Source organism: Zingiber officinale, chromosome 4A, assembly GCF_018446385.1.
Source record: "Zingiber officinale cultivar Zhangliang chromosome 4A, Zo_v1.1, whole genome shotgun sequence".
Classification (NCBI taxonomy): domain Eukaryota; kingdom Viridiplantae; phylum Streptophyta; class Magnoliopsida; order Zingiberales; family Zingiberaceae; genus Zingiber; species Zingiber officinale.
Window position 1 is genome coordinate 122803474 of NC_055992.1, and position 71130 is coordinate 122874603.

The window sequence follows — 71130 nt, forward strand, 5'->3', positions numbered from 1 at the left end:
ATTGTACTTCAAATTGTAAAGAATTTCCGAACTTATAGTGATTACCCATCGAAAACGATTAACGATCGCGGGCTTTGGAGTAGGAGTCGCCACAGGCTCCGATCCAAGTAAATCTTGGTGTTTGCATTGTTTCTTTTATTTCCATTACGTATTACTCGATAGTTTGAAAACGAACATGAAAACTGATCCGGTAGTAAGAGCGGGCCCCCCCCTTCTCTGGCAAAGTCAACGCCAAGTGGAAGTCACCGGAACAGCCGCCCACCCAGAGGAGAGTGTGGTCCGACCGGACGGACGGCCATAGATGGCCGGTCCGACTGGACTGCCGGCCGGCCGATGGAATCGAGTACCCGGAAGGGTCCGGCCGGTTTGCACTTATAGTTGGTAGGCACCCTGTCAAATCGGGGTTCCGACGCTCAGTTAAAAAGGTCATGGACCGAGCTGACCTTTTGACCGATCACAGTCATAAAGCACCCCTGTTTGTTAGTCTCCACAAAGCACAAGTAAACCACTGCGGATGTCCGGTCGGATGTTTAGGTATCTTTCCGCTCGGACTACAAGTTTGGAGCAAAGGAAAGGGCCAGAGGATTTCTTTCTCTGACAACCTGTAGGTTTCACGTGTGTGTCATGCTCCAAATCTTGTGACAGGGGATTCTGCTGTCCCGGTAAACTTTCTGACAGCCGCGTACCTAGGAAAGGACAGGTAAGCTTTCTGACAGCCGCATACCTAGGATAGGACAGGGGACACTTATGCACCTTGGTACGCGTGCCCAAACCTTTCACAGCTCTATATAAAGAACCTCAGGTTTCATCGACAAGGGAGGATGGTATGTACTCTGAGACTTCTGGAGCCACCTTGTTCATCGTGATTTACCTGACTTGAGCGTCGGAGGGTCGTCAGAATCCGCTCGAGCACGGACAGGGCCGGGAGGATGTCGGTCGGAGCGAGGAGCCGGGCCTGGGCCTCGGCGCGGGCAGCGTTGCCTCAGGTGAGAAACAGAAACAGGGCGCCGGTCGCGCGCAGCGGCTCCGAAGTCAGCCCGGCGACGTCGCCGACGATGAGGTCCGGCAGCTCCGCCGGCGCGATGTCGTCATACAGGTCGTGGACGGTGCAACGCCGCGCGGGGCCGAGGGAACGTGCGAGGCGCCCGGTCCGGATCATCAGAGATCAGCAACAGCCCGCCCAAGGCGGCCTCCGTGCGACGACGGGGCGGTGAGGAAGGGGAAAGCTCCCCGGACGGACTCATCTCCCGAGAGGACCAACCGCCAATTTTCGGAAGCCATTCTGCGAGATCCTCTGCCCAAGCACTACGTGCCCCCTACGATCGGCGAGTATAATGGAACAACGGACCCGGATGATCATTTGGGTAAGTTTGATAATACCGCCACGCTCCACCAATACACTGATGGAGTGAAGTGCCGAGTCTTCCTTACCACGCTCTCGGGATCGGCTCAGCGGTGGTTCCGTAGACTGCCGGACGGATCCATCACAAGCTTCAAGGACTTCCGAACGGCCTTCCTCCACCACTTCGCCAGCAGTCGGCGTTATCAGAAAACAAGCGTTAGCTTGTTCGCCATCAAGCAAGAACCAAAAGAATCGCTTCGAGCTTACATCCAGCGATTCAACCAAGTGGCGATGGACATCCCAACAGCCACATCGGAAACGATGATGAACGCCTTCACACAAGGCCTTGTTGATGGGGACTTCTTCAGGTCGCTCATCCGAAAGCCGCCCCGAGACTATGATCACATGCTACATCGGGCCAACGAATACATAAACGTGGAAGAAGCGCAAGCCGCTCGGAAAAAAGAAGCTCCAACCGAGCGTGCACTTGTTCATGCCGAGCGGAAGCAGCACTCCGCTCAGCAACCACCTAGAGGACCAAGGGTGAAGCAATCTGCGATCCCACATGCAAGAAGTGGCTGCCGCTCGGACCAAGCCAAAGAAGAGGTGGACCCCAATGTTCGCAAATTCCACCAAACGGATCGCACAACACGAGGGATTGCCAAGCCTTCCCTTTGTGTCCAATCCTGCTCCCAGGAGAGCCGAACGGGTCTCCTCCCCTCAACACGAGGCAAAGGACCCAGGAAGCCGACCGGACCCGCATAGAGGCGACATCACCATACGTCCGACGCGATAGATCCCCAAGACAGAGAGTCGCGGACGTCAGTGGAACGGTCCCACCATCCACTCGGGAGGAAGAAAACAGAGCAATACTTCCGGCAAATCAACGTTATTCGGTGGGCCGACCGAGGAGACTCCAACCGAGCAAGAAAGGCAAACGTCGGCAGCTGCAGATCCATACGGTCAGCATAGCCAAGAGCGGGCAAGTGGACCGAAATCACTTTCGGTCCCGAGACTTGGAAGGAGTAGAAGTACCCCACGATGACGCTCATTAAAGCGGTAATAGCAAATTACACCATTCATCGCATATTTGTTGACAGGGAGCTCGGTCAACATACTATTCAAGAAGGCGTCGATCACTGCAAATTGATCGAGCCGAGCTGCCTAATGACGACCCGCCCACGGGTTTACGGCAATGAAGTTCAAACGGACAAATCCGGCCACCTCACTGGGAGAAGAGCCGCCCAGAGGACCAGACAACAAACTTCGTGGTGGTTGACTCTCCTCATCCTACAACGTCATATTGGGAATTCCGAGCGGTTGTCTCAACCTTCCACCAAGATAAAATTTCCGTGGGGACAAAGTGGAGAAGTGCGGGAGATCAACTAGCAAGTGCTATATAGAGATGATCCGAGCAAGCTTGCTCGGAAGGTCCCCCGAATCGAGGTACACGCCATAACCGAAACCTCCTGCCTTAATTTATGATGAGAAGGAGAAAGTTGAGATTCATGCGACCCGATCGGAGGCCACCACTTTCATCGCCTCGGATCTAGAGGAAAAACAGAAGAAGAAGCTGATCCAATGCCTCCAGCAAAATCATGATGTCTTTGTTTGGTCGACACACGAGTTGCCCGGAATTTCGCCTAGCCTAGCGCAGCATGAGTTGCATGTCCGACCTGACGCTCGGCCAGTAAAGCATAAAAAAAGAGATTTTAGCGCCGAGCAGAATGCCATAATCTGGGCGGAAGTAGAGAAACTTCTGGAGGCCGGCCACATACGCGAGGTGCAGTTCCCGAGCTGGCTAGCCAACGTGGTATTGGTCTCCAAGCCGGGCGGCAAGTGGAGAGTTTGCATTGACTTTCGGGACTTAAACAAAGCATGTCCCAAAGATTTTTATCCTCTGCCCTGGAGATCAGCTGGTGGACTCTACGGCCTACTGTGAGTTAATTTGCATGCTCGACGCCTACCAGGCTATCATCAGTGCCGCTCGCCCGATCAAGAAAAGGTGAGCTTCGTAACTACCGACGGCACATATTGCTACAATGTGATGCCGCTCGGATTGAAGAATGCCACCTACTATCGCTGATGAACAAGGTATTCAAGGAGCAGATCGGGAACCTGGAAGTTTACGTGGACGACATTCTTATCAAATCCGTCCGAGCGGCAGATCTTTTCAAGGATATGGAAGAAACCTTCCGAACACGCAAATATGGAGTCAAGCTAAATCCCGTAAATGCCTGCTCGAGCTAAGAGGCGTTCTTGGGGTATATAGTGACCGAGCGGGGATCAAGCAAATCCCAACAAGGTGAAAGCTCTGCAAGACATGCCTCCCGAAACACAAGGGAAGTGCAACGGTTGACCGGGGATAAGCTTTGTCCAGATTCATCTCCAAAACCGCCGACCGAGCCTGCCGTTCTTCAAGATCCTACGCAAGCTACTAAGTTCCAGTGGAACGAAGAGTGTGACCGAGCATTTGAAGAGTTGAAAACATATCTGAATTCCCTGCCTGTACTCGCCAAGCCGATCGGAGGCGAGTCAGTATATGTATTTGTCGTCAACTGAGCATGTTGTAGGCTCGGCCTTGTGAGGGCGAGCGAAGAGCAGTCGGTGTATTTCTTGAGCCATATTTTGAAAGATGTCAATCTCGCTACACCGGCTCGAGAAGTTGGCCTTTGCATTGGTTCTAGCCGCTCGGCGACCGTATTTCTTGGCCCACACAATCATTGTCCGACGAATAGTCCACTCGGAGTCCTGTTGAATCCGAGCGTCCTGACGGCTTATCAAGTGGACGGCAGAATTAAGTGACATCCAATATCAGCCCCGCTCGGCGATTAAAGCCCAATCCTTGGCTGATTTTGTGACCGAAGTGCAGAGGTCTGAGCTATGTGGAGAAGATATATGGATGGGTCTTCCACTCGACTCGGAAGCGGGATTGGGATATTACTTATCTCACCGCAAGAAGAAAAGATGCACCTATCCGTCCGGCTGGACTACAAGGCCACCAACAATGAGGCAGGTATGAGGCCCTTATAGCCGGATTACAAGCGGCACGGGGCCGGTCGGGTAACTCTCTACTCGGATTCACAGTTGGCCGCTCAGAACTTTCCGGCACCTTTGAAATCAACTGTGTTCGCTTAAACTCTACGCCGAGGCCTTTGAAAACTCAAAGCTACTTTCCGAGAAGTGCTTATCCAGAAGATTCCCCGAACGGAGAACCAGGCGGCCGATGAGTTGGCCAAACTCATGAGCTCAATAACGCCGGTCGCCATTCAGCAGCCAATTGAAAAAACGCTGATGGTGGCGCATGTCGACCGGATGCAAGGCCTCGCGTTTCCAAGTGACCGGAGGACACCTATTATAGAATTCCTCCGCTCGGGCACCACACCATCCGATGAATATGCAGCCCGGCGAAGAGCCGGTCGGTTTACACTCATCGGAGATCAGCTTTACAATCGCCCTCTGCTAAAATGTGTGAGCTCGAGGACTCGACTTACATCCTCCGAAGTACATCAAGGATCATGTGGAGGTCATCCGCGGCCGGTCGTTAGCCAAGAAGATCCTCTTGGCCGGATACTTTTGGCCAACTTTACAAGCAGATGCCGCTCGGACAGTATCTTTCATGCCGGGTATCACAACTTCTCCCACCGACCGGCAGAGGAGATGAAGGCATCAACCATCTCATGTCCGTTCGATGGGGAATGGATATTGTGGGTCCATTTCCGATGGCGACCGGGCAGGAAATTTTTACTAGTGGCGGTAGATTATTTCTCCAAGTGGGTGGAGGCCAAGGCCGCAAAGATCACTGAGCAAATGATTAAAAATTCATCTGGCAAGACATCATTTGTCGGTTCGGCATCCTCGCCGGTGTCCGGACAACCAGGCGCTCATGTGGAAGATGTTGGAGGATTGGTGCCAGCTACGGATCGAGCAACATTTCACGTCCGTGGCCTATCCTCGAGCAACGGCTGTCAAGTCGCCAACCGAAATTCTTCAGATCGCTACCGACCATTTGGGAGGAGTTGGCGGATGAAGTGCCGAGGCCTGTGGGCTATCCGAACGACGCCAAAAGAAGGACGGAGTCACACCGCTCCATTTGGTATACGGCGTGAGGTCACATAAGTCGGCCTGAGTCACCAGATCCGAACTATGATGATGACAACACCGAACGAAGAAACATGGACTTGGTAGAAGAAGAGAGGGCAAAGGCTTCCGTTCGGCTGATGGCGTCACGGATGAAGCAAAACTACAACCGGCGCATAATTCCCAGATCGCTCCAAGTCGGCGATCTTGTCCGAAGAAAGTCAAGCCGGTCGGCGACGTCGGTAAGCTTGAAGCGCCATGGGCGTGCCCTTTCAAAATCATCGAAAGCTCCGCCCGGGCGTATTATCTGGAGGATGAGGACGGACGGCAGCTAGATAGGCCGTGGAGCGAACCACCTCCATTTACCGGTGGTGAAAGGTGTATCATCAGAATCACCCCGTATTTCATTTTTCACTAAATACTTGAAATGCGTAGATGAAAAGTCAAAGGAGCGAATATAAGGCATTATCATCGTAGCCGGCCCCAGCCGATCGGCCGGAGGTTTATGTGGTTAGACTTGTAAGCAATAACCCGTGCCGTTCGCCGGAATTAAATTGGTCATGCCAAACGCTAGAAGATCGAAGGCCCCGTACCCTTCGAACGGAGGTATATTATCCGAGCCAAAATACTCGATGAAGTAGATCCCAGCCATGCGCTGTGGAGGGCATTATCCAAGCCGGGGAAAGGCGAAGAGCAACGCCGAACGGAAGTGTCAAAATTAGCTTCACTACCGCCTAGCCCAGACGTTAAACCGCAGAGCCGCCACCGACCGCTATAATATCCGCTACCACGAGCACCGTCGTTAAAGATCAAGAGACGAGCCGCCTATAAACCCTCCAGCGGAAGACCGACGAGCACCGTCGTTAAAGATCAAGAGACGAGCGCGTCTATAAACCCTCCGGAAGACCGACGAGCACCGTCGTTAAAGATCAAGAGACGAGCGGCGTCTAAACCCTCCGAGCGGAAGACCGGCGAGCACCGTCGTTAAAGAAGACGAGCCGGCGCCTATAAACCCTCCGAGCGGAAGACCGACGAGCACCGTCAAAGATCAAGAGACGAGCCGGCGTCTATAAACCCTCCGAGCGGAAGACCGACGAGCACCGTCGTTAAACATCAAGAGACGAGCCGGCGTCTATAAACCCTCCGAGCGGAATACCGACGAGCTCCGTCGTTAAAGATCGAGAGCCGCGCCGACCGGCTATAAATATCCGCGCCGACGAGCTCCGTCGTTAAAGATCGAGAGCCGCGCCGACCGGCTATAAATATCCGCGCCGACGAGCTCCGCCGTTAAAGATCGAGAGCCGCGCCGACCGGCTATAAATATCCGCGCCGACGAGCTCCGTCGTTAAAAATCAAGAGACGAGCCGGCGTCTATAAATAATCCGAGCGGAATATCGTCGACATTGCGATTATCCGTATTCCCCGCCGATTGTCAGACCGAAGCTATTTTCCGATCGGACTCGAGGTATAAAAGGTTCGGATCGGCTTATAGCGAGCGATTCTGGCTAGCAGCCCAGATTGATATTCGGCCGGACGGAAGAGCTGGGGAAAACACTTCATTCTGGAAGAATGCACCTCGAATGCCCAAGGTATGATGTGATAGAAGACGAGCGGACCGTACAAGTGTTAGCCAGGGAACAGTGCAAAAAGATAGAGTACACGAAAGGAAAGCATTTCATTAAAATTAGAACCTTAGGTCGAGTGGCCTAAGTACAAAAAGGTTCATGTTCAGCCGAGCGGCTAAATTACAAAAATTACTCGATGTAGTCATAGAGGTCCCTCGAATGTTGCTCAGAGCTCCACTTGATCGCCTACCGGAATATTGGTGGACTCCTAAGAAGGCCCTTCGACTTCAGATAGGTCATAGTGGCCGTAAGTCGAAAGTCGAGTACATCCGCTCGCAAATTTTCTCCGAGAACTCGGGCGATCGGATGTAACTTTGTCGGAGAGCGGCGACTCGGCTCGGCTCGGCATCCCGGTATTCCTTGAAGGTTGCCTGGGAGCTTGTCAGGCCTCATTCAGACGCTCAATCTTCTCCGTGACGGCCGAGCGGCCCGCCTTCTCCCGATCGAGCCGCTCCGTCACTCCTTTATCTTCAACTCCAGGCCCCGCCTCCACGCTTCTTCTCCGGATCGGAGATGGCAGTGTTCTTCCGAGTGGTGGCCAGAGTTATCTTTGTGTCAAGCGACTTGACCCGCCGGACTCGGCTTAGGCGGGCCCGATCACTGTTTTCTTCTCGCCGCAGCCAGCGTAGTTTGAGTTTCTTCACTCTTTTGCACTGAGTAGGAAGGTCCTTGGGAGCCGCTCGGACCACCTGCCGCCCGCAGCTGTTTTATCTCCTCGTCCGCCATAGCCAGACGGTTGGAAACTGCTATCTCTTCCACCCACCTCTGAAACGAAAGGCGCAGTTGTTAGAAGCCGAGCGGAAATATTTTAGGTAAAACAAAAACAAACAACGAAGAACTTACCCCCGTAGCGCATGTATGTTGGCTAAGTTCGAGAGGGATCACGCTGCTCCGAGCCGCCCACATCTGCCGAGGGCCCTTCAAAGTAACAGGTGCTCGGGCACGGCCGTCCGGTCACCGCAAAGAACTCTTCACCGGAAGATGAAGAGTAACTCAGTGCGGCCGTGCCTGTGGATCGCCCGACCGGATCGGTCACAAGACCGCGAATGGATGGTCGAACGCTGGACTGAACGGCAGCGGGGAGAGTGTCGACCGGATTGGCCTCGACCGGAGCAGCCAGCTCGTCAGAAGGCGTCCGGTCAGATGAAATGGTCTCAGCACCGGTGCCTTCCCTTTCGCAATCGAGGCGGCCCGGTCAGAGGGTTGGACCGCGGAGGTAGCCGAGCGTAGCGGGGTCTCCACTCGGCGTCTCTTTTGCAACGGCTGATCCTCCTCCCGAACGGACCCTTCCTCGGGGGCCGTTGGTTCCCTGGAGGGGGTAGCGCCGCTGTCCACATGCTGGTGATCACCGGTGCCGCCTTCCTTCGTGAGAACCGACCGTCAATACCCTTCATTTCTTTCCACATACCTCATTTTCTTTAGAACGCCGCCATCACCGAGTCCATGACGATGTCACCGCATGAAGAGAAAAGAAATCGGTTAGCAATTAAAGCAAGTGCCAAAGCAAAGTTCTTACCGAAGCGGTCGGAAGTGGGGTCCGTATAGGACTCAGCCCAAAATGTACATCACTCCTTCGTGAAGAAGCTTGTTGATGTCAAGTCGTAGACCGGCTAGTACATTTGCGGCGTGAAGATAGTCCGGTCGGGTCTTGAATTTCTTCATTCGGGAGGGAGGTAGACCGACTTGCCACTGGGTCGGAAAGTTTGGCTGACCGGGCATGCGGAGGTAGAATAATAGTCCTTCCAATGTTTATTGGAAGTGGGTAGTTTATTGAAGAAGACCAAACCGGGCCGAGCTTGGAACATAAAGGTCTCCAACTAGGATAATAGAAATAAAGAAGACCTCCGTCGGAGGGAATGTTGTGAATCTTGAACAAAACGACAACGCCGCAGAGGAGACGAAGGTGTTTGGTACTAAACTTCCGAAAGGCACGCCAAAATAATTGCGCACGTCCGCTATAAAAGGATGGACGGGAACCGCAGATCAGTAAATTGGTCATGAAGACAGTAAACCACCACGGCGGTCCGTGGTGGCCGAGCGGCAGACTTAGCGAACTTCGATATCCTCGGGATTTCGAAATTGTCACCAAAATATCAAAATCCCATTGTTCAAACGAGATCGCATGGTAGTATACCATGGGCCTAAGGATTGTTCTTCGGATGAGAAGAACTGGCCATGGTAAGAAATCAAAAGGAAGTTCCAAAGACGAAGGAATGGAATTTCAAAGACTCGAGCTAGGGAAGAAATACGGATTAGATACCGGAAAGGAAGGAGGAGAGATCTAAAACCTTACTGAGGGAGATGAATCGAGGAAAGGCGCCGGAGAGCGTCAGAAGGCAGCAACAAGATCGCCGGAGCTCCACAGCGCAGAGAGCAACAGTAGAGGTAACGGAGGCGTGTGAAGGCGAGAAGGAAACGAAGAATTTATAGGGTGAGGGCTGCGGCCTCCACCGTCGGATCCAGTCACGGAATCAATGCATACATCTAGCCGTTTATTTCGAATTGCTTGGTCACATCAAAATATCATGCAACCGCCTCCGTACTCTGATGGCATTGCTCCACGTGGCTCAATCATTATCTTTAACAACACATTATGCCACGTTAGTAGATCGATCATTATTCCGATACCACATCAACTAGATATTTCTGATCTCATGTCACATCAGTCATCCAAGACTTATCCTCATCTACCTTGATCCGGTAGTAAGAGCGGGCCCCCCTTCTCTTGCAAAGTCAACGCCAAGTGGAAGTCACCGGAACAGCCGCCCACCCAGAGGAGAGTGTGGTCCGACCGGACGGACGGCCATAGATGGCCGGTCCGACTGGACTGCCGGCCGGCCGATGGAATCGAGTACCCGGAAGGGTCCGGCCGGTTTGCACTTATAGTTGGTAGGCACCCTGTCAAATCGGGGTTCCGACGCTCAGTTAAAAAGGTCATGGACCGAGCTGACCTTTTGACCGATCACAGTCATAAAGCACCCCTGTTTGTTAGTCTCCACAAAGCACAAGTAAACCACTGCGGATGTCCGGTCGGATGTTTAGGTATCTTTCCGCTCGGACTACAAGTTTGGAGCAAAGGAAAGGGCCAGAGGATTTCTTTCTCTGACAACCTGTAGGTTTCACGTGTGTGTCATGCTCCAAATCTTGTGAGAGGGAGGCATGCTCTGACTGTAGCGATATGGGTCAGGTAAACTTTCTGACAGCCGCGTACCTAGGAAAGGACAGGTAAGCTTTCTGACAGCCGCATACCTAGGATAGGACAGGGGACACTTATGCACCTTGGTACGCGTGCCCAAACCTTTCACAGCTCTATATAAAGAACCTCAGGTTTCATCGACAAGGGAGGATGGTATGTACTCTGAGACTTCTGGAGCCACCTTGTTCATCGTGATTTACCTGACTTGAGCGTCGGAGGGTCGTCGCTGGGAATCCCCTTCCCGGCTCGACTTCTGTGCAGGATAGCCGGAGCATCTCGACGCTAGTTGGAGACCTACATCAGCGAGCCTTGGAGCGTCACGTGCCCAGCGTCTGCTGACTTCTGGTTCGGACAGGATCAAAAACCACGAATGATATTCATCCCCTCCCCCCCTCTCTAGCGCTTTCGATCCTACACAATCAAGATCACAGATGGACAATTACGTTATGCAATGAGAAACCAGGATATCATGCTCAATGCTTGTGTCATCTCACAGCACAAATGGTGATTTAGAAATTATTGGAATATTTCTAGATATAGTACATTCGCTAAAAATAAACTAATGATACACATGTAGGGAACATAACTATTCATAAAAAGAAATTAAAACAATGGTTGAAGTATTATTTAATTATATTCCAGATCAAGTTATCAAAGGCTTTCAGATGTCCATGCACCATTGAGCTTGATGGAATGGCATTAGTTTTCCATCATCGTTAGACCTTCCATTAACACCAGAAACACTCTCCAACTCGCCTTAGGCACCATATACTCTATAGAGAACATATTTTTTACGAGAATAAACAATATACTTAATGCTTATTAAAGAAAATCACTAAGATGTGATTGTATAGCTGATGTGAGACACAGAGAAATAGGTGTGATATGCAAATGTAAAAAAGAAGGATTTTTAATCTGCATTGGTATTTCTTATGCGTGGTATCAAGATAAGATCTCCCCGACATGCCAAGGCAATTTTTAAGCAAAATTCATAGCTGCAATTAAAGATTAGCAATATCCTATCAAAAACAAAGGAAACCAGCTACACTAGAAAGAAACTATCCAAATCAGTAACTTAATCAAACCAACAAAAGAAAGAATTATTAAGGGGGAAAAAAAATATGAGGCCGACCTTGAAATCATCATCAATTGGCTTCAGAATTTGATCAACAAAAGTCTTAATCATGCTATTAGAGGGTAACGATGGTGGATCAGTGGCCACGGTCCATAATTAGTTCATGGCAAATACATGTTGTTCAAGATTTCCATGGCTTGAAAAGTGCATTTCCACAAGAACTGAAGATAGTGGAGATCATAAATTGTGAGATGAAGCACAGTTACCTTTGAACAGAGATTTTCTTTTTTGCTGCGGAGAGGGAAGGAGAGGAGACGGTGTTGCTCGGCGACCTTTGCTAGCACCGCCATCTTCGTTAGCAAGGCCCCCTATTCTTGGCCGGAGAGAAGAGCCATTAGTGGTGGCACCGCCCCTGCTTCCAAAATACACTGAAAATTTGTAACGACGGCGTTCTTCTTTAAGATCCTTCACTCATCAACTCCACCAGAAAGGGAATCACCTCTGGCAAATCCCCGATTTCCGCACGGTATTCCTCTATCGACAAGAGGTGGAATACGATGGCTTGCGGCGTTCTGTTGCGCCTCCTCCTTGAAAACTAGTCCGATGACGTGCACAACGAGGCCGAGTCCACCGACCTCGATGATTGTCCTTGCGCCGCTTGGGTGCTCCCAGAGATTCGCCGCCACCGTGGCAAAAAGGCAATATCGCTCGCCCCAGTGTCCTCATCGTACTACGCCTAAGATTTTCACGAGGGAGATAAATCATGATAGCTGGAAAAGTTAGTGCATAGTGGGAAGAGATACACGGACCAGAGAATTACGCCCTGACTATCCCACGATTTGAACCCACGCTCTCAAGTGACAAGCTTCTACGCACTAACCGCTCAAGATAACCCCGTGGAATGAGATTCGCCGCCACCGTGTTAACACGGTTGGGGGAGTAGTAGGTTAAAAACGATTTGAATCGTATCAATTAATCTAAACGAAATGATTTTTTTAAAACCAATTAAATCGACTAAATAAAAAAATTAATTAATTTGATTTAAAATTAAATTAATTATTTTTTTTAAAAAAATATTTTTTAAAATAACATTCAGATCTTAAGAATAGGAGGTAAAATTTTAATTTGATCCAAACATTTGATTAATTTAATATATTCAATTTAATTGAATAAGAAATTTAAAAATTAAAATCAAACCTACTTAAACAAATTAATCATTTTTTTAAGGAAAGAAAATTAAATTTTCAAATAAATTGAACCGATTTATTTGATTTAATCAAATTTTTATTCATCCTTAGCCGACCTCCACCAAATAAGTCTGATTGACCACGTTAGATTTCGAGAGTCTCTTGATATTAAATGCGGCATTGCTTTGTCCCAACTCGTCAAGGACGTGAGCTTGCGGATGAGGAAAGTCGCAACCATCTTCATTGCCACTGTAGAGCTCAACGGCGTCATTGTTTTGCTACGAGGAAGTTAGAGGCCGTGTTTGGTTTAGTTATTTTCTATTTTTATTTTATGAGAAAAGAAAAAAATATTATTTGATTGATAATTTTTATATTTATTTTTTAGAAAAACAAAATATCAGCATTTTATGAGAAAATAGAGAAGGATATAAATAGAAAAGACATATTTTTATTAATTTTTTTTACCCAATAGCGATCTTGGGAGTTTCGGTTAAACACATTAAACAATTTTGATTAATATGTTTATTAAGTTAATATATTTATTTATTTATAAAATATGTGATCTCTGATATTTTATTTTTAAAATTAATTAATTTAAATAAAATGTTTATAACTATATTTTTTTTTAATAAACGTCATTAAAAAAATATCCACGACACGAAAAAAAACCATGACGCATTGACGCGTGTCTTGGCTTTCGATTTGCCCTGCTGTAGTGACCATCGAGGACACGAAGCGAAGCCACTTGATTCCTCTCTTCAATTTGATTGGTCACTGTAAACCCATTGTCAGACTGTAAACCTAAACAAACTGATTCCTTTGCCTATCTATATAAGCATTTCAGAACTTGGCTCGTCGATCACGAACCAATTTTTCCAAATCTCCAAATCCATGGCAAGCTGTCCTTCCACCACCTCCTCCTCCTCCTCCTCTTCCTCCCCCTCCAATGTGTTTCAAGTGACCAAATCCAGGAGGCCAAGGCTCACCAAGAAAGCTTCCGACTCGGAGGAGGAGAAGAAGAATTTGGACAACGGAAAACGCAAGAGAAGCTCTTCTTTCAGAGGCGTCACCAGGTAACAATTAAACTTAAAACAAAGAAAAATCTAGTTGTTTGTAGTGTTTTGATTTGTAGCTGGTCGATATATAGGCATAGAAGGACTGGGAGGTTTGAAGCTCGCCTATGGGACAAGAACCCCCTTCAGAACAAGAAAGGTAAGACACGGTTACTACAAGGGCAACTCTAGGGATTTACTTAATGAACATGATCGCCGCCGATTAGTTATTTATTCTGCCCTTTAATTTTAATGGCATTTGTTTTCCTCTTTCTCACTTGGATTTTGTCTCGCGAACTGCACGTGTGTTGGGGCTCCTGCGGCATTGGCATAGTTTATTTAGGTAAATTGCTGCTTACAAGAGTCATAACTGCTTTTATTTCCATCCTTGATCATTTATGACCAAAAAAGAAGAAGAATTAAAAAATGCATCTTTGAATTGGTGGTGTTCACTGTGAAGGGGCTTTTGGTGATGAAGAAGCTGCTGCTAGGACGTATGATCTTGCTGCACTCAAATATCGGGGTCCTGAAACAGCTCTGAATTTTCCTGTATGCACTGATATTTAACTCTGTTTTGTGATAAATAATAGCTAGATATCTATAGATAGATAGATAATACATATATTGGATCCAGTTTGATACGTACAGAAAGGACTACGAAGAGATGCAAAGGATGTCGAAGGAGGATTACGTGGCTTCTCTCAGGCGCAGGAGCAATGGGTTCTCAAGAGGCGTTTCAAAGTACCGCGGGGTGTTCAGGTTAATTATCAAATATGTTCCTTAAAAGGATCGTATCTTTAGAATTATCTTTTGGTTTCAAATCTGAATTATTCATTCATTCATTCTTCCCATTTTATATTCATTTTCTGTCTGTATCTGGAAGAACGTGTCAATGAGGAGTAGTTGATCTTTAGAACAAAAGGTTTTTTTTGTTTTTCTTTTCAGAAATAAGTCCAAAATGTTAGAGAGTTGTAGCTGCTATTTAGCTAATTAATGGCTGAAATCTAATGTTTTGGCCGAGTCTGAATACGTTTTGTAGCATGCACATTTTTCCCATTTGAGGCCGGTGCTCTGAAAACAAACTGATGACATGAATGGAATTTGACAGGCACCAGCACAAAGGGAGGTGGGAGGCGAGAATTGGAGTTTTTGGCAACAAGAATCGCTATCTGGGAACCTTCAGTGAGTCCTCATACGTCTTTTTTCTTCTTCTTCTTCATCTTCCTCCTCTTGTCAGTCAATCGTTCTGAAACACCATCTCAAGCTCCTAAAATCTCATTTCAGGCTCACAGGAGGATGCAGCCCGAGCTTACGACCGCGCGGCGATCCAGTTCAGAGGCCCCAACGCAGTCACCAACTTCGACATCAGCAACTACATGAACTGCCAGAAGGTACCTGCCACAGCCACGAACACTCCGGAAGCTCCTCCTCCGGAGGTGAACCAAGATTACTACGACTCTGAGGAAGCAAACGCCGCTGCAATTTTGATGAGTCTGCGAACTGAGATGGCGGTCGAAAAATTTGGGTGAGGGGAAGAGTGGCGACTTCAAACACCCACTTCCTGATACTTGTGCTTTTTGTGTTTGGTACTGCAAGAACACTTGTCACCTTGTTGCTTTGTCTTTTGGATTTGAAACCTTCATAAAGCCTAATTTGGTTGGGCAAGCAAATGCTCTTATTGAGCCTCTTTCATTCAAACAGAATCTCTATTCTAGTATCAGTCCTAAAATTCATTGGAATACTCGAAGATCGCCGGAGGAAGTTCCGGCGACGGAGCCTCAAAGTTGAGCACACTGATAGCTTGTTCCATGGACGGCAGTGCTTCTGGATCAGGGATGAGCGTACCATAACCCCACGACCATCGAGCATTCCATTTCTCTCCGATCACCCCACAACCATCAAGCATTCCATTTGTCACCGAGCAAATTCTCCCTGTAGCCTCGCACCCACTGCCTCAAGAATCGTCTTCCTCCTGAAAAGCTAAAGCTTGTATCATTTCTAGAATTCATTTGAGCATCCAAACACAGCCTCGACCACCGGGCACCCTGTAGCCTCACATCTGCCGCCTCGAGAATCATCTTCCTCCCGTAAGACTAAGCCTAGTACCATTTATAGAATTTACTTGAGCATCCGATGTGAAACTATAAGTAGGCATCGATAATGTGGGACTATAAGTAGGCACTGGCACCGACAAGAAGAAAGCGAGGCCGTCGCCGGTAAAATTAGTCTGCGCCTGAGGCCTGATGTCGAAGACAAAACGAGTAGTGAAATCTGACAGCTGCATGGTTTGCGCGTCCCAGAGGAGGAAGATATCCTTCTGGAACTATAAGTAGGCATCGATAATGTGGGACTATAAGTAGGCACCGGCATCGTCGGAGGAAGCTCCGGCAACGGAACCTCAAAGTTGAGCGCACTGATAGCTTGTTTCATGGACGGCCGCGACTTTGGATCAGGATGAGCGCACCATAACCCCACAACCATCAAGCATTCCATTTCTCTGATCAAATTCACCCTTTTTGCCACAATTTTCCACCCGTAAAGCTCCCAAACCGATTGAACCAGTTCGGCCGTGCCATTCTCCTCTACCATTAATTGCTTTTTACCGGATGCCATCTCTAGCGCCACGACCCCGAAGATATAGACGTCCGATTTTTTACTTGCCGGTGAAAAAACCTTCATAAAATTGCTCCAACTTGCCGGTCGTCTTTCCCATAAAATTGCTCCAACTTGCCGTCACCGTCGAGTTCACTGAGTTGATGTCGATTCCGATGTGGCTTCCAGCCGGGTCATTAACGATCTCGCCATTTGAGAATGTATCGAACTCCACCGCCACCGTTGTGTTCTCCGGGGGTGTGGGAAGATGAGGTGACCAAGTAAAGAGGCCCAGGCTGCCGCCTAAGGAATTGTTGGGGACATGGAGCATCGGCACCGACAAGAAGAAAGCGAGGCCGTCGCCGGTAAAATTAGTCTGCGCCTGAGGCCTGATGTCGAAGACAAAACGAGTAGTGAAATCTGACAGCTGCATGGTTTGCGCGTCCCAGAGGAGGAAGATATCCTTCTGGTAGCTCGCTCTGCCCCCACTCTCGGCGACCGTTCCGATTAAGGTGTCTTTGGTGAGCTCGATGCCACCATTGCCGTTATCCGCATCGCCTTGGAGAAGGATATCGGACACGAAGACATCGTTTGGGAAGCTAGCGAAGTTGAACGAGAGAGAGCTCGAGGAAGGAAAGCCGGCTAAGAAACAAATCACGAACGTAGAGATCAAAATCCTTGATCTACACATCTTGCAGACTGAAGGATTTGCAGAGGAGGAGAAGTGATGAAGGTTGCAATTTAATTACATCTGTGTCAAATGATGCCTTGGATAAGAACAAGACTGAGTCAAAATTGTCTAGTCGATTATGTCACCTAACTGTATATTTCTATGAATTATCATAAATAAATCTGAACTTGCGTGACGTCAATGAGAAGAATAGGAATGAGTTTTTTTTTTTAAAAAAAATGATATAATTTTTAATTTGAATTTCCTCGATTTTGATATAGAAGAAATGTTGGGCTCCAAATTGGACCAACGGGCGGCAGCAGTTCTTCCGCCAAGGCCCAAACTTTGCCGCAAAAGGAGAAGAATTAGAGAGAGGGGCAAGAAATGCCGGGCACGGCTACGATGGTGGGAGCCTATTGGGTTTGGGCGTCTAGATATACCGTGATTAATCCTAATCCTCGTCCTCCAGCGATTGGGGATTGATCTGCTAAGTAGATTCGCTTCTGATGGCGATCCGTGGGAGCACGCTTTGGGGATGGGGATCGGCGTCGTATTCGCCAACCAGATGGTGAAGTGGGAGAAGAAGTTGAAGGAGGACCTCGACAAGATTGTCGAGAAGGCCTTAGACATCCAAGGAACGCAAACACTAAAATAATTTTATTTTATTTATTAATTGATCTTGACTAAGTACTCCTTCAAGTATCATAAAAGAATAATAAATTTTATTATTACATTTAAGATACGGTTAGTTCACGTTATCATATAACTTTAGTCATATGATTACTAAGTAATCACATAATTAAAATTATGAAAAATAAAATATAATTAAATATTGTTTGATCCAACCTAGATAGTATAATAAAAATTTATTTGTTTAAAAATTTTAATGAATAACTTAATTTAATATTATATTATATTATCCTCAGTTACAAAACAAATCTTACATAAAAATAATAATATTATTATATACATATATAAAACAAATCTTACATAAAAATAATATATATATATATATATATATCGTTTTTCTTTTTTTATATTTTTTTACGTTTTCTATTTTTTATGTTTTTTTATTTTTTTTTAATTTTATTTTATTTTTTTACATTTAAAAATTTTTTAAAGCTTTTTTTTCCCATTTTTTCTATTTTTCTATTTCTTACGTTTTTTTATTATTTTTAAATTTTTCTATTTTTTATTTTTTATGTCTTTTTTTTAAAAGTTTTTTGTTTTATTTTTTATGTTTTTTTCTTTATGTTTTTCTTTTATTTCACATTTTTCTCCTATCGAAAGGGTATTTTTGATAAAAAAAATCGTTAATCCCGGAATAAAAAAAAATCTCAATTTTATGAGGTTTTCTGATTCCTGGTTGTATGCTCCTTTTGCTGACGTGTTGAGCATGGAACATTACTCGGGAATTATCAATTACCTAAACCAAATAAGGTTTTCATTAATAACCTTGGATGGATAACCAAGGTTATCAAGGATAACCCCCAACCAAACGCAGCCTTATATTATTTCTTGCTCTATGCATATTCTCTTTTTTATATGTTATTAGAGTCATCTCTTTTTATCTTCCCTCAACTTCTTGAAACGAAGATCCAATAAACGACAAATCCTTTTTCATTTTTTCTCTCAATCCACTTCCGTCTCTAAGACCCAATCAATCCTTCTTCCTCTACTATCGAGACAATAAAGGAGCCAGGCAGAGGAGAAGTCCTAGTGAGTGAAGCTAGGCAGAAGAAAATCCTGGTGAGTAAGTCAGGCAGAGGAGAAGTCCTAGTGAGTGAAGCTAGGCAGAAGAAAATCCTGGTGAGTGAAGCCAGGTGAAAATCCTGGTGAGTGAAGCCAGGCAGAAGGGAAGTCTTGGTGAGTGAAGCCAGGCAAGGAAAATCCAAATGGATCAAGTTTGATCAGACATCTGGTGTTAGGAGAAAAGTCCAAGTGGGTCAAAGGGATTGACCGGACACTTGGTGAGGGAGTTCTAGCAGGTCAAGGGTGACCAGATGCTAGGCATGATGTACCAACAGGTCATAGTTGACCGGATGTTGGTCTAGGGGACTTTGGACTTGTTTTTGGGCAAAAACAAGAGCTGAATCGATCAGCCGATCGATTGGCTAATGCCCAATCGATCGGCTGATCGATTGGCTAATGCCCAATCGATCGGCTGATCGATTGGGCGAGTCCCTGCGATAAGCCTCCTCCCAATCGATCAGTGGATCGATTGGGAGAATCGCCGATCGCACAAAAAGCCTCCCAATCTATCGACCGATCGATTGGGAGCCTCCAATCGATTGGCTGATCGATTGGGAGCTGCGATTTCGTGCGATAAGCCCTGGATCGATCGGTCGATCGATCTAGGCAATTCCCGAGAGCACAGAGGCGCTCTGGATCGATCGGCCGATCGATCTAATGTTGGTTAGTCCTAGGAAAACGTATCGGTTCCACTGTACAAAATTTTTTTGTACAAGTGTCGAACCTTTCCTTAAATAACCTATTGTGTTCTTTAGAAGTTAAATAAGGAATCGCAGATGGAACTTAACATTATTGATTCCAAATTTAACTTATCTGTTGTTAATGGTTTAGATTTGAATCGCAAGCGGAACTTAACACTATTGATTCAAATTTACCTAAGTTATTAATTCCATAAATATTAATTTCCAAAATTGGCTTCCAGGACTACATGGCGAGGCACATCTTGGATATGGGAGCAACCACCACCGCCTAGGCAAAGCCTTTTAAGGAAAGCTAATATTTATTTCCTTAAATAACTCTAGGTTAACCAAAAAGAACAATCGAATCACAAATTCGAAAAAGAAGAAAACACAAACTCGAAAAAAAACTATTTTGAAAACTCTAGAATCATATGCCTCTTGTGTTTGGTATTTCCATAAATAACTATACAAAGAAAACTAGTATGATGCAGAAAACAATTACTAGTTATACCTTTCTTTGTAATCAAAATAACCTCTTGATCTTCTACCGTATTTCTCTTCTTATCTCAGACGTTGTGTGGGCAACGATCTTCCGAGATGAGAACCACCAAGCTCCTTCTTCTTTAAGCTAGATTCGGCCACCAAGAATTATCCATGAGAAGTATAGGTCCGACCACCACCATCAAGCTCCAAGGGATGCTAGAAACAAAGTCTCCTTTCTCTCCTTCTCCTAGCTAGAACCGGCCACCATAGAAAGCTCTTGTGTTGATGCCGCCGGCCACAAAGGAGGAAGAGAAAAGAAGAAGAAGAGAAGACCCTAGGGCCGGCCACACCAAGAAGGAAAAGAGAGGAAGAATAGAATAGAGTTGTTCGCCATTAAGGCACCTCTACCCCCTCTTTTATAATCCTTGGTCTTGGCAAATAAGGAAATTTTAATAAAAAACTTCCTTAATTCTTTTGCCATGAAAAAGAAAAATTAATTAATTAAAATCAATTTTCTTTTTCCAAATTATTTGGCCGGCCACCTTTCTCCCCAAAACAAGGAAAGTTTTAATTAAAACAAAAATTAAAACTTCCTAATTTGTTTCCGAAAATTTATAAAAAATTTCTTCAATAATTTTTCCCTTCATGGTGGGTTATAAAAAGAAAATTCTATAAATTAAAATCTTTCTTTTAAACATGTGGATAATTTCCAAAAAGGAAAGTTATCTCTAAAAATTTAAAATCTCTTTTCAATCTACAAATAAGGAAAGATATCAAATCTTTTCTTAATCTTTTGTAGAAACTAATAAAAGAGAATATTTAATTTTTAAAACTCTCTTTTAAATTATGATCATGGTTAAAAGGAAAGTTTTCTCAAAATTAAAATCTCCTTTCAATCTACCAATAAGGAAAGATTTCAAATCTTTTCTTAATTTTTTGTAGAAAGCTATAAAAGGAAAGATTTAAATTTTAAACTCTCTTTTAAAAACATGATATCCACATAAGAAATAATTTTAATAAAAATTCTTTTTAATATTCTAGTGGCCGACCACCTAAGCTTGGGACCCAAGCTTTGGCCGGCCACCAACTTGGCTCATCCACTTGGTCTTGGCCGACCCTAGCTTGGGTTCCAAGCTAGCTTGGCCGACCCTATTAGGATGGGTAAGAAGGTGGGTATATAGTGGGTATAAATCTCTATATACAATAGGCTACGATAGGGACCGAGAGGAGGAATTGATTTTGGTCTCCCGATGAAATTAAGCATCCCGTGTTCGCCCCGAACACATAACTTAATTTCATCAATAATAATTCATTCCACTAAAGAACTATTATTGAACTACCGCACCAATCCCAAATTACATTTTTGGGCTCCTTCTTATTATGAGTGTGTTAGTCTCCCTGTGTTTAAGATGTCGAATGTCCACTAATTAAGTGACTTACTGACAACTCATTTAATTAATATCTTAGTCCAAGAGTAGTACCACTCAATCTTATCGTCATGTCAGACTAAGTCCACCTGCAGGGTTTAACATGACAATCCTTATGAGCTCCTCTTGGGGACATTATCAACCTAGACCACTAGGACACAATTTCCTTCTATAATCAACAACACACACTATAAGTGATATCATTTCCCAACTTATCGGGCTTATTGATTTATCGAACTAAATCTCACCCATTGATAAATTAAAAAAATAAATATCAAATATATGTGCTTGTTATTATATTAGGATTAAGAGCACATACTTCCATAATAACTGAGGTCTTTGTTCCTTTATAAAGTCAGTATAAAAAGAAACGACCTCTAATGGTCCTACTCAATACACTCTAAGTGTACTAGTGTAATTATATAGTTAAGATAAACTAATACCTAATTACACTACGACCTTCCAATGGTTTGTTCCTTTCCATCTTGGTCGTGAGCTACTGTTTATAATTTATAAAGAACCGATAATACGATCTTCTGTGTGTGACACCACACATTATGTTATCTACAATATAAATTAATTGAACATCTACATTTGGTATATATAAATGTAGACACTTGACCAATGTGATTCTTATAAATGTTTATACAAAAGCTAGGCTTTTAGTATACACATCAACAATCTCCCACTTATACTAAAAGACTATGCTGCCATAAACGCTGTCATACACCTGATTCCCATCCATTCAACATGTCCATCAAAAGCTCTTGCCTTAAGGACCTTAGTGAAAAGATCTACAGGTTATCACTTGATGCAATCTAGGCGGCAACAACTTCTCCTCGTTTATACGATTTCTTGTATTGGGTGGTACTTGCGCTCTATTGTGTTTACTTGCCTTATGGACTCATGGTTTCTTCGAGTTTGCTACTGCACCACTATTATTACAATAAATTGTAATAATCTTTGGACAAACCAGAAATCATATCTAAGTCCATCTTGAGGTTACTGAGTCACTCAGCTTCTATGGTTGCCTCTAAGGCTGCCACATACTCAACTTCCATAGTGGAGTCTGAAAAGCACCTATGCTTAACACTCCTCCATAGTTATGACTTTACCTCCTAAAGTAAACACAAAAACCCCGAGGTCGACTTACTATTGTCCCTATCTGATTGGAGGTCAAAATCCGTGCAACCCACAGGGATCAAATTATCTGGCTTGTAAGCTAGCATATAATCTCTAGTGCCTCTAAGGTACTTTAATATATGTTTTACCGCAGTTCAATGTCCTTGTCCAGGGTTACTTAGATATCTGCTAACTATGCCCTCGATAAAACAGATCTCTGATCTCGTGCATAACATACATTAGGCTTCTGACAGCCGAAGCATAAGGAACTGCCTTTATTTCCTCTATCTACTTTGATGTCTTCGGAGACATCTCTTTAGATAAAGCTACTCCATGCTTAAAAGGTAAGAAACCTTTTCTTGGAGTTCTGCATGCTAAAATGAGCAAAGATTGTTTCAATATATAAAGCTTGGGATAAGTAAAATATATTCTTTTCTTGCGATCCCTTTGATCCCAAGAATATATGCATTCTCCTAAGTCCTTCATATCGAATTGTTTGGACAACCATACCCTTACTTCTGACAACACTTTGATATTGTTTCTAACTACAAAAAATGTTATCTACGTATAGTACAAGAAATACCACCACGTTTTCATCACATTTCTTGTATACACAAAACTCATTTGGTTATAAAATAAATCCATAGGTCTGGATTACTTTATTAAACCGAATATACCAAGACCTTGAAGCGTTACTTCAGCCCATAGACTATTTCAGCTTACACACAAGATGCTCTTTGCTCTATGCAATGAACCCTTCTGGTTGCTTTATATGAATGTTTTTTTCAAGACTTCCATTAAGGAAAGCTATCTTGACATTCACTTGCTAAATCTCATAGATAAAAGAATCCGGGTAGACTTAAGCATGGCTACCGGTAAAAAAGTTTCCTTTTTCAACAAGCCTTGCTTTGAAAGTTTCTACCTTCCTGTCTATCCCTCTTTTCCTATTATAGACTTATTTTTACCCAATGACTTTTACACCATTTGGTGATTTTATAAGCTTCCAGACTCTATTAGAATACATATATTCTAATTCTGTATTCTTTGCAAAGATGCTGCATCTTTATCTTGGAGTGCTTCGTCATATATCCGGAGATTAGGTTCATGTCCTCCAGGGATCGAGTCCGAAGACTCTCCCAAAACATGAATCTTTTTAGGTTGCCTAACAATCCTCCCACTACGACGAGGTACTTTCTGCAATTGTGTATCATTTGTGATACGTGTTGCAGTTTCTTGTGATATTTCATCTTGTATAGTTGGTACTAGGTTAGACGTGTCCTTTAATTTCCTTAAGAATAATTTTTACTCATGGGCTTGTGGTTTATAGTATAGTCCTTTTCTAAAATCGAGCATTGGTGCCAACAATGACCTTCCGATTTTAAGAACTACAAACCTCTTTTCATTTTTCTAGGATAACTCATAAACAAGTGAACTCATGTCCAATTTTTCAGTGTCTCTCATGTGCTAGACCACCCAAATCCGAATATGCTTACTTAAGTGAATTTTAGGGTGAGATTTAAGTTCATTATTGAATTTTGATCTCAAAACTTCAAGTTTTGATTTTCCTAATTATTTAGGAATTACAGGTCATTGTTGGTGCAATGATAGAAGTTTAACCATATTTTTAGGGGGAGTTACTCTTTGAAAACATAAATCTTATTTCAAAGACCATGAAAGGTGGTTAATCCTTTTGGTAGATTGATGCTCGGGGTTAAGCATTGGGATACAATGAATGGGATTTTCATTGTTAGAATGGTGAATGCTCTAGGTTGAGCATGGTAATGGAGATCATGGCTCAAGGGGGATCATTGGAGAGAATGAAGGGGGATGATACCTTCATTGATGCGATGATGAATGCTCTAGGATGAGCATAGTGAAGTGAAGTAAAGCTCAAGGGGGAGCTTTGGGGACAATGAAGAGGATCTAATCTTCATTATGGTGTTGTTAACAACAAGTGATGTTGTAAAACAACGTGGAGTTAACTCTTATGGAGAAGAGTTGGTTTTATGTTTTTGATGTGTGACAAAGGGGGAGAATTGGAGGTTAAGTTAGGTCTTCATCTCGAGAAGGGGAAGTTTTGTCCTCTAGGAGGAGAATTGGAGGTAGTTAGACCTTCATTCATACTTTGTCATGGAATTGTTGAGGCTATGGGATTTAGCCTTGTTATTGTTAGGACCAAAAGTAGCTAGAGGGGGGGGGGGGGGGGGGAATAGCTCGTCGCGTTCGCTCGTTGCTCGGCGTTGCTTGTTTCTTCAAAGATGTGCAGTGGAAAATACAGAAACAAATATGACAACGCTAACACGGTTGGTTTACTTGGTATCCACCTCACAAGAGGTGACTAGTCCAAGGATCCACACCACGCACGCACCCTCCACTATGAAAACACTCCTTTTCGGTAACTACCGAGGGCGGAGAAGCCCTACAAGACTCTCAGTACAAGAGGAAAAGAAAGGGAAACAAAATACAAGCGCAAAGCTTACAATGAGTACAGGAAACCCTAACCCTAGCTTCTCTTCTTGCCTTTGATCCGCCTCTTGACTTGGAAAGCTTCCAAGATCCTTCAAGAACTGGCGATCTGATCTTTGAGAGCGCTGTGGAGGAGCTGGCGAGTAATCTGGAGTGAATCGGAGAAGCGATGCCGAAGGAAATGAACGCCTGCGGCTATAAACGACGCCAACGGTCGGATCCCGATCGATTCGAATGTTCCCAATCGATCGGGGAGGCTTTGGATCGATCCATGGATCGATCCAGAGCGCCTCTGTGCTCTGGAAAAGCGCCTGGATCGATCCACGGATCGATCCAGCGCTTATCGCGCGAAGCAGAAGCATCCACCGATCGATTGGGACCTCTGGATCGATCCACGGATCGATCCAGAGGCTCTCTGTTCGCTGGGACAGGTCTGGATCGATCCACTGATCGATCCAGCACTTGATTTTTGTCCAAAACCAAGTCCCAAACCTCCCAAACCAACATCCGGTCAACCTTGACCTGTTGGTATGTCATGCCTAGCATCTAGTCACTCCCTTGACCTGCTAGGACTCCCTTACCAAGTGTCCGGTCAATCCCTTTGACCCACTTGGACTTTTCTCTGTGCCAAGTATCCGGTCAATCCCTTTGACCTACTTGGACTTTTCCTTCATGCCAAGTATCCAGTCAATCCTTTGACCTACTTGGACTTCCCCGCACCAGATGTCCGATCATCCTTGATCCATCTGGATTTTCCCTTGCCTGGCTTCACTCACCAGGACTTTTACCTAGCTTCACTCACTAGGGTTTTCCATATGCCTAGCTTCACTCACTAGGACTTTCACCTGGCTTCACTCACCAGGATTTCCATCTGCCTAGCTTCACTCACTAGGACTTTCACCTAGCTTCACTCACTAGGGTTTTCCATCTGCCTAGCTTCACTCACTAGGACTTTCACCTAGCTTCACTCACTAGGGTTTTCCATCTGCCTAGCTTCACTCACTAGGACTTTCACCTGGCTTCACTCACCAGGATTTCCATCTGCCTGGCTTCACTCACCAGGACTTTCACCTAGCTTCACTCACTAGGGTTTTCCATCTGCCTAGCTTCACTCACTAGGACTTTCACCTGGCTTCACTCACCAGGATTTCCATCTGCCTGGCTTCACTCACCAGGACTTTTCTTCTGCCTAGCTTCACTCACTAGGACTTCCTTCTGCCTGACTTCACTCACCAGGACTTTTCTTACTGCCTAGCTTCACTCACTAGGTCTTTCATTTTGCCTAACATCCCAGTTAGGACTTCCCAGTCAAGTATCCGGTCAACCTTGACCTACTTGACTCTTCTTCAATCAATATCTTATTGTCAAACATCTAAACCCAAACCAAGACTCAGCTTGGTTACCCAGGTCAACCTTGACCTGAGGGATATTGCACCAACAATCTCCCCCTTTTTGATGTTTGACAATACCACAATAACACTTACAATCCCATATGTAAGTTAGGCTAATTCCATAGCCTCCTTCTTCATGCCACGGTAATGAAAGCATAAATTAAGCTCTTCATTCTCCCCCTAAGAGGGCAAACTCCCTCTAGGTAATGAAAGCCTAACTTACTCCCTTTCATGAGTCCTTTCATTCTCCCCCTATGACCTTCCCATAGGTAATGAAAGCCTAAGCTTAACCATACATTCTCCCCCTATTGGCACACATCAACCCATCGTTGGACACACATCAACCTATGCTCCAATTCTGGGCACACTTCAACAAATCCATTTGTTGAAGACTCTCCCCCTGAAGAGTTGCTCATCGTTGTTCACAACATCACTCGTTGTGATCAACACGATAATGAAGGTCCCATACCCTTCATTTATCCTTAACTTCTCCCTCAATGTAGACAACTACCCAACCTTGAGCATTATCTACCACTTGAGTGTCCACTTGAAATAATGAGGATATCCACTCCCCATTTCAAGTTTAAATGCTCAACCTTGAGCAAGTTCACAACAGAAGGTTAACCACCTTCCAAGGTTCATGAAAAATAAATTTCATGTCTTTAAAGAGTCCCTCCCCCTAAAGACATGGTGGTAACTTCTGTCATTGCACCAACAATGACTTGGAATCCCTAAAACATTAGGAAACCCAAATTTAGAAGTTTTGAGGTTCAAATATTCAAAATTTGAAACAACCTCAACCTAAACTTCTACTTAGTCTTCGTTAACCAATCCATCCTTGTTTTCAACATGAAAACACCCTTTGTATGTATACAAATGTATTTAAGGGGTTTGGAATGGTTACCTAAACTCAAAGGGGTTCAAAGATGGTGAAATCAAGCCTTCCCAGCCAAAATCAGCAACTTGGATCGATTGGAGTTGGGTTCCAATCGATTGAACCTTTCTGAATCGATCCACTGATCGATTCAGACTACCTGGATCGATCGGCTGATCGATCCAGCGAGCTTCTGCTCGCGGGAATTGCCGTTTGAATCGATCCATGGATCGATTCAGGAACTCCAATCGATCCATGGATCGATCGGAGCTCTGATAGTTGCTGAAATTCCATTTCAGTCAACTTCAGAAACCCCTAGAAAATTCTACAAAAATCCAAAAATTATGAAATTTCGTGTAGACATTATTTAGGGCGTTTACTATCACGGAAAAATAGTTTTCTATGAAAATACTTCATATTTTCAAAGATTGACACAAACTTGAAAACTTGCAAAAACTTTAGTGTTTTCTTCAAGTTTGTGTCTAACTATTCAATGGTGATTACTATCAAAAGATAGCCTTCACCAAGGTTTTCCAAAAACATTTTAAAAACATTTTCAAAACTAATATCCCATCACATTCCTTGGGCTTAATGCACATGACTTGTACATTAGCTTTCCCAATGATGGGAAAACACATAACTATGTGTTTTGATGAATTTAAAACTCAAAGGAATGCACTAAATCAAGATCTTGAGTTTTGTTCATCATCCTAACATTTCACTTGTATCTAATGTGCACTAAACCACATACAAGTCACCTTATAGTCTTTGTGAGATGTAGATTTTGGTTTTTGCCCTAATCTAGGGATCATGCATATCTATCTAGGCATTTTAGAAATATTAGACATCCACCTAGAATGTCACTTGTTAATAAGGGTTGTTAAATGCCATTTGTCCTTAATTACAAGGGAATTAAACTAATGCATGATAATGTTATGGCATACATCAAAATAAAATAACTTTCAAAAGAAAGATTCCTATAATTACATGATGTATGAATGTCATGACATGGTATTTTTGGATTTTTCATAATAAAACATGAATGCAAAAATAGACATGATGTCATGGCATATGATGGGCAAACAATCATGGCAAGGTTTAGCATAAATAAAATATACCTAGATTAAGTATCTAAGTATCCTTAAAATCTTAGCTAAACTTACGACTTAAACCTAGATTGCCCTAAAGTGCTTCAAGAAAATGCCAAAACCTAAATTGGCATTTCTAATTTCCTTGATTAATGTATGCCAATTGAAAATAAATATGTCCTCAAATGTTGGCATATTTCATTTTTCCACAAGGGTAGCACTTTGAAATTAAGACTTAGTGTGCCTTTAATTTCCTAAGAACATACCAAAATCCCAACTTGGTAGTTCTTATGTTTTCTCAAATTTGTGCCACTTTAAAATAAAATCAATACTTCTCCAATTTGGCACATTTTACTCTTTCAAGGAGTAAATAATAATTCCATTTCATTTTCAAAGGTTAACAAAAACCTTGAAAATGCTCCTTGAGTGTCACTTTCCTCAAAGTTGGGTTAACTACCCTTCTAATCGGAGTTGACACTCTCTAACCCATCTATGGGGTAGAGAAGATGCTCCTAGGAACCCAACACCTATTGGTGCTCCTTGGATGCTCTAGGTACTCACTAGGGATAACTTCCCTAGATACCTTCCTAGTGACCTTGTTGGGCTTCTTAGAAGCCTTGGTCATATTTTCTAGGTCAACTCTAGGGATAACCTCCCTTGTGACCTTGTTTGTGACTTTCTTAGACTTCTTAGAAGTCTTAGTCACATTTATTGCAAAAATACTCTTAGGGATGACTTCCCTAGCATTTTTGGCTTGACCACTAGACCTAGGGTTTGTTCCATAACTATATGGAACTCTATGGTAAGAGGGCACATCCTTCTTAGCCTTTGGTTTGTATCCCAAACCTCTATGGCCATTGGATGGCTTTTGTACCCCTAAACCTAGGTTATGCTCATTTTGCCCTAATAGGATATTTTCCATCCTTTTTAGGGTCTTTTCCATTTTATCAAGCCTTGATCTCAAGACTTGATTTTCTATCACTAAGTCCTTAGTTTTTGGTTTTTCATTTGATCCATGAGCATTTTTGTTTCTAGGCTTGTATCTTACATCCTTAGAGTTATCGCCTAGGTTTTTACCTACATTCCTAGCCTTAGGGATAGTAGTTTTGGCATGTAGGGCCACATGCTTTTCCTTAAAGCCCTCATGCTTCCTATTCTTATGGTAAATCGCATTAAAATGATAAAATTTGACCTAGCATGCTTTTTACCATTTTGCAAGGAATAGGCTCAATGAAAGTTACCTTCCTTTTTACCTTGGAGGCTCCCCTTGACTAGTGCCTCCTTGAGCCTTGACCATCTTCTTCCCTTGGGGCATTGACTTCGGTAATGCCCTTTTTGTTGACACAAGAAGCACACAATGTGCTCCTTGCTCTTCTTTGTCCCGAGGGTGGTCTCCTTGGGCTTCTCCTTGCTCTTTTGTGCCACTTGGCCCTTCTTCTTGGCCAAGTTGGGACACTTGCTCTTATAGTGCCCATGTTCCCTACACTCAAAACATATTATATGATTTTTATTATTAATTGAAATATTTATACCTTTGCTTGTAGGGGTGGCATCTTTTTCTTTGGATCCGGAGGTAGAAGCTTCCTCTTGATCGGACCTTGATTCTCCTCCATTTGATTTTTCTTGACTTGTGGAGGTAGAATCTACTTCCTCCTCTTCGTCTCTTGACCCGGATGTAGAAGCTTCTCCTTCTTCTTGATCCGGCGTCACCAAGGATTGCTCCCCCTCAATCCTAGAGGTGGAGGCTTCATCATCTTGAATATGAAACAAGGAGTATGCTCCCTCCTTGTTCCCTTCGTTGCATTCCTTTGAGGATGAAGCTTCTTGGATTTCCTCTTCTTCGGAGGTTGAGCATCTATCAACCTCGGAATCCTCCTTTTGGTCTTGCTCCAAAGAGTCACCCTCTTTGGATTCTTCATGATCTTGTACAGTGGAGGGGATCTCTTCATGAAGCTTGACCAATTTGCTCCAAAGTTCCTTGGCATCTTCGAATTCTCCAACTCGAGCCAAGATGTGGCTAGGCAATAAGTTGACCAGAAGCTTGGTCACTTTGTCATTTGCCTCGCCCCTTTGAATTTGCTCTGAGCTCCATCTGCTTTTCTTTAGAAGCTTGCCCTTGGAGTTTGTTGGAGCTTTGAAGCCTTCCATTAGAGCAAACCATTGCTCTATCTCCATCATAAGAAAGTTTTCGATTCTTGATCTCCAAGAATCGAAGCTTGCCGATGTGTATGGTGGAGCCACCCTTGTGTCAAATCCAAGTCCATCTTGGAATTGCATCTTGAAGTTGAGCTTCTTGAATTCTTTGACTTTGATGAATTTGCTCCAACTTCTTCACCCTCTAGCTTTTCTTGTTATGCTTGACCCTTCCGGCGATGATTCCGGTGAAGAGCGGCCTCGCTCTGATACCACTTGTTAGGACCAAAAGTAGCTAGAAGGGGGGGGGTGAATAGCTCGTCGCGTTCGCTCGTTGCTCGGCGTTGCTTGTTTCTTCAAAGATGTGCAGCGGAAAATACAGAAACAAATATGACAACGCTAACACGGTTGGTTTACTTGGTATCCACCTCACAAGAGGTGACTAGTCCAAGGATCCACACCACGCACGCACCCTCCACTATGAAAACACTCCTTTTCGGTAACTACCGAGGGCGGAGAAGCCCTACAAGACTCTCAGTACAAGAGGAAAAGAAAGGGAAACAAAATACAAGCGCAAAGCTTACAATGAGTACAGAAAACCCTAACCCTAGCTTCTCTTCTTGCCTTTGATCCGCCTCTTGACTTGGAAAGCTTCCAAGATCCTTCAAGAACTGGCGATCTGATCTTTGAGAGCGCTGTGGAGGAGCTCGCGAGTAATCTGGAGTGAATCGGAGAAGAGATGCCGCAGCCATCACATGCCTGCAGCTATAAACGACGCCAACGGTCGAATCCCGATCGATTCGAATGTTCCCAATCGATCGGGGAGGCTTTGGATCGATCCATGGATCGATCCAGAGCGCCTCTGTGCTCTGGAAAAGCGCCTGGATCGATCCACGGATCGATCCAGCGCTTATCGCGCGAAGCAGCCGCGTCCCAATCGATCCACTGATCGATTGGGACCTTTGGATCGATCCACGGATCGATCCAGAGGCTCTCTGTTCGCTGGGACAGGTCTGGATCGATCCACTGATCGATCCAGAGCCTGGATCGATCCACTGATCGATCCAGCACTTGATTTTTGTCCAAAACCAAGTCCCAAACCTCCCAAACCAACATCCGGTCAACCTTGACCTGTTGGTATGTCATGCCTAGCATCTAGTCACTCCCTTGACCTGCTAGGACTCCCTTACCAAGTGTCCGGTCAATCCCTTTGACCCACTTGGACTTTTCTCTGTGCCAAGTATCCGGTCAATCCCTTTGACCTACTTGGACTTTTCCTTCATGCCAAGTATCCAGTCAATCCTTTGACCTACTTGGACTTCCCCGCACCAGATGTCCGATCATCCTTGATCCATCTGGATTTTCCCTTGCCTGGCTTCACTCACCAGGACTTTCACCTAGCTTCACTCACTAGGGTTTTCCATCTGCCTAGCTTCACTCACTAGGACTTTCACCTGGCTTCACTCACCAGGATTTCCATCTGCCTAGCTTCACTCACTAGGACTTTCACCTAGCTTCACTCACTAGGGTTTTCCATATGCCTAGCTTCACTCACTAGGACTTTCACCTAGCTTCACTCACTAGGGTTTTCCATCTGCCTAGCTTCACTCACTAGGACTTTCACCTGGCTTCACTCACCAGGATTTCCATCTGCCTGGCTTCACTCACCAGGACTTTCACCTAGCTTCACTCACTAGGGTTTTCCATCTGCCTAGCTTCACTCACTAGGACTTTCACCTGGCTTCACTCACCAGGATTTCCATCTGCCTGGCTTCACTCACCAGGACTTTTCTTCTGCCTAGCTTCACTCACTAGGACTTCCTTCTGCCTGGCTTCACTCACCAGGACTTTTCTTACTGCCTAGCTTCACTCACTAGGTCTTTCATTTTGCCTAACATCCCAGTTAGGACTTCCCAGTCAAGTATCCGGTCAACCTTGACCTACTTGACTCTTCTTCAATCAATATCTTATTGTCAAACATCTAAACTCAAACCAAGACTCAGCTTGGTTACCCAGGTTAACCTTGACCTGAGGGATATTGCACCAACAGTTATGAAGTTGGAGTTAAGGCTATGGGATTTAGCCTTGGTGATAAAGAAGGAGTTAAGACTATGGGATTTAGTCTTGGTATAAAGAAGAGTTAAGGCTATGAGATTTAGCCTTGTGATAAAGTAGATGTTAAGACTATGGGATTTAGCCTAACTTAGTGGTGTTGTCAAACATCAAAAAGGGGGATATTGTTGGGGCAATTTCCCTTAGTCAAGTTTGACCAGTTTGACTAAGCTTGAGTTGGGTCAAGCTTGAGTCGTAATGTTTAAGTTTTGATGATTGACAATATATGGAGAATGCTAGGGCAATCGTCCAGTTGTGGAGATGGTCAAAGGGTTGACCAGGTTGATGAGAAGACAAGTCAAGTAGGTCAGTGTTGACAGGAGACTTGACTAGGAAAGTCCTAACTGGAGTTTAGGCAATGGTGAAGTCCTAACTGGAGTTTAGGCATTGGTAAAGTCCTAACTGGAGTTTAGGCAATGGATGATGTCCTAACTGGAGTTTAGGCAATTGGAAAGTCCTAGTGTGATCTAGGCAAGGGGAAGTCCTGATAAGTGAAATCAGGCAATTGGAAAGTCCAAGTGCGATCTTGATAAAGGGAAAGTCCTGGTGAGGAGCCAGGCAATTGGAAAGTCCAAGTGTGATCTTGGCAAAGGGAAAGTCCTGGTGAGGAATCAGGCAATTGGAAAGTCCAAGTGTGATCTTGGCAAAGGTTGTAAGTCCAAGCATGTGGTCTTGGCAAGGTAAGTCCTAGTGTGATTTGGCAATGAGAACTCGATAACTAGGATGAGGCTGAAGGAAGTTCCTGAAGGCAAGGCGTGAAAGATAGGTAGATATCTGAGGGACGCAAGGCTGATGGAGAGGCTAGAATGGCTAGTTCGAGGTTGGTCAGGTGTGGCCAAATGCTAGGCATGCAGACCCAACTGGTCACAGTTGACCGAGAGTTGGGTTTGGGAAGCTGGACTTGAGTTTGAGTCAAGTCCAGGGTATTCAATCAATCGGGCGATCGATTGAACAAGGCTCCAATCGATCGGTCGATCGATTGGAGTGTGTTGTGAGTGTGGGATGGCTCCAATCGATTGTGAGTATCACTCACAAGCACAGAAGGCTTCCCAATTGATCAGTGGATCGATTGGGACCTGGAGTTCTCGCGTGAGGAGTCGAGAGAACAACTAGATCGATCGGTCGATCGATCCAGCCATTTCCAGAGAGAACAGAATGGGTCTGAATCGATCGGCCGATCGATTTAGATGGTCCCAATCGATCGGTCGATCGATTGGGAAGTGACCGTTGAGCAGGTTGCAGGTGATGGACGGCTGGGATTGCTGGGTGCTGACGTGGAAATCGATTGAAACGATTTTGGATCGATTAGGAGCACTATATAAAGCCTGGGCGGAGCGTTTTCTTCACTAGATCTTTGCAATTTCTCTTGCGATTTTTCTGCGATTCTTCACGCGAGCTTTCAGATCTTTACTGTCAGTTCTTGAAGGCACTTGGAGGTGTTTCTCCAAGGTTCAAGAGGCAACAACGAGCAACAAGTAAGCAAGAAGAAGTGTATTTCATTTGTATTTCTGTATTCTCTTCTTATAGTGGTGTTGTGTGAGCTTGTACGAGGCTTCTCCGCCTCCGGCTATGACCGAGAAGGAGGTGTTCATAGTGGAGATTGTGTCATGTGTGTGGATCCTTGGATTAGTCACATCTTCTTGAGGTGGATACCAAGTAAACCCTAGGTGTTAGCGTTGTGAGTGTTTTGTTTTGTTTTGTCTTTGTATTCCGCTGCACATTATCAAGACGAAGCAAGAACGAGCAAGCGCGACGAAACGCTATTCACCCCCCCCCCCCCTCTAGCGGGCACAAATGTCCCAACACCATTTAGTTTTTCTTCTTTTGCCAACCATCTAGTTGATTTTGGTCTTTACCTTGCTTAACCTTTAGTTAAAAGTTTCCAAGTCAAGTATTTAGTTAGCCTTGACCTATTTAACTACTCTCCCGTATCAAACTGGTTAACCTTTGACCAGTGGAGAATTGTTCCAACAATCTCTCAAATGAACAATACCTATAATCTCCATATATTGTCAAATATCAAAACTCAAGTTTGAGACAAACTAGCCAAATTTGAACTAGGGAATATTGCACCAACCACGATGCCAAAGAAGTGATGAGAGGTAAGTAGGATGAGATGCGAGCAGGAAAAGATTAAGGTTTAAGGTTTAAAAGCCCGCAACCCAATTTATTTTTATTAATATTTTTTAATTAATCCTAGAAATTTTCAACTTTTTTCAATTTTCCCCAAACGCATTTGGAAAAACGTATCCTAGTCGTATCCTTTCCGTGTCCAAGACATATCCACATGGTGAATCCTCAAAAAAGTACATGACACATTTTTGGCCTATCTGATATGCGTATTTACGTATTATATCCATATCCATATCCATATAGTATCCATATCCAATACTTCAAAACTAAAAAATTTTAGACTATCCACACTTCATAGCACTCAACATAACTAAATATCAAATCCTTTAAGCAGAACTGGTACTCCAGCTTTGTCGACAAAGCATTCCAAACCTATTTATATATGAATATGTTTCATAATTATACATACAATCTTCTAAAAGAAAAGTCATTTACTGAAAATTGTTTTAAAAGTATTTAAAATAGAATTCATATTATAAAGTCATCAGTGGGGATAGCTCAATTGGGAGAGTGTCAGATTAAAGATTTGAAGGTCGTGTGTTCGATCCACATTCATTGCATTTCTTTTTTTTTTTTCATTTTCGGGCGACGATTTGACGATGATAGAGTTGAAGAACGAGAAGCCTTTGACGATGCTTTATTTCCTTTTTCGTTGCTCTGGTGAGCCCCCTACTTTATACTAATGACTCTGCTTTAGCCTTAAATTAAATTACATTAATATTTTTTTTATTTTTACACCGAAAATACTTTTAAGGTTTATTAGTAATTTTCGCAGAGACACAATCAATGATTTAGAGTTCGAGACTCAATTGCTGCAGTGTATTATTGGAAATTTTTTCCATTAATCAATCAAGAATCTAGAATTCGAGACTCAGTTATGGAGTATTATTAAGAATTTTTCTTATTAATTAATTATGAATCTAGAGTTTAAAACTCAAATGTGACATATTATTGAGAATTTTTCTCATTAGTAATTTTCTATGATTCTTTTTAATCTCACAACTTAGGATTGTCAACACTACGAGTTGAGAAGCTTCTATAAATACCTTATGTCGACGACGTTAGAAAATATACTTTTCTCAACGTTTTGGCTAAGATCAAGTATGATATTAAATTTATTTTTTATAAGGGGGAGTTCGTTATAGTAGCTTGCTGCTGGAATTCTCGAGCGTCACTCTTGCATTGCACTATTGCATGGGTATGACACACCCTTACCCAATTTTATTAATTAACTTTCAATTAATTTGGTGAAGTCCAAAATTAAATTACATTAATAATTTTTTTTCTTTTCACACCGAAAATAATTTAAAGGTTTATTAGTAATTTTCATTGACTCATTAATCAGGGATCTAGAGTTCGAGACTCAGCTGCGGTGTATTACTGGGAATTTTTTGGATCTAGAGTTCGAGACTCAGCTGCGGTTTATTATTGAGAATTTTCTCATAATCTAGAGTTCGAAACTCAGCTAATATAAATATGATTAGAATGGTGATAAAATGAATAAATAAATAAAATAAAATTTTTTGTTGGATTAATTCTTTATTTGTTGCTTAATTCCTACAACAGGAAAATGAGAAATTATTGATAATAAATTCTACATAAAAGTAAATAATTACATTATATATATTTATTCCTCCCCTTTTTTCTTTATTTTGGTTTTTTCTTTTAATTAATTTTTCATTTTAGCTAATTAACTTAACTTGAGTTCTCTTCAGTCCCACATCTTAAGATTGATAACACTCGAACGAAAAAACTTCTATAAATACTTGGGGTCGACATTAAAAAACATATTTTTTTTTTGACTTTTTGGCTATGATCAAATATGATATTAAATTGATTTTTTTTATAAGAGGGAGTTTGTTATAATAGCTTGTAGTGTCACTCTTATTTTTTTGCTAAGATTAAATATAATATTTATTTTTATAAATTTAATATATGATATTAAGAGAATCCAGAATAAATCATATTATCATTTAATAATGTTATTTAATTACTTGATAGAAAATATTTATTTTATAAAATTTATATGTATTCATGTATTATATTATACATAATATATGTGCACGATCACAAGTAATGATAGTTGGATAGAAAAAGAAAAATCATTAGTATAAAAGATATCTAATCTTTTAATGAGTATGACTATGAAAATGAATATCCGATCCCCGATAAATATAAAGACGGAGGATATGAAATTCAATTTGGACCTAACTCATTGCTATCCCTAAATCAGTACTTAACACCATCAACTATGTTGAACTTTGTTTCCTCAAATTCTCGATTATGGGTTCCCAAGTTCTCTACTTTCAGCTCCTCGAACTCCCACTCTTCGAGTTCAGTAGTACCCTTCTTCATTTTCATAAAATTAAGAAAAGAACTGAAAAAGTTTCATTTTCACTCCCATGATAAGGAATAATCATGGCAATATAAAAATCATATAAGAATTCTGAATGGAATTTCCTATCAAACACCCGAACCATGAGTTGTCTATTACAAACACAACAACATCAACTAGCCTTATCCCATTAGATTAGATGGATCGACTGAGGGATCTGTTACAAATCTCACACAAAAATAAGCCAAATACAAACAAATCATCAAGTGTTATCGAGCTCTGTGATCTCATCTTGGATTCATATATACAAGATTTAATAAGATAAAGTCTGAAACTTATATCATTAAATCGATGTTACAATAAGAGGGGAAGAAAGACCACAAACTTGAACAATAGAAAGAGAGGAATGGAATTAAAAGAAGGACCACCACCACCTCCTATTTGTGCCCACAGTGATTGGATGCTGTTCCCTAACATTGCTCGGGATTTGTACATCGCCGGTAGGTTTTTTCAACAAGGAAGCAAGAATGATTCTGATGATACAAATAATTGGAACCGCAGCTAAAAACAACCAGCAGACTCCGTTACCTCCACCCCTCGATTGAGTTGGCACCCGACGGTGCTCCTCCACACTACCTGGCTCATTCCTTGCATCATTGAAGTCATGAGCTTCCTCAGTCCCCTCTTCGTACTCTGGATCATCGGTTGGAAGCTCATGCCTGCAAATCAGGCATGAGTTCCTCACTTTAACCATGGCAAGATGCAGAAAGGATGGTATAGGTGGTTGCAGGGAAGCTCCTTTGCTTTTGTATGAACAACCAATGGATCCTTGCAGACTGAACAAATCTCATGTTCATTTGCAATGACTACAGATGGGAGATCTCTCACAATCGATGCAGCCGCAGGAGCTGCACCTCTTCTTGAGCTATCGGCCTCTGCAAGCTGCTCGAGTAGTTCATCAAACCCCCTTGCATCGACATAGTCTTCTGGATTCCCAATGTAAGTTATTCGAAACTTTGACTCTTTGAAGTCAGCAAAATCATCAGCATATTGTGCTTGAGCAACTCCTGTGATGTCAACCGATCTGTTTCCTTCCCAAATAGCCTCTTCCCAATCTCTATCTTCTTCGACTTGGTTATCAGAGTTCCACTGATCTAGTCCTGCATGCATTGGGTCGATGTCTATGTCACTAGAAGCAGAGCTTCCATTCTCAAGTTGCAAAAATAAGTCTGTCAAATAAACTATGTCGATCCATAGAGGTATCTGAGTCTCCACCATAACTACCAAAACTTAATTTTGAGTCAGATTCTCCGAACATGGAGTTTGATTGTTCAAGAACATCACTGTCAATTATCAAATAATGTAATTTGTGTCTCTTGGACCTGCTTCGAGCTGCATAATAGCTCCCATGTCGATGAGAAGTAAGAGGAGTACCACTGCCTCCAACTTGTGTTTCGTCATCATTATGGGTTGCCAAATTAATCAGTTGTGAAAATCTACGAGAGAATGAATCCTCCATTGTTTCTAGACTTCTAAACCTATCTCTGCTATGCCGCCTTAGTCGGTGAATATCTCTTATGTTCAAATTTGTCTGATTATCTTCAAGGATCATAATTTTACACTCTCTACAAATATGTATTGCTTCAAAACCATCATTTACATCTGCCTCCAAAGAAAAAGTTCTTGTGCATATCAAGCATCGAACTCCTGCTGGCCTTGATAAGGAAATAAACTTTGGTTTCGTGGTGAACGTTCTTGAGACAATGGTGATTCAAGGGAGAAATCCTGGGATTCGCCATCCATCTGAGAACCTGAATTGATAAAAAAAATTCTCATTTCCAAATAAAAATAAACATACAAATTGCAATGCAATCGATTCAAACAACTCCAAAAATCCATTATCAATTGTTTAAAGCTAGATGAAGCAGACAAGCAGTAAAGGAGATGGGGCATTTCTGCTTTTAAAATTCACTACAATAATGTTCTTACATCAGTTATTACTATTTACATGTAAAAGCATTTCAGAAACAAAAGGCGCTTGCTATGAAGGTCAACTATGTAAAAATGGCTTAGTTGTGTATTTGGGAAATTGATAGTAGACAACTATTACAGAAGCATTAATCTTTGAAATCTGGAATATCTAAAGAGAATGATGCAACTATTCCACAAGCATTATTCGTCAACTTCTGGCAGATCTATACAGATGTTACTTGTAAGAAGATCTATAATTGATCAAATATATAGTATATACGCTGAAGTTGAGAAAGATGAAATACGTCATTATCAATGTAGAGTTACCAGTAGGATATCATAATCACAAAGGAGTTCAAATAGTTTGACTCATAGTTATTAAAGGCGCTCACCTAGCTGCGCCCAGGCGCAAGACGCAGCCAGGTGAGCCTCTTCTTGTTAGACCCCGTGGTAGTTTTGATGTGATCAACCAAGTTGGTTAGGTCCTGCTGTGTTTGATCCCTGTGTCTGAGTGTGCAGGAGCTTAGGAGCACAGGAAGTCGAGCGGAAGACGCAGCTAGCGAGAAGGACGACACGGGAAGGGAGCCGACGGGCTCGGTGCGTCCGAAGGACGAGAGAGCTGCGGAAGAGTACTCCGGTGGGCGTGAAAAGCATGCGCGGCGTTCGAGGGGAAGGCCGGGAATTGAGTTCGGGTGAGCCCTATTCGGTTGGCCGCAATCATCCAAAAGAACGGAGCTTCGGAAGCTGAAGAAACCAAGCTGAAATTGAAGCTGCCAGCTTGGAGGCGCCTCCATCAGGCTTGAAGGCGCCTCCAGCTTGAAGGCGCCTTCAACAGGTCAAAGTGACCGTTTCAAGCCGCGGATAAAGTTTTATCCCCTCACCTCTTGGACGCGCTTTGGACCCCTATTGGAGGTGCCTTGGACCCTCGAGATCAGATTTCCAGAGGGTATTTAAAGCCCCTTAGAGCTAGGAATTTAGTACAACTCAAGCAATCAATACTGTAAGCAATTCCTAGCAACTAAGTGAGCGTTCTAAGTGTAAAAAGGCTTCTTCGCCTACAGTAAAGGAGATTCTGCTAGTGGAGCTTTTCATCGCCCTGGATTAACAACCTCCTTGGTTGTAACCAGGTTAAATTCTGTTTCTGTTTCTTTTTCTGTCTCCTTAATTTAGTTGTTATTTTATTGCTGATTTTATTTCTGAGTTAAATTCCGAGGAGGATATAGTTTATTCTTGTTTTCCAGTAATTCATCCCCCTCTTGTCGGCCTCCGCTGCACCTACAATTGGTATCAGAGTCTGATCGCCTCAGAAGGACTAACCGCCAACTGAAGCACTACGATCAAGACGATGGTCGGAGCAAACATCCATCCCCCGAAGTTCGACGGAGACTTCACCACATGGAAGCGCAAAATGGAGGTATTTTTTAAAACGGATTTTGATATTCTTATTACAATGAAATATGATTTTGCAGCGCCGAAAGACAAAGAAGAAAATACATGGAACAAGAAGGAGCAAGCCGCTTTCATCGCCAACGGAAAGGCAGAGTTCCACCTGCTCAGTGTGCTGCCACCACAAGAGGTAAGTTGAATCGGAAGCTACGACTCCGCAAAAGATCTCTGGGAGAAATTTCTGGAGCTTCACGAAGGTACCTCCGAAGCAAAGCTGGCGCGACGCGACATCCTCCGGACCCAGTTGACGAACCTCCGGATGAACCAAGGCGAGAAGGTAGCGCAACTCCAAGCGAGGATCAAAGAGCTGATCACTCAACTCACCAACCTTAGAGAAGAAGTAACGAACCGGGACTCAATTCGATATGCGCTCAACGCCTTCCTGAGAACTCCCGAGTGGGCCTCCTTAGTAGATGCTTACTACATCTCTAAGGATCTCGAGGTAAGTACATTGGAACAATTGTTTTCAACTTTCGAACTTCACGAATCTCGACTTGCAGAAAATTTAGTAGAGAAGTCAAACCTCAACATTGCCCTTCGAGCCGAAAAGGATGATCCTGACTCCGAAGCGACAATCGACGAAAACGAAGTTGCATTAATGGTAAGACGTTTTAATAAGTTTTTTAAATCTAAAAAATTTAGATCGCAGTCAAGTAAACATCGTCAAAAGAGAAGGACAGTCCGTTGTTACAACTGCAACGAAGAAGGGCACATCAAGGAGAACTGCCCAAAATTGAAGAGCAAACAAAAGGATAAGGAAAGGAGCAAGAAGTCAGCTCGAACCAAACACAACCTAAAGGTCACGTGGGATGATTCATCATCCTCCGAATCGGAAGTCGAAGAATTCTCGGGACTAGCACTGATGGCCACCCATCAGCTAGAAGACTCAAGCTCAGAGATGAGCATCGATGAAGGGGGAGGAACATCAGAAGAAGGAAGCAGCAGTGAAGGGGGAGCGTCACCAGATCAGGTAAGTAAGGTATGCAATCTAACCCCGTCTCAGTCTTTTCGATTTATTAAATCACTTTCTAAAGACTTATTCGAATTAGAAAAAGAAAATAAAGAATTAAAAATAAAATTAGCAAAAGCATGTCCACTTGAAATGTACGATAGTATAAAATCAGAAAATGTTAAATTAAAATTAGAAATTGAAAAACTAAAATCTACTGCATGCTTAAATCAATTTTCACACTCAAAATTAAAAGTTTATGGAAAATTGAACTGGTACATTAGAAATCATCAGAGTCAACTTAGAAAAGTACCAAGAAACTTTGTACCTCCTAAATTTTTGAATAACCCTGTAGGAAGGAACCTTTATTAGGTTCCAAAATCTGTGCTAAATTAATTTTTTAATTAAAAAGCTTTAAGAGAGAAAATTAAATATTGAAATTCTTTATGGAAGCTTTGTCTAAGGAAGTGGTTGTTGCTCCAATAACCAAGAAGGTCTAGTGCCTCGCCACGACCTGGAAGCTAAAATATTGAAAGAAAATGTTTAATTAACTTTCTGAAAAAGCATTAACAAGAATTAAATAATGCTTTGAAAGTTTATCAAACACTCCTTAAAATAAACAAAAATTTCTTTTACTTAGAATTTTTTTTAAAATTCTAACTTAAAATTTTTTCTTGGAAATCTTCTGGAATACTTCATTTGACTTAGATTTTTTTTAAACATTCAAAACTTAAAGTTTAACTTAGAATTTTTTTTAAAATTCTAAAAATATCACTTTTGCTTAGAAAAGTTTTCAACAATTCAATTTAACTTAGAATTCTTTTTTAAAAATCTAAAAATTCATTTTTGCTAAGAAAATTTTTTCTTAAAGTTCAATTAAACTTAGAAATTTTGTAAAAATTCATTTTTTTTACCTTATTAATTTGCTTAATATTCTCTTATTTGTACCCTATTTTTGCTGTGATCAAAGGGGGAGAGAAAGGTAGTACAAGTTTAGGGGGAGTTAGGAAAATAAAAATTTTACCTATTTATTGAAAATGTGTTGCAATTTTTAATTATTGTAAATTTATGTTTAATATGCTAGTTTAGTAATATCCTTTAAAATTACTATTTATGTCTATTTGTTTACCCTCACTTGAACTTGGGTTGATGTACATAAAAAATGGAGAGATTGTTGGACCCCGTGGTAGTTTTGATGTGATCAACCAAGTTGGTTAGGTCCTGCTGTGTTTGATCCTTGTGTCTGAGTGTGCAGGAGCTTAGGAGCACAGGAAGTCGAGCGGAAGACGCAGCTAGCGAGAAGGACGGCACGGGAAGGGAGCCGACGGGCTCGGTGCGTCCGAAGGACGAGAGAGCTGCGGAAGAGTACTCCGGTGGGCGTGAAGAGCGTGCACGGCGTTCGAGGGACGTTAAGCCGGGACGGAAGGCTGCTCGAGGAGAAGGCCGGGAATTGGGTTCGGGTGAGCCCTGTTCCGGTTGGCCGCAATCACCCAAAAGAACGGAGCGTCGGAAGCTGAAGAAACCAAGTTGGAATTGAAGCTGCCAGCTTAGAGGCGCCTTCATCAGGTCAAAGTGACCGTTTCAAGCCGCGGATAAAGTTTTATCCCCTCACCTCTTGGAGGCACCTTGGACCCCTATTGGAGGCGCCTTGGACCCTCGAGATCATATTTCCAGAGGCTATTTAAAGTCCCATGGAGCTAGGAATTTAGTACAACACAAGCAATCAATACTGTAAGTAATTCCTAGCAACTAAGTGAGCGTTCTAAGTGTAAAAAGGCTTCTCCGCCTACAATAAAGGAGATTCTGCTAGTGAAACTTTTCATCGCCCTGGATTAACAACCTCTTTGGTTATAACCAGGTTAAATTCTGTTTCTGTTTCTTTTTCTGTCTCCTTAATTTAGTTGTTATTTTATTACTGATTTTATTTCTGAGTTAAATTCCGAGGAGGGTATAATTTATTCTTGTTTTTCAGCAATTCACCTCCCTCTTGCCGGCCTCCGCTGCACCTACACTTCTGCCTATACACCTTAAGCGTGTGCCTTGTGAGAGTAGAAAGAAGTCAGTTTTGAGGAAATTGATGAAGATTCAACTATACAAATCTAAAAGGTGATGATGATAATGATATGATTGAGGAAAATGATGAAGATTTAGATATTTGATTTTTTTTTTAAAAAAATTGAATTATCCGTATAATGTATTTATTTGCTATTGAATTTTATGGATTATTGTTGAATTGTAAAATTTATACTAGAGTGCCTTACTTCGGTAAGGCGTGTGTCACCTTGCGTCTTGCGCCTTAGGCCCCATAGTACCTATGTGCTTTTGGGCGCCTCACGCTTTAAATAACTATGATTTAACTATATTTGATATAGTTCATACTCAGTTTGATTAGAACTGCATGGTTGAATCAGAATCAATTAATAATCAATAGATTTGAATCTGATCAATTCAGTTCAAACTATGTGATTCCCAATTCTAAGAATTGGCTTAATTCAACTTACCACGATTAAAAACATTACGATACAGGGTTAAAGAACTCTGTGTTTCGCACCTCCCTTTCCCTTGCTTCCTTCCTCACAGTAGACGACTTCATTGTTGGCATCCCTCCTTTGGCATCTTCTTCATTGGCGTCTTCTACAGAGGACACCGACCGCTAAAGACTACTGCTTCTTCGTTGAAAGACTTCAATCATAGGAGATCTCCATTCCTCATCCTTCAGCAATTGAGGTTGACCAACAGACATCTTTATGGCGAACTACTTCATCGAAGGTTGTTGCTTTAACTATTTTTTTTTTTTTTCATGTTTTCAACCCCATCCTCAACGGACAATTGAATGCCAAACAAAGGTAGCTTTTTTTTAACAGTTATGTTTGCTTCCAGTAGCTCTACTATAAGCAAGCTAATATAATGTTTGGTTGAATGTGTTGGATTCATTTCCATGCCAAGCCAATTTTGTCCTTCCAATCGAAAAGGACATAAGCAATAGATTATTCAAATATCTCAGGTAAGAAGCTACGAGGGAAAAAGAAAACATAAGAAGCCTACTAGCCCATCTACTTTAGCTAGATAATTCTTATCGTTTGGAAATAGATATACATTTTAACATCGAACTGAGCTAAAATGAGAGCAATATAGAAAGGAAAAGTCCATGCAGGTCTTATTCTACTCTTCAAATCCTAATATTTTGATGTAAAGGGTATGCCCATTCCATTCCAAAAGAGAACAATAGGTCAACAAACTCGAGAGCTTTAGTTAATATGCAAAAAAAACAAAAGTTAATTGTCATGAATGGTGTTTTATGCAAGGATGAAACACCTAAACTCCACATATGTTGAGAAACAATAGGTTGGCGAAAAAAAGGACTCACTTTGAGAACTGCGAAACCTAGCAATCAATATGTCCAACAAAACCTAAGATTTGCCTTATTTCAGATTATTGCTTCAATTCGTTACATATGCGCAATAGACTCCTGATGGTAAGCCCAAAATCAAACAGTAAGGAAAGCGTGGAAGTTGAACCTCAACGAACAATTTAGACATCGAACAGATAAACATGCACGATCGATAGGACGAGAGATCACAGAATAAGCAGAAAACTATGCCGACACGCAATTTCTTACCTCACCGTTGTTCTTCTACCATGAGATCGCGACGCCACCGTCGAGAAATCTCGAGCTGGCCGCTGCGGGGAATAAAGGAATCGACCGGAGAAAAATTGCAGGTAGAAATCGAAGAGTCCGAAGAGAATCGGAGAAATTGGAAGAGAGGGATGAGGTGGAGGGATTGCGTTGCGAGGATGACCGATTTGTAGATGGCAGCTATCAAGTCAACACTGGTGAAGATCGGTAAATAAGAAAGTCAACACACTGAAACGAGGACAGGGAGAGAGAGAGAAGGAACAAACCGAAGTACCTGCGTTCGTTGGCTGTCTAGGCCTTCTCGACGATCTTGTCGAGGTCCTCCTTCAGCTTCTTCTCCCACTTCACCATCTGGTTGGCGAATACGACGCCGATGCTCATCCCCAAAGCGTGCTCCCACGGATCGCCATCAGAAGCGAATCGACTTAGCAGATCAATCCCCAATCGCTGGAGGACGATGCTGCCGGAAAAAGAAGAAATTGGCTTCTCGGCAGCCACCGGCGGCAACATCGAAGCACATACCATACTCTCATGGTCGTTCCACTCGACTCTGCAGCCAAGAAAGAAGTTCAAGATTTTTGTTCTTGCCGTTTCCATCGCCGGGGCAGTTGTCTTAATCTTGGCGGCTGCTTTGGGATCGTTATGGTTCCTTACACGAAGGCGCAGGACGAACGGAATAGACGATTGGGTCGTGGATGAAGAAGCCATGGATAATGAGTTCGAAAATGGGAGAGGACCGAAGAGGTTCCCTTACCCGGAACTTGCCCGTGCCACCGGGGATTTCTCCGAGGAGGGCAAGCTCGGCGAAGGAGGGTTCCGGTCGGTCAACAAAGGCGTGTTGAAAGAGCCCAAGCTTGAAGTCGCCATCAAAAGGGTCTCCAAGGGCTCAAAACAGGGGAGGAAGGAGTATATGTCGTAGGTCAAGATCATCTGCCGGTTGCGCCACCGCAACTTGGTGCAGCTCGTAGGTTGGTGCCCATGTGCCATGACCGCCAGAAACTCCTCCTCGTCTACGAGTTGGGGTGACGGTGGCTTGGCCTCGGCTCTGCTTTATCTCCACGAGGAGTGGGAGCAGTGCGTGGTGCACCGGGACGTCAAGCCTAGCAACGTCATGCTGGACTCGGCGTTCAATACCAAACTCGGTGACTTCGGGCTCGCGAGACTCCTCGACCACGATGGCGGGGCGCAGACGACGACGGTGTTGGCCGGCACGAGAGGGTACATGGCGCCGGAGTACATTTTCACCGGCGAGGCAAGTAAAAAATCGGACGTATTTAGCTTCGGCTACAGGGTGCCCGGTGGTCGAGGTTGTGTTTGGATTCTCAAATGAATTCTAGAAATGATACAAGCTTTAGCTTTACAGGAGGGAGATGAGTCTTGAGGCGGCGGATGCGAGGCTAAGGGTGAATTTGATCGGAGACAAATGGAATGCCTGATGGTTGTGGGGTGATCGGAGAGAAATGGAATGCTCGATGGTTGTGGGCTCTCATCCTGATCCAAAAGCACTGCCGTCCATGGAACAAGCTATCAGTGCTCACAACTTTGAGGCTCCGTCCCCAGAACTTCCTCCGGCGATCTTCGAGTGCTCCAATGAATTCTAGGAATGATACCAACTTTTGACCACTTCTCCTCTGCATTTCCCTAAAGCAGAATTGGAAGATGGTAATCTAAAAATGCTACTTTTGTATTAATCTAATGTGTGGTTCAATTGATTATAACCTAAAAATATTTTTTAAAAGAGAGTATAGAGTTCCTTATCTGACGCCAAGAGAATTAACTGTGCCGCAAGAAAATAATCATAGAATTAACCATCGCCGGAACTTCCTCCGGCGATCTTCGAGTGCTCCAATGAATTCTAGGAATGATACAAACTTTTGACCAATTCTTCTCTGCATTTCCCTAAAGCAGAATTGGAAGATGGTAATCTAAAAATGCTACTTTTGTATTAATCTAATGTGTGATTCAATTGATTATACCCTAAAAATATTCTTTAAAAGAGAGTATAGAGTTCCTTATCAGACGCCAACATAATTAACTGTGTGCCGCAAGAAAATAATCATAGAACGAATATTTTTTAAAAAACCGCCGTTGCCGGGGATCGAAGCCGGGTCACCCGCGTCACAGGCGGGAATACTCACCACTATACTACAACGACTTTGTTATTAATCAGAGAATCTAAGATTAATATCTATAAATCTTCAACTAAATTTGAACTTTGTTCATTCTGTAGGTAGAAATCGAAGAATCCGAAGAGAATCGGAGAAATTGGAAGAAAGGAATGCGATAGAGAGATTGCGTTGTGAGGAAGACCGATTTGTAGATGGCAGATAAACCAGATCAAACCCGGTCGTTCTAGGACCCAGAGAGAGCGGGTCGAACCAAGTCAACGAACAACCTGTATGGTTGGCATTCAAAAACCCGAATACATATACCATAATTCCCATTTCTATTGAATCCTATTCAACTCATCAACCTATATATATTTTTATTAATCTAGTTGTTCAACATAAATAGAGAAATTCTGTTTGAATGAAAGGGGCTCAATAAGAGTATTTGCTTGCCCAACCAAATTAGGCTTTATGAAGGTTTCAAATCCAAAAGACAAAGCAATAAGGTGACAAGTGTTCTTGCAGTACCAAACACAAAAAGCACAAGTATCAGGAAGTGGGTGTTTGAAGTCGCCACTCTTCCCCTCACCCAATTTTCCCGACCGCCATCGCAGTTCGCAGACTCATCAAAATTGCAGCGGCGTTTGCTTCCTCAGAGTCGTAGTAATCTTGGTTCACCTCCGGAGGAGGAGCTTCCTGAGTGTTCGTGGCTGTGGCAGGTACCTTCTGGCAGTTCATGTAGTTGCTGATGTCGAAGTTGGTGACTGCGTTGGGGCCTCTGAACTGGATCGCCGTGAGGTCGTAAGCTCGGGCTGCCTCCTCCTGTGTGCCTGAAATGAGATTTTAGGAGGTTGAGATGGTGTTTGAGAACGATTGACTGACAAGAGGAAGAAGAAGAAGAAAGACATATGAGGACTCACTGAAGGTTCCCAGATAGCGATACTTGTTGCCAAAAACTCCAATTCTCGCCTCCCACCTCCCTTTGTGGTGGTGCCTGCCAAATTCCATCCATGTCATCAGTTTGTTTTCAGAGCACCGGCCTCAAATGGGAAATGTGTGCATGCTACAAAACGTATTCAGACTCGACCAAAACATTAGATTTCAGCCATTAATTAGCTAAATGGCAGCTACAACTCTCCAACATTTTGGACTTAATTCTGAAAAGGAAAAAAAAAGAGAAGCCTTTTTGTTCTAAAGATCAATTACTCCTCATTGACACGTTCTTCCAGATACAAACAGAAAATGAATATAAAATGGGAAGAATGAATGAATGAATGATTCAGATTTGAAACCAAAAGATAATACTAAAGATATGATCCTTTTAAGGAACATATATATTTGATAATTAACCTGGCCACCCCACGGTACTTTGAAACGCCTCTTGAAAACCCATTGCTCCTGCGCCTGAGAGAAGCCACGTATTCCTCCTTCGACATGCTTTGCATCTCTTCGTAGTCCTTTCTGTAGGTATCAAACTGGAGCAGAATATATGTGTTATTTATTTATCTATCTATCTATTATTTCATCACAAAACAGATCTAAATATCAGCACATACAGGAAAATTCAGAGCTGTTTCAGAACCCCAATATTTGAGTGCTGCCAGGTCATATGCCTTTGCCGCTGCTTCTTCATCATCATAAGCCCCTTCACAGTGAACACCACCAATTAAAAGATGGATTTTTTGGTCATAAAATGATCAAAGATGGAAATAAAAGCAGTTATGACTCTTGTAAGCAGCGATTTACCTAAATAAACTATGCCAATGCCGCAGGAGCCCCAACACACATGCAGTTCGCGAGACAAAATCCAAGTGAGAAAAAGGAAAACAAGTGCCATTAAAATTAAAGGGCAGAATAAATAGCTAATCGGCGGCGATCATGTTCATTAAGTAAATCCCTTGAGTTGCCCTTCTACTAACCGTGTCTTACCTTTCTTGTTCTGAAGGGGGTTCTTGTCCCATAGGCGACCTTCAAACCTCCCAGTCCTTCTATGCCTATAGATCGACCAGCTACAAATCAAAACACTACAAACAACTAGATTTTTCTTTGTTTTAAGTTTAATTGTTACCTGGTGACGCCTCTGAAAGAAGAGCTTCTCTTGCATTTTCCGTTGTCCAAATTCTTCTTCTTCTTCTCCGAGTCGGAAGCTTTCTTGGTGAGCCTTGGCTTCCTGGATTTGGTCACTTGAAACACATTGGAGGGGGAGGAAGAGGAGGAGGTGGAAGGAGAGCTTGCCATGGATTTGGAGATTGGAAAAATTGGTCCAGCGATAGACGAGCCGCGCGGAGTGCATATATAGGCAAGGAATAAGTTGGTTATTGGTTTAAGCTTGACCATGGGTTTACAGTGACCAATCAATTGAAGAGAGGCGCCAAGTGTCTTCGCTTAGCGAGCTGGTTGAGATGTGAAATACAGCATTTCACAATCCAAAGACAAGACGCACAAAAGGAGGGTTTTTTTTTTTTTTTTTTTTTGGCGTTGACATTTTTTTAATGACATTTATTAAAAAAAATATAGTTATAAACATTTTATTTAAATTAATTCATTTTAAAAATAAAATATCAGAGATCACATATTTTATAAATTAATAAATATATTAACTTAATAAATATATTAATCAAAATTGTTTAATTTGTTTAATCTAAACTCCCAAGACAGTATTGGGTAAAAAGAAATAAAAAAAATGTGTTTTCTATTTATGTGGTCTATTTTCTCATAAAATGATGATATTTTTTTTCTAAAAAATAAATATAGAAATTATCAATCAAATAAATTTTTTTCTTTTCTCATAAAATAAAAATAGAAAATAACTAAACGAACACGACCTAAACTTCCTCGAAGTAAAATAGTGACGTTGTTGAGCTCTGCTGCGACGATGAAGATGGTTACGACTTTCTTCATCTGCAAGTTCGCGTCCCTGACGATATGGAATAAAGCAAGGCTGCATTTTATATAAGGAGGCTCTCGAAATCCAAGGTGTTCAACCGGACTTGTTTGGTGAAAGTCGGCTAAGGGTAAGTAAAAATTTGATTAAAACAGACCAATTGATTCAATTTATTTGAAAATTTGATTAACGAAATTTAATTTTAATTTTTAAATTTCTTATTCAACTAAACTGAATACACTAAATAAATCAAAAAAATTTTTAGATCAAATGAAAATTTTACCTCCTATTTTTAGACCTGAATTTTATTTTTGAAAATTATTTTATTTTTTAAAAATAATTAATTTAATTTCTAATTAAATTAATTAATATTTTATCAATTTATTTTAAAAAAAAATTCAGTCGATTGGTTAAAAAAAAAATCATTTCGGTTAGATTAATTTGATACGATTCAAATTGATTTTAACCTACTACTTACCCAACCGTTAACGGCGGCGAATCTCTCGAAGCACCCCAGCGGCGATATCATCGAGGTCGGTGGACTCGGCCTCGTTGTGCACGTCATCAGACTAGCTTTCAAGGAGGAGGCAAGAATGCCGCGGGCCATCCTATTCCACCTCTTGTCGATAGAGGAATACCGCGCCGAAATCGGGGATTTGCCAGAGGTGATTCCCTTTCTGGTGGAGTTGATGAGTGAAGGATCTTAAATTCCAATCTTCGGTCTCTCAGCAACCAAGTTAAGATTTTGGAAGTAGGGATGGTGCCACGCATGGCAGTGCTCGCAAAGGTCGCCGAGCACAGTCTCCTCTCCTTCCCTCTCCGCAGCAAAAAGAAAATCTCTGTTCAAAGGTAACTGTGCTTCATCTCACAATTTATGATCTGCACTACCTTCAGTTCTCCATGGAAATCTTGAACAACATGTATTTGCCATGAACTAATTATGGACTGTGGACACTGATCCACCATCGTTACCCTCTAATAGCATGATTAAGACTTTTGTTGATCAAATTCTGAAGCCAACTGATGATGATTTCAAGGTCGGCCTCATATTTTTTTTCCCTTAATAATTCTTTCTTTTGTTGGTTTGATTAAGTTACTGATTTTGATAGTTTCTTTCTAGTGTAGCTGGTTTCTTTTGTTTTTGATAGGATATTGCTAATCTTTAATTGCAGCTATGAATTTTGCTTAAAAATTGACTTGGCATGTCGGGGAGATCTTATCTTGATACCACGCATAAGAAATACCAATGCAGATGAAAAATCCTTCTTTTTTACATTTGCACATCACACCTATTTCTCTGTGTCTCACATCAGCTATACAATCACATCTTAGTGATTTTCTTTAATAAGCATTAAGTATATTGTTTATTCTCGTAAAAAATATGTTCTCTATAGACTATATGGTGCCTAAGGCGAGTTGGAGAGTGTTTCTGGTGTTATTGGAAGGTTTAACGATGATGTAAAACTAATAGCATTCCATCAAGCTCAATGGTGAATGGACATCTGAAAGCCTTTGATAACTTGATCTGGAATATAATTAAATAATACTTCAACCATTGTTTTCATTTCTTTTTATGAATAGTTATGTTCCCTACATGTGTATCATTAGTTTATTTTTAGCGAATGTACGATATCTAGAAATATTCCAATAATTTCTAAATCACCATTTGTGCTGTGAGATGACACAAGCATTGAGCATGATATCCTGGTTTCTCATTGCATAACGTAATTGTCCATTTGTGATCTTTATTGTGTAGGATCGAAATCGCTAGAGAGAGAGGGGAAGGGATGAATAGTATTTGTGATTCTCACGTTCGTTTTCAAACTATCGAGTAATACGCAATGGAAATAAAAGAAACAATGCAAACACCAAGATTTACTTGGATCGGAGCTTGTGGCGACTCCTACTCCAATGGCCGCGATCGTTGATCGTTTTCGATGGGCAATCACTATAAGTTCGGAAATTCTATACAATTTGAAGTACAATATTTTAAGCAGTAATAAAAATTATACCGACAACGGAAAACAGTAAACTTGAAGCTTCTGGTCGTCGGAGTCTTGTTACAACTTTGTCGGATCGTTCTTTGAGCAGAGCACGGAAGGAAGATTGTGATTTCGAGTTATGTCTATGATGCTACTCGAACCGGCCTTAAGTAGGTCGTTGAGGGCGTCTCCAACTGCATGGAGGGCGCCTCAAAGCCCTCGTCAACCGCGTATGGATGAGCTTCGCACTGTTCGCAGCTTATCGGCCTGAGGGCGCCTCCAACCTCCATGGAGGGCGCCCTCCATCCCGTCCAAGGCGCCTCCAAACTCCATGGAGGGCGCCCTTGCGCCAGCGTCCAGGGCGCCTCCAAGCTCCAGGGAGCCCTCGACCTGCTTCCTGCGTTGCTTCGGCCAAGGCACCCGAGGCACCTCCAAGCTCCATGGAGGACGCCTCGGATACTGTTTATCCAGGCTTTTAGTTCTTTTTCATTCTATAAAATACGGTGCTCAAATAATAATTAAATAATAAGGTTATTTGAGAAATAGTCTTATTGGAATTTTAGAAATTTTTTGGGATTTAATTGGAGCTCGTATAACGTATTTCGAGAGGATGCATTTTTGGGCTTAAGAAAAGTCTGTTTGGAATACTCTTAAGTGGGGGTTGATTGGAATTATTAATATAAGATTTAATTATTTAAACCTAAGTTAGGTTATTAAGCCCTAAGCATTGTTCCCGATTCCTTTTTATCTCCCGATTCCCTTTGCCCCGAACCATCGCCGAGATCTTCCCCGAGCCTCACCTCGCGTCGCGACGCCGCCTCCCCTCCTTCGCTGAGCCTTTTCTCTTCAAATCCTCCGGCGATCTCCTCTCTTCCCGAGCCCTCAACCTCTCGCGGCCCCTCTTTCTCACGCAGTGATCAACAACCGCGACCGTCCCTTCGCGCCAACCGCTTGCAGCCGCGGGTCATCGCCAGAGAAGAAGATTCCCCATCTCCTCTTCCTCCTTGAGTCTTACGCCACCCGATCTCCTTTTCTCTCCCGAGCCACACCGTCGAGCCCTCCTTCTTCACTCTCCCTCGCGAGTTCCCGTACCAACAGCCGGCGAGATTCTTCTCCTCCTCGCTCGAGCAGTAAAGCCGTCGACCCCCTTCTCTTCGAGTTGTGCCCTAACTGATATGGTAAGTATTTTCCCCTATGTTTGTACGAGATCCATGAGGTATGGGTTAGGTATTTAGGTAAGGTTGATTTGCTCGTCAAAGATGTGTGTTTACTGGCCGGGTCTTAATTTGAGCTCTTCGTGAACGAATTTGGGTTTTGGGGCTTTTGATTGAATTCGATGTTGCTTGGGTTCTATTCCATTTCTTCCCAAAAGTTTGAGATTTTGAATCAAGATCATGAAGGATTCGGTTGGGCTGTTTGGTGTTTTGTTCCTTCCCTTAGTTTCTGAAAAGCTTGGATAGTTTGTTGAGATTTATGCTTTGATTGCTAATCTTCTTACTGCTTCCTGTTTGCTTCTTGATCCGGCAGTGAGGATGGGGGACCCCCCTTTAAGCAGAGTCAACGCCACGTGGAGGTTGAAAGGTAAAAGGTCAACCAGATGTTTGGCCGAGCGGATAAAGATTGGGGCGTCCGACCGAAAGTTCCGAACGGAAGCAAAGACACCCCGACGGGGAGTCGGGGTTCCGACGCTCATGTTGAACAGGGTCGTATGGCCGAGCGGGTAGCCCGCTCGGCCGAAGGCATAAAGCAGCAATACTGTGAACAGTCTCCGCCGAGCGCACGACCGGGAGTCGATCCGGTCAGACCAAAGGTACCTGCCGAGCGGCCGGACGCTCGGCGCAGGAACAGAAAAGACAAGGATTAAGGGACATCGGGAAACATCTTCTGATAGCAGACATGTTCGACGACTAGGCCATACGTAGAATCATACGATGGAAGGTTCTGTTGTCCCATCAAAGAGGTGCTCAGACTGTAGCAGTATGGGGTCAGGCAAGCTCCTTTGACAAGCCCATACCGAGGTATGGTAAAAGGACACGTATTCACCTCGGTATGTGTGCATGAGCCTCTCCACAGCTCTATATAAGGGTCCTCATACTTCGCCGGAGGTACGCATTCTCTCGTATTCGAAGCCACTTCTGCATTTCCTCTTGCCTGACTTGAGCGTCGGAGGGTCGTCGCCGGGAACCCCTTCCTGGCCCGATTTCCTTGCAGGTTCGCCGGAGATCCGTACAGCCGGCCGGAGATCCACGTCATCAGTTCATAGAGAGCCACGTGCCCAGCGTCCGTTGATTCAGCGTTCGGACAGGATCAATTTGACGCCGTCTGTGGGAATGCACCTGCATCCGAGCGGAAGCAATGGACGAAGCTGGACGACCGCACGCGGTGATGCTCTCCACGGAGGAGCTCGACGCTCTGATCGAGGCAAGGACCGCTAAGCTTGTGGAACAAAAACAGAAGGCACAAGCCGAGCGGATGGAGCAACAAGCGACGTTCGCATCGGGAGGCCGAGCGGAAGCACTACTGGCCACGGTTCCATTTCATCGGGCCCTATTTCGTACGCCTCCTGAAGCCGCAATAGTTAATCGTGACCGATGATCTTCATCCGACGAGGCGCCTATGCGAGACAACAGAAAGGGCAAGGCCCCCCGAACGGACCATCTTGGTAAGTTCGACAACAGGGCTATCCTACATCAATACACAGATGGAGTAAAGTGCCGGATGTTCCTTACCACCCTCTCGGGATCGGCGCAATGGTGGTTTCGGAGGCTGCCGGACGGATCCATTACAAGTTTCAAGGAGTTCCGCACGACCTTCCTCCACCATGTTGCAAGCAGTCGGCGTTACCAGAAGACTAGTGTCAGCTTATTTGCCATCAAGCAAGAGCCCAGGGAGTCGCTTAGAGCATACATCCAACGATTTAACCGAGTGACCATGGATATTCCAACGGCCACCTCTGAAATGATGATGAATGCGTTCACGCAAGGTCTCGTGGACGGTGATTTCTTCCGGTCACTCATTCGGAAACCGCCTTGAGATTACGATCATATGTTACACCGGACTAACGAGTACATTAATGTGGAGGAAGCCCAGACGGCCCGGAGAAAAGAAGTTCCAACTGAGCGGCTAGCCCCTGCCGAGCGGAAGCCTGTCAATCGTCAGGAGCCGCCTAGAGGACCGAGGGCCGAAGCAGTCCACCCTCACCACGTGAGGTCCCAAGCAGTCCAAGAGGTATCTGCCGAGCGGCCCAAGCCAAAGAAGAAGGTATGGACCCCTATGTTTTGCTCCTTCCACCGGGCCGACACGCATAACATGCGGGATTGCCGAAGCCTTCCCCTGATCGCCCACCCCGCTCCTCGGAGTAACCGGCGTCGATCACCATCATCCGACAGGCGACAACGACATCATGAGGCCGATCGGCGGATACCCGACAGGCGACAACATCAGTCTCCTGAACGGCATTACCCTCAGAGGCACGAGGACACTCCTCGGGTGTCTAGGGAGCGGCCTAGGCCGTCCGCTCGGGAAGAAGAAAATAGAAGTAACACTTCCCGAGGCGAAATCAACATCATCGCCGGCGGGCCGATCGGAGGCGACTCCAACAGAACAAGGAAGGCGAGCGTCAGGCAGCTTCAGATCCATGCGGTCGGCTGCAGCCAAGAACGGGCGAGCGGTCCCGAAACAGTTTTGGGCCCAGGGACTTGGAGGGAGTCGAAGTGCCACATGACGACGCTCTTCTCATGAAAGCGGTAATAGCTAACTATACTATTCACCGCATTTTCATCGATACAGGAAGCTCGGTCAATATTATATTCAAAAAGGCCTTCGACCAACTGCAAATTGATCGAGCCGAGCTGCTGCCCATGACAACCCCTCTCTATGGGTTTACGGGCAATGAAGTTTTGCCGGTCGGACAGGTCCGATTGGCTATTTCGCTGGGAGAGGAGCCGCTCAGAAGGACGAGGACTGCCAACTTCGTCGTGGTCGACTCTTCTTCAGCATACAATGTTATCTTGGGGCGACCGGCGCTCAGCGAGTTCCGAGCGGCAGTCTCCACCTTCCACCAGAAAATCAAGTTCCCGGTGGAGGATAAAGTGGGAGAAGTACGAGGAGACCAGCTGGCGGCTCGGCGATGCTACGTCGAGATGGTCCGAGCTGAAGCTAACTCCGCTCGGAAGACGCCACGGATCGAGGTGAACGCCATAATCGAAAAACCACCCTCTTTGGTTTATGAAGGAAAAGAGGAAGTGCAAATTCACTCAACCCGATCGGAGGCCACCACATTCATTGCGGCCGATCTGGAGGCAAGCCAGAAAAAGGAAGTGATCAAATGTCTCCAGAAAAACTGCGATGTCTTCGTTTGGTCGACGCATGAGCTGCCCGAAATTTCGCCAAGTATAGCGCAGCACGAGCTCCACGTCCGACCGGATGCTCAGCCGGTGAAGCAAAGGAAGAGGGACTTCAGCGCCGAACAAAATACCATCATCCGAGCGGAGGTCGAGAAGCTCCTGGAGGCCGGCCACATACGTGAGGTCCAGTTCCCGAGCTGGCTGGCGAACGTGGTACTAGTCTCCAAGCCGGGCAACAAGTGGAGGGTTTGCATCGATTTCCGGGATCTCAACAAAGCATGCCCAAAGGATTTTTATCCTCTACCCCGGATCGATCAACTGGTGGACTCCACAGCCGGCTGCGAGTTGATATGCATGCTCGACGCCTATCAGGGCTACCATCAAGTGTCACTCGCCCGAGAAGATCAAGAGAAGGTCAGCTTCGTTACAGCCGACGGCACTTACTGCTACAATGTGATGTCGTTCGGACTGAAGAACGTGGGAGCAACTTATCAGCGCTTGATGAACAAAGTGTTCAAGGAGCAGATCGGACGAAATTTGGAAGTGTACGTGGATGATATTCTCATCAAGTCCGTCCGAGCGGCCGATCTCTTTAAAGACATGGAGGAGACTTTCCGAACGCTCAGGAAGTATGGAGTTAAGCTGAACCCTCAGAAGTGTCTGTTCGGAGCAAAAGGCAGGCGTTTCTTGGGCTATATAGTGACCGAGCGGGGCATCGAGGCAAATCCCAGCAAGGTGAAAGCATTACAAGATATGCCGCCCCCAAGAAATCTAAGGGAAGTACAGCGCTTGACCGGTCGGATAACAGCATTGTCAAGATTCATCTCGAAGACGGCCGATTGAAGCCTCCCGTTTTTCAAAATCTTGCGCAAAGCTACTAAATTTCATTGGGATGAAGAATGCGATCGGGCGTTTGAAGAACTGAAGACATATCTGAACTCTTTGCCCGTGCTAGCCAAGCCAGCTGTAGGTGAGTCGCTCTGTATTTATTTATCTTCAACCGAGCAGGCAGTAGGCTCGACATTAGTGAGGACGAGCGGAGAGGAACAACCAGTGTACTTCTTGAGCCATATTTTAAAAGACGCTGAATCTTGCTACACTGGGCTCGAGAAGCTGGCTTTTGCTTTGGTCCTCGCCGCTCGGCGACTTCGTCCTTATTTCTTGGCACATACAATCATCGTCCGGACAAATAACCCATTGGGAAGAGTGCTGTTGAACCCAGAAGCGTCCGGACGGCTCATCAAATGGACAATGGAGTTGAGCGAATTTGACATTCAGTATCAACCCCGTTCGGCGATAAAGGCGCAGCCCTTGGCAGATTTTGTCACCGAAGTGCAAAAGCCAGAGCCCGAAGCTATGTGGAAAATATTTGTGGACGGATCGTCCACTCGGCTCGGGAGCGGTATTGACGTGCTATTACTCTCTCCCCAAGAAGAAATGATGCACTTATCCGTCCGGCTGGACTACAAAGCCACCAATAATGAAGCGGAGTATGAGGCGCTCATAGCCGGCTTGCAAGCCGCTCGGCATGTTGGGGCCGGTCGGGTGATGCTCCATTCCGACTCTCAGCTGGCTGCCCAACAGCTCTCGGGCACTTTTGAGATTAACAACGCTCGGCTCAAACTCTACGCTGAAGCCTTCGAAAAGCTCAAGGCCAACTTCAGAGAAGTCATTATCCAGAAGATACCCCGAGCGGAAAATCAGGCGGCAGATGAGTTAGCCAAACTTGCAAGTTCAATATCACCGGTCGTCATCCAACAGCCAATTGAACAAGTATCTTTGGTGGCGCACGTCGACCTGATGGAGGGCCTCGCGTTTTCGAGCGATTGGAGGACAACCATCATGGAGTTTCTTCGATCGGGGGCAACACCATCCGATCGGGAAGCAGCCCAGCTATTAAGGAGGAGAGCCGGTCGGTTCACGCTCATTGGAGACCAACTCTACAAGAAGGCTTTCTCCCGCCCACTGTTGAAGTGTATGAGCTCGGAGGATGTGGAGTACATCCTCCACGAAGTGTACCAAGGATCGTGCGGGGGACATCCGGGCGGATGATCGCTGGTTAGGAAGATCTTGCTGGCCGGATACTTCTGGCCAACCCTGCAAACAGACGTCGCTCGGCGTAACTGGTGGTCCAGTCAGTCGGACTAATCGCCTCCTTCGACTAGACTTGAAGGGGAGACAAGTGATCCGGCAGTGAGGATGGGGGACCCCCCTTTAAGCAGAGTCAACGCCACGTGGAGGTTGAAAGGTAAAAGGTCAACCAGAGGTTTGGCCGAGCGGATAAAGATTGGGGCGACCGGCCGAAAGTTCCGAACGGAAGCAAAGACACCCCGACGGGGAGTCGGGGTTCCGACGCTCATGTTGAACAGGGTCGTATGGCTGAGCGGGTAGCCCGCTTGGTGATGTAGCGAATCTGTCACATCCGCTAATCAAATTGTACAAATGTATTTTCCACTGAACCCCTTAATTTAAACAATAATGTTGTAGTAACGAGCCCAGGATCGCTCTCGAGGAACCAATGGTAGAATGTAATTTAGGATTGTCTTTTTATTCCTATTTTTGGGGTTTTCGATATAAAAATGGAAATGGGGGAATTCAAACTTTAAATCTAAATCTAACAAAAGTAAAGCACAGCAAATAAAAACTAATCTAATGCAAGAGTGAAACCTAACTATGAGCTAATGAACACTTGTGTGCCAATAATCAAACCAAAACGCATTGTCACTCTACGTTTTGATTAAATTATTAACACACACTTAAACTAAATATGAAATTACAAGACAGAAATAAAATTTAATCTAAAGCATGATTCAAACCCTAATTTGGAACTTAAACTCTAAACACTTAACCAAGCATCAAATTAACTTAAACTAAGCTTCAATTAAGTAATGAAATACTAAACTACTGCTAAAAACATAACAAACAATTAATGAATCCAATCTAAGCTATAAAACAGAAATGAAATGAACTGAAAAGGTAAACCAATCCAATCTCTCAACCAATCTAACAAGCTCACACTCTTGCCGTCACACAAGAGTGCCAAAGTCGAAACCACCCGACTCTGGACCTCAATGAATACTCTCAGTAGCGTATCAGCTCGAGGAAGGTTCAGCTACACCGACGGACCACCCCCGGCGAGCTAAGAACAACTCGCAACCCACTCAAGTGCCGAAAATCTGGAAATCTGCTAATCTGGATCTCTGGATCTGGAGTGGAGCTGTGGATGACAGATGGGCATCGGATGGAGCTCAGGAACACCGGCGGACCACCTCCGAGTGTTTCTGATGGACGGAGATACCGTAGATTGGAGGACCACCTCCAAATCTCGGCGGGAACAGAAAATCGCAGAAAAGAGAATTGCGCCGGAAGGAACACCTGCCGGCGGCTCCAGATGATCGGGATGAGCTGCCGTGAAGCTCTACAATGAAGTTGAAGCTTGAGAGAACGATTGGAGAAGGAATCGGGGTCGAAATCTAGAAAAATCGTCGCGGGACGAAGCTGCTGTGCGCTGTGGAGTCGACGAAGAAGCTGGGTACCGTAGCTTCTCATTTAAATCAGATCTGGATCTGGAATGGACGGTTGAGATGATTCTGGGCTAAATCAACGGTGAAAAGTCATCCAAAATCTGATCCGAAGGTACTGATGTTGATCTAGAGTCTGGATCTACTCTCCCGTAGGTCGGATCGATCAGAGCATCACTGGATGGCCCAAATCCGCCTAGTCTTCAATAAACGGTCCAGATTAAGTCGGGCTGGATCAATAACTAGATGAACTCAGATCTGCATCAAAACTTCTGGATCTTCATCAATGGCTCAGATCTGCTCCCCATTAAGTTGGATCGGCCAGATCTTCAACGGATGGTCTAGATCTGTCCTATTCTTGATGAACGACCCATAATGCTCAATGGCTAGATCTTCTCGTTTGAACTCCGATTTGAGCCGAATTTTGGTCCAAATAGATCCAAATCCAAGATCCTTTGATGCCTACAAAATAAGAATCAAATATTAGCATCAAATAATATAAAAATAAAGTAATTTGCAATTAAGTCCAAAAATACACACAATGCACAAAATGTGATGTAACCATGATTTTAAACCTATGAAATCAACATCAAACCATGCATAAATGAATCAAAATAATACAGTAAAATCATGGTTATCAAATCCCCCACACTTAGTCTTGAACGTCCCGTGAAAGTAATGAAAACTCAAAATCATCTCCATAGAAAATTCCCTAGCAATATCTAAAAGATAGTAAAAAGAATTTAACTAAGACCATCTAAAGATCACAAACAATCATGAATACAATTCAAACAATAATCAGTAGGTATGGTAGAAATTTTTAGAAATTATTGGAATTTTTAGTAGCTTCACAAACAATAATCAGTAGTCTTATTGGAATTTTTAGAAATTTTTTGGGATTTAATTGGAGCTCGTATAACGTATTTCGAGAGGATGCATTTTTGGGCTTGAGAAAAGTCTGTTTGGAATACCCTTAAGTGAGAGTTGATTGGAATTATTAATATAAGGTTTAATTATTTAAACCTAAATTAGGTTATTAAGCCCTAAGTATTGTTCCTAATTCCTTTTTATCTCCCGATTCCCTCTGCCCCCGAACCATCGCCGACATCTTCCCCGAGCCTCACCTCGTGACGTCGCCTCCCCTCCTTCACCGAGCCTTTTCTCTCCAAATCCTCCGGCGATCTCCTCTCTTCCCGAGCCCTCAACCTCTCGCGACCCCTCTTTCTCACGCAGTGATCAACAGCCGCGCCCGTCCCTTCGCACTAATCGCCTGCAGCCGCGTGTCATCGCAAGAGAAGAAGATGCCCCATCTCCTCTTCCTCCCTGAGTCGCACGCCGCCCGGTCTCCTTTTCTCTCCTGAGCCGCATCGTCGAGCCCTCCTTCTTTACTCTCCCTCGCGAGTTCCCGTACTAGCAGCCGACGAGATTCTTCTCCTCCTCATGCGAGCAGTAAAGCTGTCGACCCCCTTCTCTTCGAGTTGTGCCCTAACTGATACGGTAAGTATTTTCCCCTATGTTTGTATGAGATCCATGAGGTATGGGTTAGGTATTTAGGTAAGGTTGATTTGCTCGTCAAAGATGTGTGTTTACTGGCCGGGTCTTGATTTGAGCTCTTCGTGAACGGATTTGGGTTTTGGGGCTTTTGATTGAATTCGATGTTGCTTGGGTTCTATTCCATTTCTTCCCAAAAGTTTGAGATTTTGGATCAAGATCATGAAGCAATCGGTTGGGCTAGTTGGTGTTTTGTTCCTTCCCTTAGTTTCTAAAAAGCTTGGATAGTTTGTTGAGGTTTATGCTTTGACTGCTAATCTTCTTACCGCTTCCTGTTTGCTTCTAAAACATTGGACAGATTTGGGATGTTATGGATTTTCCTTCGAGATTGTTATGTTTCCTGAGTAGCTATGGATTTCAATTTCATGGTCCTTCATAGTGTCCTCAATTTCCAGGATAAGTTTGTGTATGAATGGAAGTCGATTTGAGAGGGTTCATGGGTTTTGAGTTGGCTCTGAATTGGTGGGCTGATCTAATGTGTGCAGGGTGAATCAATATGTTTTGTTTTAACTCTCGGTGATGGTTTTGGACTTGTTATCTTGTGACGATTAGTGTGAAATTGAGTTGTCCTAGTGAGGTACTGGTTTTCTTGTGCTAGCATTGAATTCTCTTTTATCAGATTTAATGTTGTTGCTTTGAGTTTTCTTGTGCTAGTTTTATGTGTTCACTCTTTTGATAGTGAATTGTTGGGACAGAAATTAGGTGATGTGAACGCTACCTCATGTTAGCTAAATTTCTGGGACAGATTAGGGTAGACTACCAATTGTTATAGGGTTGGGTTAGATATGGTTTGAGTATTAGTTTTAGCTATTTGATTCATATGAAGATAGTTAATTTGTGTGCGCTAGTGCAGGACGTTGATTGAGACTGTTGACGTGACGAGGCATAATTTGGTTCAGACTACATATTAAAGGCGGATACTTCTTACTTTGACTCTATAGTTCTTTGAACTTGGTGCATGAATTCTTTTTTTGGATAAGAACTGTTTTACCTTGACTCCACTCTTATTTTTCCTGCGCTTGATACTTTCACGTGATCTTTGAGATATTTGTTTCCATATCTATACAGTCTCTTGTTATTGTTCATGATAAGTAGCGGATACTAGATACCATGTTTGTATGCTTTGACTGTTGTTTATTTATGTACTATATTGAACATGCTGGCTTCATGTAGCATACCTAATTTTTGCTTATATTTGTATAATGACTGTTGCATTTGGTGCATCATATCATGGCATGCATGTCAACGACCAATTCTCCATTGTGGTCGAGAGAGTCGTTAACCAGGGCCGCATCCTCGGCCACTCGAGAGAGTGGTAGCTGGAGTTGATGTCGCTTGTCCTGTCGTGCTTCCACTCGGTCACTCATAGGTAATGATAGCTGGAGTTGCGAGCAGCAAGGACCCCCGTCACAGATGTAGCTAGTTAGCTACTATGCAACTGTCCCCTCGACCACTTGAGAGAGTGGTAGCTAGAGTGGTGTACCGTCTGTCACTGACCTGACCTCTCGACCATCAGGGGTCATGGTGCAGAGGGGTGGACGGGAGTGACCATCCGTGTATACGCTGTTGTTATACTTGCTTTGGCTGCTGCTGTTTACATATATTGTTATTGCTTACTTACTGTTGTTGCTCACTTATGCTGCTATGCTTGCTTATGTTGAGATATACCCTCGTTGTAGGTGTTTAGTCCTTGGTTTACTTATTGAAAGTTTGTATATGTCTTACATATTTCCTCTGTAGTTATGAGCAGTACTGTAGTAGATTAGTACTACTTATGACCTTCTATTACTAGCCTAGGATATGGTGTCAGGTATGAACATTTATTATGATTTTGTTTTAGTATCTGCTATTTTCTTTATGAGACTGTGTACTCTTGGCTCACTTTTTAGTTGTATTTTATGTTCATGCACTATCTTTCTTTTATCCGCTGAGTCCCAGTACTCACCACCGCACAAAATGATTTTTCTTTCGTTAGGTAGCTGGTAGATGAATTATGGATGCTGGGAGAGTCTTGACTGCCGGCCCCACTTCCCACATCATATCTGAGGACATTTATCGATTTTATTTCCGCTTTACTTGTATTTTTAGTTTTCAACAGTTTTAGTATTATATGAATTTGTCTGTGTTTGGAGTTTGATTCGTGGTGTTTTACTATCGTGATCTTGTGGTTGTGTAAGCCTAATTGGCTAGTACACTTTAGTTGTGGATTGTGGGTTTTCTCTTCGTTTTTCCGCTGTGCTTTTAATACAGTCGTGTGGGCTGAATATTAACTGCGTGATTGTTTTATTGATTTATATCCAACCAGGTAGGCTGTGTTATATAAACTGCGTGGTTATGTATGTTCCAGCCGTGTGGGCTGATAAATATGTTATATGTTGTTTCTGTGTATGTATATTGCTTCATATTGTCACCGGTACAGGGAGATGTTGTCGAATTTTTGTCTGACAGGGACTCCTCTGGGGCGTGACAATTTAGTGGTATCAGAGCCATTTTTCGATGCCTGTTTTCCATGTTTTGGATTTTCGAGTTAATCTGATACCAATTTAGTGGTATCAGAGCATGGTTCGAGTCAAATTTTGGGTTTCATGTTTTGGGATTTTGATCTTGTTTTGATTTACGATCTTTCGAGTTAATCTGATACCAATTTAGTGGTATCAGAGTAGGTTTACGATGTATATTGTTTTATGTATTCTGGATTCTTGAGTTAATCTGATACCAATTTAGTGGTATCAGGGCATGGTACGAGTCAAATTTTGGGTTTTGTGTTTTGGGATTTTGATCTTGTTTTGATTTACAATCTTTCGAGTTAATCTGATACTAATTTAGTGGTATCAGAGCAAGTTTACGATGTCTGTTGTTTTACATATTCTGGATTTTCGAGTTAATCTGATATCAATTTAGTGGTATCAGAGCAATGTTTTACGTATTTTTGGGAATTTCGTGTTCTAGTTGCTCGTTGTGACTTTCGAGTTTTGGGACCAGGCAGCGGCAAGAATCTCCAAGCTATAGGAGGTATGTGATATACCGTTATCATACATTTCTGTTATTACTTGACTAGTTATTTATACCATGTATGACTTGTGTTGTGTCAGTCATTGGTGAGATCAGATATTGTGATATGTTGATTCTTGATGGTTTATTGGTGGATATCCTTTTACACAACATCTAAATGTTATAATACTTGATTTTCAGATACTCTATTAATGGATATATGAATTGATGATATATGGTTTGGTATTTGATGTTGATAGAAACATAAAAAGTAGCACTTGTGTGATATTTAGGGATTTGGTGATTTGTAGTTGGTGATCCGATTTCAGTGATCTCACGATTGAGTGACCATTTGGATTTTTGGATTGTAATTTTGGTATGGTAAATACTTGAGTATTTGGAAGGATGAGAATATGATTGGTTTGTCTCACTAGAGATTTATGATAACAAACTTCCCCACTAGATATTGTCTCTTTAGTGGTACGACATGGACGTGCAATGTTGAACCATTGAACCATAGTGGGTATATCTAAGTTTATTAACAGTGGGTGTTGGAGGTTGGATGCTTTCCTTTTTCTCTATTATTATTCGGGAGGCTAGCAGGTTTGATTGATGATGTCGACAGTTTGAGCGCTATACAGATGTTGGAGGATCTGTTGATAGTGGATTATGAATTTTAAAAGTAGTGATTTATCCATAGTGGGTTAGATAGTAGCGTGGAAGCAGTGGAAGCAGAGTGAGCTCATAACCCACAGAGTGATCCCTTATGGTTGGAAATTTGATCTGATACCAGGATGGAGTAGTATATGAGTAGGTTGCTTGGTTGTTATCCTTGGATGAGAATCTCTGAGTTGATTAGTAAATTTAGGAATCAAATTTTTATTAGTGGGGGAGAATGTAAATTACGGCGCTCAAATAATAATTAAATAATAAGATTATTTGAGAAATAGTCTTATTGGAATTTTTAGGAATTTTTAGAAATTTTCTGAGATTTAATTGGAGCTCGTATGACGTATTTCGGGACGATGCATTTTTGGGCTTGAGAAAAGTCTGTTTGGAATACCCTTAAGTGGGAGTTGATTGGAATTATTAATATAAGGTTTAATTATTTAAACCTAAGTTAGGTTATTAAGCCCTAAGCATTGTTCCCGATTCCTTTTTATCTCCCGATTCCCTCTGCCTCGAACCATCGCCGACATCTTCCCCGAGCCTCACCTTGTGACGCCGCCTCCCCTCCTTCATTGAGCCTTTTCTCTCCAAATCCTCCGGCGATCTCCTCTCTTCCCGAACCCTCAACCTCTTGCGGCCCCTCTTTCTCACGCAGTGATCAACAGCCGCGACCGTCCCTTCGCACCGACCGCCTGCACCCGCGGGTCATCGCCAGAGAAGAAGACGCCCCATCTCCTCTTCCTCCCTGAGTTGCACGTCGCCCAATCTCCTTTTCTCTCCCGAGTCGCGCCGTCGAGCCCTCCTTCACTCTCCCTCGTGAGTTCCCGTACCCGCAGCCGGCGAGATTCTTCTCCTCCTCACGCGAGCAGTAAAGCTGCCGACCCCCTTCTCTTCGAGTTGTGCCCTAACTGATACAGTAAGTATTTTCCCCTATGTTTGTACGAGATCCATGAGGTATGAGTTAGGTATTTAGGTAAGGTTGATTTGCTCGTCAAAGATGTGTGTTTACTGGTCGAGTCTTGATTTGAGCTCTTGGTGAACGGATTTGGGTTTTGGGGCTTTTGATTGAATTCGATGTTGCTTGGGTTCTATTCCATTTCTTCCCAAAAGTTTGAGATTTTGGATCAAGATCATGAAGGATTCTGTTGGGCTGGTTGGTGTTTTCTTCCTTCCCTTAGTTTCTGAAAAGCTTAGATAGTTTGTTGAGGTTTATGCTTTGATTGCTAATCTTCTTACTGCTTCCTGTTTGCTTCTAAAACATTGGACAGATTTGGGATGTTATGGATTTTCCTTCGAGATTGTTATGTTTCCTGAGTAGCTATGGATTTCAATTTCATGGTCCTTCATAGTGTCCTCAATTTCCAGGATAAGTTTGTGCATGAATGGAAGTCGATTTGAGAGGGTTCATGGGTTTTGAGTTGGCTCTGAATTGGTGGACTGAATTGGTGTACTGATATAATGTGTGCAGGGTGAATCAATATGTTTTGTTTTAACTCTCGATGATGGTTTTGGACTTGTTATCTTGGGGCGATTAGTATGGAATTGAGTTGTCCTAGTGATGTACTAGTTTTCTTGTGCTAGCATTGAATTCTCTTTTATCAGATTTAATGTTGTTGCTTTGAGTTTTCTTGTGCCAGTTTTATGTGTTCACTCTTTTGATAGTGAATTGTTGGGACAGAAATTAGGTGATGTGAACGCTACCTCATGTTAGCTAAATTTCTGGGACAGATTAGGGTAGACTGCCAATTGTTCTAGGGTTGGGTTAGATTTGGTTTGAGTATTGGTTTTAGCTATTTGATTCATATAAAGATAGCTAATTTGCGTGAGCTAGTGCAGGATGTTGATTGAGACGGTTGACGCGACGGGGCGTAATTTGGTTCAGACTACATATTAAAGGCGGGTACTTCTTACTTTGACTCTATAGTTCTTTGAACTTGGTGCATGAATTCTTTTTTTTTGGATAAGGACTGTTTTACCTTGACTCCACTCTTATTTTTCCTGCGCTTGATACTTTCACGTGATCTTTGAGATATTCGTTTCCATATCTATACAGTCTCTTGTTATTGTTCATGATAAGTAGCGGATACTAGATACCATGTTTGTATGCTTTGACTGTTGTTTATTTATGTACTATATTGAACATGCTGGCTTCATGTAACATACCTAATTTTTGCTTATATTTGTATAATGACTGTTGCATTTGGTGCATCATATCATGGCATGCATGTCAACGACCAATTCTCACTTGCGGTCGAGAGAGTCGTTGACCAGGGCCGCATCCTCGGCCACTTGAGAGAGTGGTAGCTGAAGTTGATGCCACTTGTCCTGTCGTGCTTCCACTCAATCACTCATAGGTAGTGATAGTTGGAGTTGCGAGTAGCAGGGACCCCCGTCGTAGATTTAGCTAGTTAGATACTATGCAACTGTCCCCTCGACCACTCGAGAGAGTGGTAGCTAGAGTGGTGTACAGTCTGTCACTGACCTGACCTCTCGACTATACAGGGGGCATGGTGCAGAGGGGTGGCGGGAGTGACCATCCGTGTATACGCTGTTGTTATACTTGCTTTGGCTGCTGCTGTTTACATATGTTGTTATTGCTTACTTACTGTTGTTGCTCACTTATGCTGCTATGCTTGCTTATGTTGAGATATACTATCGTTGTAGGTGTTTAGTTCTTGGTTTACTTATTAGAAATTTGTATATACCTTACATATTTCCTCAGTAGTTATGAGCAGTACTGTAGCAGATTAGTACTACTTATGACCTTCTATTACTAGCCTAGGATATGATTTCAGGTATGAGCATTTATTATGATTTTGTTTTAGTATCTGCTATTTTCTTTATGAGACTGTGTACTCTTGGCTCACTTTTTAGTTGTATTTTATGTTCATGCACTATCTTTCTTTTATCCGCTAAGTCCCAATACTCACCACCGCACAAAATGGTTTTTCTTTCATCAGGTAGCTGGTAGATGAATTATGGATGCTGGGAGAGTCTCGACTGTCGGCCCCACTTCCCACATCATATCTGAGGACATTTATCGATTTTATTTCCGCTTTACTTGTATTTTTAGTATTCAGCAGTTTTAGTATTGTATGAATTTATCTGTTTTTGGAGTTTGATTCGTGGTGTTTTACTATCGTGATCTTGTGTTTGTGTGAGCCTAATTGGCTAGTACACTTTAGTTGTGGATTGTGGGTTTTCTCTTCGTTTTTCCGCTGTGTTTTTAATATAACTGTGTGGGTTGAATATTAACTGCATGGTTGTTTTATTGATTTATTTCCAGCCGGGTAAGCTGTGTTATATAAACTGCGTGGTTATGTATGTTCCAGCCGTGTGGGTTGATGAATATGTTATATGTTGTTTGTGTGTATGTATATTGCTTCATATTGTCACTGGTAGTGGGGAGATGTTGTCGGATTGCTGTATGACTCCTCTGGGGCGTGACAAATTCCCTGCAAGATATGTTAGTACAAAATACAAAACATATCCTACAAAATAGAGTTAGCACAAATAAAACAAGATTAATATAAGAATTTGACAGTCATCGAACTGCCCGGTGCTGATTTCGGATTTCATCTCCGGAAACCCTAGGTCGAACCGACGTCTACTGTTTCTTCTCCGGGGAACGCGTCCTCCCCTACTGTACCAGACCGACTGGACTTTTGCACAGCGTCCAAATCTTCAGGACTTTCTGCTGGACGTTTGCTCCACGACCTGTCTAGTATTCCACCAGGTTCGCGACACTAGAATTTCAACGTAGAGTCCCCGACTTTAGGATTTTTGCACGTAGCCTTTGACTCGTCAAGACTTTCCATCTAGGGTTACCACCCCCTAGGACTTAGGGTTATCGTTCTCTATAATTTTTCATCTGCCTAACCGCAGTTGGGACTTTTGTCTAAGTATATTTAGGACTTTTCTACAATCTCATTCAAATCTTGTTAGATAACAGGATAACTTAATTTTGAATTTTTTAACATAATTAAAATACAGGTTCGATCGTCTGATGCTTCCCGCATCACCATATTGATCTAAATTTGAATTGAATCAATTTTGCCCATTTTGTTTTGCATTAACTTAATTGAGACATGTAGAAAATTAGACGATGAAGGTCTCGTATGGCGGATTTCTATTTTGATTTGCCATAGAAATGAATTTAGTCAATTGCTCTGGTTTAATGGGCATTATTTGGACATCTGCACTTGCATTGTGCAACTTGCTCGTTCTTTGTCAATATGTTGATTTGGGGATCTTTTGACCTTATATATTATATGCTTTATCACACTTGTATATCCAAAATCAGATTGTTGTCCAGCCAATTCATTTATATGGTTGCTCCTTTAGTTTGATAATCAGTTCAACCATGGAGTGCTATCAATTTTCTTTATATATCTGAAAGCAATTTACTTCTATTTCTCCTGATAAATTTAGATTTCACATGCAAACTTAAAATCTTCTGTTGGATAAAACTTTTCCTAGCCCTCCTTCACATGCCAAGCAATTATTTGATAAGCCAATGACATTAAGATCCCTAGTCCAACATTCATAGTCACTTGAGGCGACAACGCAGTTGCCCCCAGGGCGTAGCACAGACGATGAACGCATGGTATCTCTGGCGTAATGGCCAGGGGTCGATTCTCAGGAACTGACGACCTGGGGTTTACCCCGCCATGCGCCTATGGCCTGTGTACCTGCATGAACCTCCCTCCATATCCGTAGGGCCGGCACTAGGGGGGCCGCTAAGGTAGCGGATCTACCTTTTTTGAGGCGACAACGCAGTTTATCGAATTTAGAACTTCTTGGCAGATCAACAATCAATAAAAGTTATCATTCTCCATATTTTAAGCCCATTCAGTGGCTAATATAGAAGTAGGTGTTGAAATACATAATAATGCAACTATTCACACAAAATTGTAGGCATTGGGGCATTAAGTTTAGAGAGGGCTCTAATGAATAGAAACAAAGGTGAAGTTGTATTCTTTTTTCTTCATTTGATCTTTCTGGTAATTTTCCCTATGAAAGTAGTGATGCTATTGTTTTTCATTAATGTTTGACAAAAGACCATGAAGTTGGCGTGAAACTGGAAAGAAACTGGAAATGGATTCTTTTTTGTTCTTGTTTCAAGTTATGATTTTTGTTCTTTAACTATGTGAGATGTAATTTTCACATAATTCACTCATTTGCTTATTGTTAATTTTCCATTGTTCGTGAAAGGGTTTTTGCTTAAACTTTAGATGACTGAATATACTCTTTTTACAGAATCTAAAAAAGAACAATCTAGGGATGTCATTTACAGAAGTTGGAAGGGCCCTTTGGTGAGAGATGACCGGTGAGGCTTTGCTTAGGAACTAGGAAGCTCTCAATTTATTTTGGCATTTTATAAGAAACAATGTTAACAAATAGATTTTACTTGGTATCCATCTTACAAGAGGTGACTAGTCCAAGGATCTACACACACACATCTCCACTAATAAACACTCCTTTTCGATAACTACCGAAGGCGGAGAAGCCCTACAAGACTCTCAATACAGAAAGAAAGGAAAGAAAACAAAAGTATAAGCAAAGCTTACAATGAATACAAGAAACCCTAACCCTAATTTTCTTCTTCTTGCTTTTGATCCGTCTCTTGACTTGGAAGAGCCTCCAAGAACCTTCAAGAACTGACGATCTGGAGCTTAAAGAGAGCTGTGGAGTTGCTGTCGAGGATCTGGAGTGAACAGTGCAAAGTCTCTGCCGAAGAAGACGCACGCCGACGGCCTTTATCTGCGCCAACGGTCGGATCTCGATCGATTGGATTGCTACCAATCGATCGGGGAGGCTTTGGATCGATCAACCGATCGATCCAGAGCGCCTCTGTGCTCTCTGGAATAGCCTGGATCGATCGGCTGATCGATCCAGGGCTTGTCGCGGTAAATCGCAGCTCCCAATCGATCCACTGATCGATTGGGGGATCTGGATCGATCGACCGATCGATCCAGCGTCGTTCTGTGTGATTGCGTACTTGTCCCAATCGATCCACTGATCGATTGGGAGGAGGCTTGTCGCGAAGACTCGCCCAATCGATCGGCCGATCGATTGGGCATGAGCCAATCGATCGGCTGATCGATCCAGCTCATGATTTCTCCCTGAAATCAAATCTAAAGCCTCCTAAACCAACATCCAGTCAACCATGACTTGTTGGTACATAAAACCTAGCATCCGGTCACCCTTGACCAGCTAGGACTCTCTCACCAAGTGTCCGGTCAATCCCTTTGACCCAC

At 43.2% G+C, this 71130-nt stretch overlaps 5 protein-coding genes, 1 non-coding gene and 1 pseudogene across 7 annotated transcripts; 3 read left to right on the forward strand and 4 right to left on the reverse strand.

Moving 5' to 3' along the window:
* The first annotated feature begins 13385 nt into the window (after positions 1–13385).
* LOC121972724 (ethylene-responsive transcription factor WRI1-like) lies at positions 13386–15086 on the forward strand. The gene is made up of 6 exons (XM_042524367.1): positions 13386–13578; positions 13653–13722; positions 14014–14106; positions 14192–14316; positions 14666–14739; positions 14842–15086. Exons 1-6 carry the CDS (start codon positions 13397–13399, stop codon positions 15084–15086), a joined length of 789 nt encoding a protein of 262 aa, XP_042380301.1. The 5' UTR covers positions 13386–13396.
* A 1124-nt stretch (positions 15087–16210) lies between these two features.
* Positions 16211–16840, reverse strand: LOC121972725 (agglutinin-2-like). The gene has a single exon (XM_042524369.1). The coding sequence runs from the start codon at positions 16838–16840 to the stop codon at positions 16211–16213; it is 630 nt and encodes a 209-aa protein (XP_042380303.1).
* An 18710-nt stretch (positions 16841–35550) lies between these two features.
* On the forward strand, positions 35551–35694 carry LOC121973980 (annotated as a pseudogene).
* Positions 35695–37074: 1380 nt separating this feature from the next.
* LOC121970886 lies at positions 37075–45526 on the reverse strand. Of its 2 annotated transcripts, XR_006109029.1 has the most exons (3): positions 45093–45234; positions 44801–45012; positions 37075–38626 (listed from the first exon to the last, which is right to left on the reverse strand). XR_006109029.1 is itself a non-coding variant. In XM_042521887.1 (2 exons), the coding sequence occupies exon 1, from the start codon at positions 45524–45526 to the stop codon at positions 45110–45112; it is 417 nt and encodes a 138-aa protein (XP_042377821.1). In that variant the 3' UTR covers positions 44655–45012; positions 45093–45109. The 2 variants fall into 2 exon arrangements, 1 of the variants encoding a protein (XP_042377821.1); XM_042521887.1 differs by lacking the exon at positions 37075–38626 and having other exon boundaries at positions 44655–45012; positions 45093–45526.
* A 183-nt stretch (positions 45527–45709) lies between these two features.
* Positions 45710–46516, forward strand: LOC121970888 (L-type lectin-domain containing receptor kinase IX.1-like). The gene is made up of 2 exons (XM_042521888.1): positions 45710–46070; positions 46182–46516. The coding sequence occupies exons 1-2, from the start codon at positions 45804–45806 to the stop codon at positions 46197–46199; spliced, it is 285 nt and encodes a 94-aa protein (XP_042377822.1). The 5' UTR covers positions 45710–45803; the 3' UTR covers positions 46200–46516.
* Positions 46517–46901: 385 nt separating this feature from the next.
* On the reverse strand, positions 46902–46973 carry TRNAH-GUG. Its single transcript has one exon. It is a non-coding gene; the product is annotated as a tRNA-His (tRNA).
* Positions 46974–47378: 405 nt separating this feature from the next.
* Positions 47379–49164, reverse strand: LOC121973618 (ethylene-responsive transcription factor WRI1-like). The gene is made up of 6 exons (XM_042525011.1): positions 48995–49164; positions 48851–48920; positions 48483–48575; positions 48277–48401; positions 47847–47920; positions 47379–47756 (listed from the first exon to the last, which is right to left on the reverse strand). The coding sequence occupies exons 1-6, from the start codon at positions 49162–49164 to the stop codon at positions 47512–47514; spliced, it is 777 nt and encodes a 258-aa protein (XP_042380945.1). The 3' UTR covers positions 47379–47511.
* Positions 49165–71130: the final 21966 nt, after the last annotated feature.

Bases quoted from the DNA above. Each gene is read 5' to 3' on its own strand.
- LOC121972725 (XM_042524369.1), bottom strand. From the start codon at position 16,840: ATGTGTAGATCAAGGATTTTGATCTCTACGTTCGTGATTTGTTTCTTA.
- LOC121973618 (XM_042525011.1), bottom strand. From the start codon at position 49,164: ATGGCAAGCTCTCCTTCCACCTCCTCCTCTTCCTCCCCCTCCAATGTG. The intron at 48,402-48,482 runs GTATGTGCTGAT...ATTCTGCTCCAG, and splicing joins AAACAGCTCTGAATTTTCCT to TTTGATACCTACAGAAAGGA. The intron at 47,757-47,846 runs GTGAGTCCTCAT...ATCTCATTTCAG, and splicing joins TCGCTATCTGGGAACCTTCA to GCACACAGGAGGAGGCAGCC.
- LOC121972724 (XM_042524367.1), top strand. From the start codon at position 13,397: ATGGCAAGCTGTCCTTCCACCACCTCCTCCTCCTCCTCCTCTTCCTCC. The intron at 13,723-14,013 runs ACACGGTTACTA...GGTGTTCACTGT, and splicing joins TTCAGAACAAGAAAGGTAAG to GAAGGGGCTTTTGGTGATGA. The intron at 14,107-14,191 runs GTATGCACTGAT...TATTGGATCCAG, and splicing joins AAACAGCTCTGAATTTTCCT to TTTGATACGTACAGAAAGGA.
- LOC121970888 (XM_042521888.1), top strand. From the start codon at position 45,804: ATGACCGCCAGAAACTCCTCCTCGTCTACGAGTTGGGGTGACGGTGGC.
- LOC121970886 (XM_042521887.1), bottom strand. From the start codon at position 45,526: ATGGCTTCTTCATCCACGACCCAATCGTCTATTCCGTTCGTCCTGCGC.